Genomic DNA, 56,738 nt, shown 5'->3' on the forward strand with positions numbered 1-56,738 from the left:
ACAAGTAGCTGTTGCACAGTTTTTACAAGCCCCAAGCACTCAGAAGGACACAGTTTTCCCATGATAGGCAGCTTGTATTGAAAATATAGAAAAGAGTTTTGGGGAAGGGACTTGAAGACAGAAGCAAGCCAATCAGTATTTACCAGATGTTGATGTAATTGAGCCAGTCATCACTACTGAGATTACACTGGATGCATGTACAGTCCCTAGTAGAAGAAAATCACTTCAGCATTATAAACTTTAGATACAATTTGTGTCTCAACATTATCATGTATAGAAAGGACCCTTCTCTCTGCTTGAATGAGCAACACTTGTAAATGATTAAGTCAGAATAGCAGCAACTACCAGCTATGATTTACCTACTGTTAGCTAATCCTGAAAACTGCTCCATCTCATTATGTAAACACAATTAACAATCATTTAGGAAGCGTTTACAAGCCTAACATAAAACATAACACCAACAAATACAGTTTGTTTTCCAAGAGTGAATAAAATCAGACTTCCGTGGCATTATTGAAAGAATAAACAACCCTTTAACAGTTTAAGGTAGGATTCTTCCAGCTTTTTACAATAGGAGGTAGTACACAGTATTAGGAGACTGATAAAAATATTTTGTCTGTATGAAATAGCACAGGCTAGATAGATTCCATTACTAGAGTAAAATATTTTGGTTCAGTTGTTTGTTTTAATCTTAACACTGAAATGCCTGGTCAAAGCCAAGGCTTACAAAGTGGTTTCAGGCATACAAGCAACGCAAGTATGGTATTAAATTTCACTGCTTAGTCTATTTACTGTTATAAAAATGGAGAACACTCCAATAAGACAGTGATGAATCACATTGGGTTTGTTCAGCAGCAAAGGAAACCTGTACCCACTAAGATGCTTCTTGTTAAAAGAACTGTATAAACTTGGTTTTACTTCCGATGATTTTCAATTTATCTGCCAATGCTTTAATCTTACCTGTAATTGATAAATGGCTGTCACAACCAAGACCTAGTGTTTTTTTCCAAAAAAGGCTTGTACATGGCATATCTGGTACGTACGCACAACTGTGGTCCTTGTAACCTCATCAACTGTCTGCTTTCAGCTTGGACTGTGCCAAGGGAAGAAGGGCCACTTGTACGTGAAATGCCAAAGCAGCAATCCAACAGAAAAAGCATCTTCCTTAGGAAGCCATGATCCTTTTTTTGGGTCCCTTTGTATCAAATTGCACGTGTGAAGAAACTGATAACATTATATGGAAATTATCAGCAGCATGTTCAAGTTGTCACATAATGGATATTTTCCAGTTTCAAGGACAGCTGTGAGAAATTGATGTACAAAATATCAGAAACTGGAAATCCTACAAAAAGCAGGAAGGAAAAAATCATTTAAAGGAATGAAAAGATTCTATTTTTTTATTTCTTTCTATTTATTTAAAAAGACAATTAAGAAGGGAAAAGAAAGGTTTTAGCAGTCAGATAGGGGTCAGGACAGATTTCTAATGAGAGTGACCAAGGTAATTTAATGTTCCTTGATGTTTGAAAAGCAACCTACTTTAGACAAGATACCCAGATTTACTATACATGTTTCTCTTCTTACATAGTTTTAAAAATGAAAAATACAGGAAAGCAGCACTTAAGTCATCCAAGTTCTCCCAGTTGTCTGTTAACTGTATTGGCATACATGCATAGAGATACACATATACCTATCCAAGCTCTACAGTGAAGAAAACATCAGGCGTTTATTCCCTCTTCATAAAATCACTTCAGTTTTACATTTTGGAATGACTTATCAGGGAGGTTCACATCATTCTGCATCACAAAGAACAAAAGACAAACAATGCTTTGGACTAACACTTTAATCAGAAGTTTTGTTTTTAAATGTAAATTACAATCACTAATACATCTGCAAGTGCTTACCACATTTGTTCAACTAAGTATTATATGTATGCATATACAGCATAGCTCAGTTCAAAACAATCACAGTACTTCTTAGTGCCATCTGCAAAAGGAGAAAGATCTTGGACCCACTTTGTGGAAATAAATATCAAGTGACAGATTCAGCAATTTTAGTTATGTATATTCAATGAAGTTCATGCACACGCAGAAGTAAAAAGATTTAGAGCTCTTCCTTGTAATAGCCAAGTTTTGCTAGTGACATCTCTCTTCTCAGCTGCATAACTTCCCAGAACATCTGATCCACTAAAACCAAGACAGAAATATCATGAAACATACTGAATTCATATTTTGGTTCAACTGATGTATACAGGCCACCTCACTGTACATCAGTTTAGGGCAACTTCAAAAGCAACAAACAGCTAGTAAAACCAGAATTAATGAGTAAGAGCTATTTGTGCTTGGTTGTGACAAAATTTGTGGAAGTATTATTCAAAAAATGCTAAATGATGGCCCCATAAGAAAATCTCCAAATTTTAGATTTATTTTTTTAAAATTGGGGAACAAAAATACATTACTATTTCTTGTCAACTTCAATTAACTGCAGTTTCTCATTTTAACTGCCCCGCCCCTTGACTCGTTTTCTGTAAAATTAAAAGACTACAGAAGACAAAAGCAGAACTTGTTGGATGAATTGTTTTATCACAGAATCTGTAATTGTTATAATTTTTCCATCTGTAATCTTTCTTCCTACCTCTTTTTTCTACCAGCAATCTGCCAGCAACAATAAACTGGGGAGGAAAAATACCTTTTTTAAAATTTCCTGTGTGTTTAGCTAAATTTGATAAGTCTAGTGCATACCTTAAGCTTCTAGATGCCACAGCAATACAAATCAAAACTGAGTATATAATTATTCAAGATAAAAATAAATTCCATGCAGTCAAGATCATGATGTAGAATGACTATAAAGATTATTAACCTCAGCAACAGGCACAAGGTCTTCCCTACCATATTTGGAAAAACAGTTTCATAAAAGTGACTTTGTCTCAAAAAATCATACGATGCGTAAGTAGAAATACATGTAACATTATGCAGACAATGATCATGACTGCCTACATTCTTGTAAAGGTATTGTTAAAATACATAAAGCTACAAATGCAAATTCTATGTTTTTAATGGTAAAGCTGGACAATTGAGCTGAAACACCAAGCTTCAGCATTTTTCAAAACTTCCTGTGAATAACTATTTCTGATAATGCTGAAAATATTTCATTATTTGATAGAAAAATATTAGCTTAATTTCTTTACCTCAACAGCAAACTAAAATTTTAGCTGAAATTATATATAGGTCCTTTTGGTCAAAGTAAAAGTCTTTTAAGTTTTTATTTGGTTTACAGTTAAATAACACATTTTCAAGATCATCTGTAATGCCAGTAAATCAGTAACAATTACCACCACCTGAAGGTTTTATTAAACAATTTAGTGTATGAAATAGTTGAATTTCTGGTGAATTCCATGAAAATAATACCCTTTGACAAGGAAAGTTAACAGCATTATTTTTTTATAAGGAACAGTCTGTCACCTCAGGAGTACTTCAGGTTAGAAACAGAAACAAAAGATTTGCGTGTGGCTGAAATACAGAGCTCTTGAAACTGGGAAACATCACAAGAGATTACTATAGGTGACACAGATCAAAGTGGGGCTAGTTCGAGCCAAATGCTAGGTGAAGCAAATCCACACAGACACAAAGACTGGATGAATGAAAAGCACAGACTCTTCTTATCCATAAACATTATAATGCTGATTTTACTCTACTATAACAAAAATGCAACTGAACTAAAAAAATAAAAGTGAAAGCAATTTTTTAAATTAACTATTAACACAGGACTAATGACACTTTTTCTGCTAACTGTGCTTAGCAAATCCAAGAGCCTAAGCAATACGGTCCGTTTCAAAAAAAAAAAAAAAAAAAAACACAAAACCACAAAACCTTGGACTGAAGGCCGTTAGGCAATAGTCTTTGACCTGGACAGGAAATACAATTAAATCGTGTACAGTTCAAACAATCAAATCACCATAACTTTCTTTTATAGTGGTAAACAGGTAAAATAGTCTTCCAAGTGAAGACCAGTAACTACAACTCCAACCCACTATATTTTTAAATTCCAGTATTAAGTAACTAGTTGTACAGTGCATACATTTTCATAACCATCTTCTTTTATATGGTCATATTGAAACTGAATAGCACAGTTAAGCAAATTTCTGAATTACTGCACAGTTTAAATAGGCAGTTGTTGGATATGCTATTTGACAGGAACAAATCAACCAGGTAACAAGGCGGGGCGGGGGGATGGGGAAAAACCCCACAGCCTGAAGCAATGACAGTAAGAAACCACATTTCCCTTTTGGGGTAGGGTGAAGGTAATCAAGCTTTACATTTATAACCAGAGCCCTAATCAAGAGACTTTGCCATGCCACAGCAATGACTGAGACCTCATTTCTCAGCTGCACTCAGATGAATGATTATAGTATGGTTTCCTGTTTATTGTTTACAATTTAAGCAAAAATATTGTCATCCTTGCCAGTTCTCCCTGAAAGAGAGTCTGACAAGAACAGCTGTCTGAATTCTGAATACATGAAATGAGAAGACACATCAAAACACCGAGAAGAAAAAAACAGCCCAGATCAAACCAAACTGAAGGGTTTTTTAACACATCTCCACATTCTATGAGAAAGACTTGATTTTTGAATACTATATGGAAAAACTGAGACTAACTCACTCCTCTTGTTACAGAATTTTTTATGACATTTCTTACTGAATAACATAAAGGGCTTTTAGATGGACTAAAGATCGCTGCTTTTTAATTTGTCGTTGTTGTTAAAAAAATAACTTCATTAGAGGGTGGAATATCACCAAATTCACGTAATTACAACAATGCCTAACAACATACAGACCTTTGTTAGGTCACTGTTATTGTGCACAGACAGCAAGTTTTAGGCATATGCACTATGCAAATTTTTATGTATGGCAAATACAGTTCCCTACTCACCATCTTGCTGCTTCAACAGTCCTTGCTGGATGTATCGAATATATGTAAAGAAGTTACACACAGAAGTGATCTGAACCCATATAAAAACAATGATGGTTAATATCATTTTGTATAATGGTAAGGGAAATAATAACTAAATAACTGCAACTTGAAATCACAGTAAATGTACTTACCCTGTAACGACAGAAAGGAGAAATGTAGTAGTAACTGCTTGTATCTCCTAATTTTATTCTATGTTTGCATGACTTACTTTGTCCACTGAGAGCGCATTTCCTAGAAAACATAAATTTTACATGACATAATAAAGGAATCTGACCTTAACATCTAAACACCTGTATGGGTTTAATGTGTTAATGTAAAATTGCTTCATATAGGCACAGATACCCAGATGTCTGCCTTCATTTTACAAGTTGCAACTATTACATTATGTTGCCAATTACTTTAGTACCTTTTGTTTGAATACTGGAGCACCATGATGCATTTCTGATTTTTAAAACTTTCTTCAGCTCTGGTCATGCCCTCTCATATTCACTAATTCAAGTTGGCTTGACAACTCTGGAACAGTGGGAGTTCTTTACCTCTTCATATGTGAAATAAACATTGTTTAAATTATCAGTTGATGCCAACACTTAAGAAGATTTTTTTAAAAACTTCTGCTTGACCATGCATTTCATCATCATAAAAAAAAAAACAAACATCAGCCCTACAGAATAGCAGTTAATTCTCTGAAGCCTCCCTCAGATGCACGTTAAGATGAGCTTTGCATTTATGCCTAAATGGAAATAGTATTTTATATTCCGAGTATAATAATTTGGGACAAAGGAAAACAGGCTGTCCGGCAATAATGATTTCCATTGCCACTACAAAAAATGATGGTAAAATAATCAAATTTACTTCTTCTAGTGTACTGCAGGTATGTCATTCAGGAACAAGGAGAGGTCAGTAGTCACCACAAATTCTTCCCAAAAACACTATTCAGGAAAAGGCAAAGAATTTTTTAACATTTCTTCCAACATTCTTTAGAAAAAGATGGTTTGAATCTCTGGACTGAACTATCAATACAATCAATAAATGTAAATAAAATGGGAATTTTATTTACTTGGAATTTCTATATTGGAGCATCTCAGATGAACTGGGTTCTCATGGCATCCACAGTTTCATTGATTTTAAAAGCTGCTGGCTCTTCTCTCTTCCATTTCTACCTAACAAAATTAGGGAGACTAAGAACAAGCAGCCTTTCAAAAGCGAAACAAAAATTAATAAGCTTCTGTGGTTCTAAACAGTGGCTCAGAGATCCTTTTAAATAGCCTGCAGCTGGTCCACAGAACCATGCAAGACAGGAGAAAATTGAAGAGTATATATAATTTTCCATAGCAATTTATGAGGACTGACAGCAGACCATTGATCCAAGAAATCCTAGAGTAGCTAAAGCAAGCTAATGGCAATTTCAGTCAGGCTTCTGTGAGAAAACAGACAGACTTTCAATGCTAGGAAAATAAAGCCTTTTTTTTCCTTCTGGCTATAGAATTACATTCTGTATGTTATCTTTCATCACACCAGGTTAAATGCTGGCATGGCTGTTACTACTACTGACTCATTTCTGCGCTGTATGGCACACAAGCAGCTTAGCTCTTTGTTCCCCATGGGGACAATTATTCGAATCCCGTGGGGAAACCCAGCTGTCTTTCATTAAGGCAGCACTTACTACACACCATCACAGGCACCATTCAGTAACTTCTGTATATCAAGACCTTTCTTCACTATTATCACAGCTCTCTGCCCTCCACTCCTTATTTTTCTGTTGGGCTATTACCCACCATTTTGTGCCATCTGTTCCCCCATCCCCCAGGCAACTGTACAATAAAATAATTCCTTTAAAAACATTACTCAAGTTTTTGTTATTATTTATTTACAGTTTGTCTGTATTACTACCTATTTAAGAACATGGTTTCAATAAAAGTAGTGCTTTGCACCATATAAGAATAAAAAATGTGAAAATGCTACTCTGATTCAGTGAAAACTGGAACACCTGTTTCCCATTCACTGCAAGTAATCATACATAAGGCAAAGCACATTTGCTGCCAAGTTACACTGAAATACTGCATATTCCTTACTTATTACTTATCTACAAGCAACACCACAAGTTTTTGTCTTTACAAGTCAGTAGAAAAAGGGAAAAAGGAGTACACTTGGCCTTTTGATACACCTACAGTAACTAATTACAATTTGTGCACTGTAATCTCAAAACATTAATCTGTATCTAGCCAACTATTTAAGGATTACATAAATTCTAATATAAAAATTATCTTACACTACAGAAAATACGTTAAAAATCTCATGAAACTTCTGAATGATGCAACTGAGTATCCTGGTTTTGAGTAAATATTTCATCATGTCAAGACATAGGGAAGTTGCTTGAACCACAATGATTTTAAATCAATTTGCCAATTGCTTTTTAATGACATATTACTTGTTTCAGTAGCTTCTGGCTCTCCAGATTCTTTACTGCATTCACAGAACGCAGCTCACAGTGGTTTATCTTGAACTCGAAATCACCAGCCCTTAAGCAGCTCCTTTATTAGTGGTGGGCCCTTCAGATGAGGGCATGTTTTCTAGTGACAGGAGTAAGCTGAAGAGTATATGAACGCCTGAATTTTGTAGGCTAGAAAGGATCAAAGACTAAGTCATAAAACAATTTTCAGTTTGCACAGCTTTCAAGAGAAAATAAAGAATTTGAAATACGATAAATGTATTTTCTCTTCCACTCAAAAACTGGAGGAAAAGCAAGAACTAAAACCAATAGCAATGAAAAATGATAATTAAAAAAATAATCTTAAGAGCCAGATGAAAGCTTTTTGATGCAAGCCTTCTATGAGAAAACTCAGCTCCATCAGAACAAATATTAGACAACTGTCAACTTGTCCAAATGATTTCCAACCAAAAAATCAAGGCCTTCTGAAAATTTGGAAGGCTTCAGAAGAACACTGACCTTGCTTGCTTAACCCTGATATATGCTAAAGCACACTAAATCCCTTCTCCACACCCATCAAAACCCCAGCACCTCAAGGCAAGTCCCTCCCACCTGACTTTAATGTCTGTATCAGCACCTGACAACACAAGCCTTGCTTCAGATTCTTCTAGGACCACCAGTACCTAAACAAGCCTTGGCTTCAGATTCCTCTAGGACCATTCCAAAATTTCTAAAATAACCTCCCTGTCCTTCAAGCATACTTCCTGCTTTAGATTAAAACTCACATTCATTCCCGCTTCATTATGTTACTCCAACTCAAATTCAAAGGATTTATTCTAAGTATTTCCTCTCAAATCCTTCATCTACCTTTGTCAGTGTGCTATGCATGTCCTAAGTTTCCTAGGCCACAGATACTCCAGATGTCAAATATTCAGCCTGTACTGCTTCAACACCTATTTCTTTCATGATGCTTTCCAGGTGATAGTGCCTAGTTTAATAGCATCTGTTTCAAGTATCAGGACAGTCTTCTCCAAAGAAGTTAATGTTACTTTTGTGGTCAATGCATCATAAGTGAAGCAAAGAGCTCTCCCAAAAAGGGACTTTGTCTTAAAGGTTTGTTCTAGATCAATTTTTTTTTAAAGTTTAATTTACTAGTTGCTTACTTTCCCCATAAAATTATTTAACAGCAATCTTGAAAACTTAGATTTTAGGAAATGAAGGTTAAAATACACAAATCTGACTGAGGTGATCAGTTGATAGCAGTTTTCTCAATCTGTTATCTCAAACGAATCAAGATTCCCACTCTGTCTGTTAGCTTAACATACTTTGGTCCCCCACATTCAACTGCAGAAGCTTTCACAAATCGAACAGGTTGCAAGCCAACAGGTTCAATGCTCAAAGTGTTGTTTTCAACAGCTTCCAGAACAGCTGAGGCCAACTGCAAGAGAAATTTAGAAAGCAGTTAAGAACAGCTCTGTTATCCATTGCTTCAAAGCAGTGACATTTCTTTCTCTGTTAAGTTAGGAACACTGAAAAAAAAAAAATCAACTCACCAAACAAATTAAATTACAAATGAGATTTTGCTTTCATAGTGAGCAAGAAGTCCCATTTCCAGGCTCCTGTTTAAATTCTACCCTCCAAATAACCCTGCCCTCCCCGAGGCAAGATAACTGCCTTTACAGCTGGGAATGTAGTCAAGCATGTTTCAAATGCTAATTGTATTTTCAGTCATTCCTCATAAGCCCAAATAGCACATATGATTCGTATGTGCTGTGTTCTTGTCAGAAACAGGATATGGCACAAACTTTTTTTATTTAAAAAAACTTGCTCTAATTTTATTGTGTGCTATGGAAACACAAAATTATGCAGCATGCTTCCTTATCTTGCAAAACCCAAGTAGATATTATGTCACTTTTTCAGCCAAAGATATCTTTAGAAAGGTGTTCAAACAAGTAAGACTGAGTAACATATATAGAATAAGCCAACATAATATATAGAAAAACCCACTGCAACTTTGAAACACTAGTCCAAACATCATCTTCATGAAACAAAGTGCAACTCTGCCCAGGCTTTTTATGTTAATTCTTTATAAACCCACAATCATAAGACACTAGAAATATGCTCATTTTGCTTCACTGGCCTAAACTGCCCAAGACTACTGTTTAAGTATGGACAAGTAATAGCCATTACTTGATTTAAAAGAAGGGGCAATTTATGTCATTAGTGAAATAGTTCTGTGCTAAGGTTCCTTCCTACTGAGTAACAAAGATATTTTTCTATTGTACTTTGAATATTTTAAAAGCAGAATGTTACTATTAAAGCAGTTCATATAAAACACACTTTCTCTCCCACCTCCCAAAAGCAAAACATTACGCATATACACAATAGGCTACTGAGAGTTAATACAATACCTCAACGATTCAGATAACTGCATTTCCAATTATTCAAAAACACTAACTTGTAGTTTATTGTTTGGCTAAACTGCATATTAGTTTATTGATATTCAAGTGAAAACAGAAGTTGGTCACTATGTACAGCATCTGGAAACCATAACTGTGTAACTGACAAGTGCTAGAAGCCTCATTCTTTCCTTAGGAGGAAATACAAATCTACAGTAGTTACATCAGCACCGAAGCAGAAAAAAACAAAATGAAGTTGCTGGGAAAGACAACAGGATGGCCTACTGCAGAACCAATTTAACTCCCATAGTAACCAAGTAAACTTTTTAGTGGGAGAGGTTCACATGATGCTGTACACCAACCACAATGAACTGGTATGCAATTAACTGAAAGATCATGCATGCTTACAGCCAGCAAGTAACAGCAGATGTAAAGCATGGCAAAAGAACATAACAAACCATATGAAAATACCAGATAAACATTATGAAGAAACTACAGCATTTTTCATGTGAGGGAGGTGTTCAATTTTATTGGGAAAAACACAAGTCTGAGGGCTTTAAAATGTGTTGTTCTTATATCAATAAAGATCTAAGAATATGGTCCCTTCCCCTTAAAAGACTGATACCACAACTACAAGCCTGAAAATGCTGTTTAAGAACAACTAAGTAAAGTAGTCTGAGCTGGAATCTGTTCCACATTATTCCCAGGAATGGGTAAAACTCCAGTCCTTCCTCTGTATGGGAATGTGTGACAATAACACAAGGAAAGAAAAAAAAAAAAAGTCTTGTAATTTGTTTCATCTAAAACTCTATTCCCAAACTGCCCCTGTTGAATCATATAAAATCCTGAAGTCTGATTTTTGTAACTCAGACCTCTCCAAGAAAACACCCAGACTGTGCTTGCAGCCTGTGCTGACTGATGAAAGAAAACTGGTCCACAAAATTAAATATATTGGTCTCTACTGCCCCCTATACAAACAAGAAACAAGTGTCAGGACACTATTTCTACAACAGAATCCAGAGGATCTTTGAAATATCAGAAAAAAAAAACCACCACCATCCATTCCTACAAGCATCAGATTCTGCCAGACAGGAGTAATATCTGAAGGAGAAGACCTAAAAAGGCCAATATCTGGTATAGCATAAATTAAATAGTGAAGAAAAAAATTATCATTTCAATATACTAGACTAAACTTCAGCACTTACTGTAAACTGTCACACTCTAATGAAACAAAAATGGTTAAACTTCATATGAAAACATTTTTAATAGTCTACTGGTTTCATGTAACATATTTAAGGGAAAAGCATCAGTGACCACATTTAGACTATTTCCATTACCTCACTTTTTGAGAAGGTTAAACACGGAAAAATATCTTCCCGATAAATTTTGTCCAAGAAAGGACATGTTCTGTCCATAGTTGGCTCATCCTTCCAAGATCTGAATTCATTGTACAAAGACAGGTCAGCCTAGAACACACACAAAGATTCACATATTTTAGTACTGCAATTATCACTCTACTATAGTTTGCAAATATTCACGGGTAAATAATACGCATTAAAACTACATGCTTTCCATCACACTGTGAAAGAATGCTATCATGCCCCAGCTATGAACACCTTCTTAAATCCACTTTCCTAAGACTGTAAATATAATCAAATCAAAACATACCATTGTCAAGGCACCAGGGTTAATGCTCTCACTGGTCACCGCTACACCAGGGAGAAGCTAATTACCTCTCCCCCATTTCCTAGGCTTCCAGGATCAATGTGAAAAAACTTAACTGATTGTTTAATAGTAAAAAAAAAAAAAAAAAATCTCCTTGACACACCTTCATTACAGTATTTTAGTCCATCTGCTTTTCTGAGTTACAGAAAAGCAGAGAAATCTAAAGAAAACTGCAGTCTTATACATCTTATACATTCACCCTGCATCTGAATATAACATGCTGCTATCCGAACACTAAAAGAAAACAGACATTTAACACACTAAATATACTAACACAGGAAAACAGGAAGTCAATAATACAAATCAATTAAAACGATACTCTTATTCTTCAGTTTTCATCTTTATGCCCAAACTCTTTCCTACACCATGCTACAACAGGAAGGCAAGGATATTCACAGAGCATGATTTATGAGCCCGCTCCCCCACCACTCCTCTTGTCAATGGAGAAATACTAAAATAAACCCATTAAATCATGCTAAGAGTAAGCATGCTCTGTTTTAGAGATAGTTTTATCTGCTTTGAAAACACCTTGTTCTGTTATCTCCATGTTGAGAGCAGCTTAGCTGTGGGAAGGCACCTATCCAGTCTGGTGTTCAGGAGACTGGTACTAGGTTGCTATTAAAATACATACCTATCCCATGGGCCGGCTACCCACGGACAGATGGAGCACACTAAGGTATTCCCAGAGCCCATCCTCTCATTTAGGATTACTTGAGAAGGATCTTGTTCACAGGCACCAACACTGCTCCAAGACGTGAACCAAGCCGAGTGGGGATGACTGCTTCCAATGCATACTCCTAATCCAATGTAAAAGACTAATGCCAGTCCCCAATGGGATATACAACACCACCCCTCAGACTGGTTTTGACATTCTGCTGACAAAGACTTGAGCAACTTTCCCCTTCAACTGGTTGTCGAATCCCGTTCTTGTACTACTGCAGACCTAATACTGTGTGATCCTAAACCTGAATACTGTGTTCAGTTTTGGGCCACTTACTTCAAGAAGGACATACCGGTGCTGGAGCACATCCAGAGAAAGGCAACAAGGCTGGTGAAGGGTCTAGAGCACAAGTCTTATGAACTGGGGCTGTTTAGTCTGGAGAAGACTCAGGGGAGATCTTACTGCTTTCTACAACTACCTGAAAGGAGGTTGTAGGCAGGTGGGGGTCGGTCCCTTCTTCCAGATAACTAGCAACAGGAGACAGGACACGAGGAAACAGCCTCAAGTTGTGCCAGGGGAGTTTTGACTGGATCTTAGGAAAAATGTTTTCACTGACAGGGTGGTCAAGCATTGGAACAGGCTGCCCAGGGAGGTGGTGGAATCACCATCCCTGGAGACGTTTAAAAAATGTGTAGATGAGATGCCTAGAGACATGGTTTAGTGATGGACTTGGCAGTCCTGGGTTAATAGTTGGACTTAATGGTCTCAAAGGTCTTTTCCAACCGAAATGATTCTATACTCCTAAAACCCAAACCTAAAGCTATAGGAAGGGACTGGTGTTGCAGGCCAAAGATAAGCCAGGATGTGATTCTAAGTTTTTGTCATATTAAAAGCAAATAATATAGATGAGATAATGAAAGAGGGAAAATAACATACGCTAAAAATTCTTTTTAATCCTATTAATAGATCGGTACACCACTCTGAACCAACCTCTTTCAGTCTTTTGTTCTTTCCCCTTCTCCAAGCTCCCAGCACTTAGCCATTCTTTTACATATATATTTCGGGGAGTTCTTTTGTCATTTTGTTGGGGTTTTTTTCCTTGAAAAAGAACCTTCAAAAATTAGACTGGCAAATTTTTTTCCATTAGAGCTACTTGCCTTACACTCAGGTACAATCAGGAAGAGCCATCTTAATTAAGCTAGTCCATAAATGTTCTGGTTGCTAAGCCACCAACCTCATTGTACAAATGAAATTCAATAGGTGTAATTCACTCCCTAAAGGAACATTACCTACACCTTAAACCCCATTTCAGGTCTGGCTTTAAAATGAACACAATCAAGAGATATCAGCAGAAAAAAAAAAAGCCAGCCATTTTTGATTTATGCTATAGGATTTCTAAAAATTAAGATGTGTTTCTTATTCACTCAATTTCACCCAAACCTGCAATTTATAAAGAAGCTGCTTTGACAAATCTGCTCACCCTTTCCAATCCACACAGTGCTACATGTATATCTCCTCCCTGCCTTTACTGTGTTTTCACTAGATCAAAATTTTGATTACCTGCAATTAAATATACAGCCAATTGTAATAGTAATTCTAGTTAAACTTTTAATACTTCCATTTTATAGTAAAATACAACATCAGTGAAACATTTAAGCTCTTTGAACACCACCGATGCGTTTATCAGTATTTATGCTGAGTGGATGCTACCTGCCTGCCTAAGATACCGGCAGTTATTCAGCTTACCTAAATCCTGTTAATACCTAACTTAATTACAAGCGTCTACTTATCCTAGAGATTACTCCCACACGCTAGGAGATATTTCTCTGGGATGCTGTCACCTTTCTGGCTCCACTGCAATTTAGTGTGGACAGCCAGCCACTCTGTCTATATTCCACAAAGAAACCTGAGAGTTGACATGTGTTTACACCCAGCTCCATCCAGCATCTTGAAATGCAAAGCTCTGGGTGGTACTCTCCATAAGGGTCCAAAGCTACATTCTCCACACCACAAGAACACTATATAACCCTGAGCAAGGGTACTCTTAGCCCTCCTTTTGAAGCCAAATCAGTTAAAATCAGGAGAATGCCACACAAAGGGTAACCTAACTCAGTGGCAAGAACATCTAGCAAGAAGGGGGCAGAACTAGGGTTTCAGACCCAGCTCCGAGAAATGCAAAAATATTTACCTTAGACCGACAATAAACACAACCACAAAGAACTGGACAATGAAAGCAGTAGGGAAGGCATGGTTGTCCTGCTTAAAACAATGTCCTAGCCACTACACCAGAGGCAGTCTGTCTTTCTTCTCTCCATGTTGCACTCTGTTAAACACTCCAGCTCAGAAGACAGACAGAAAGACTCAGATCCCAGTGGGTGGAAAATCCGTGTTTCTTACTGATTCTCTGGGCTGTCAGTGGAAGTCACCTGTTTTGAGCAGCCTCCATCAGCCTCAAAGTGTGCCCTTATGCAGCCAACAAAAAGGGGACTGAACTAGAAGTGGCAGACAGACTGGACCTTCTGCATCATGTCCTTCACATTCACCACCTCTCTACAAGAAATTGAGGCAAAACACATTTCTCCCCTCTCTCACCCTTGCCCAACACTTCAAAATTTCATTGAGTCATGACATCAGTGTGGTGCTTATGAAGTAATTGGATTGCATCCCAGCTCTCCCCTTTTCTGAAGGGCAACAAGGATTCAATTTTAATAAGGAAAACATTCTGGATGCCACTGAAAGTGGGCATGCAGGATGTAAAGCTTTTTTTTTTCTCTGAAAGCCTGAGTATAAAACAAACTGGGAAATGGCTTTATTTTCTAGATTCATAGTAAAAAGGTGTATAGTACAAATGCACTCAATAATGACTGGCAAAACAAAGTATTAAAATGGCCACTGTGAATCACATTAAAGATCTAGTTAGCCTGTTACCCCTCTGACAACGGCTAGCAGTCACAGAGCTGGCTGCAGAGCAGTACGAGAAAAAAAACAGTGAGGTATCTTCATTTTACTGCCTCCTAACTTCTAGCAATCTGTGAAGAAGCTTCCTAAGCCAAATGTCAAGGTATATAGAAGACAGATAGAACAGGCTTTTCTTTTGTCACTTTGTATAACTACATTTTGAACACATTTGTGTTTTTAATCTTGCTACCTCATGACAATGAGTGGTAAAGTCTGATTATGTACCAACTGAAAATGATTTTCCCTTTAGCTTCTAGAGTCTCCTTATTACAAGAAATCATTAGTATTTGTTCACCATTCGTCTTCCACATGTCACCTGTGACTGTATAGATTTTTATTCTACCTCAAGTGCATCTTTCTACACAGAAATACTTCCCATAGGTTTGACCATCTATGTCATACTCCTTGTACTTTCATTACATTCCTTCTGAGATGAAGATACAGCTGCATGCATAGACACACACATTTACTAGATGTTTATACAGCAGTATAAAGCTGCTCCTTTTGCTATTTACTTCTTTCCTCACAACTCCTAAAGCTCTGTGTCTTTGACCATCACTGAGCGCTGAGGTGGTGTCCACAAGTACTTTTTCTTCCCAGCACAATGTCCTTGTTTTTAAGTCCACAACTGCATGCTTGCTAGAGTTACATTTTTTCCTTAGATGCCTCATTTCTCATTTATTGATTTTGCATTTCACCTGCTGTTCTACTAACCACTCAGTATCATAAGACCCTTCTCAACTCTTCAGTCACTTTTTTCTACTACCATTCAAAGCACTCCAGCACCAACTTGCCACCTCATTATTTCCCCATTTTCAGTTACAGGAGTAGATTTAAAATAAAATAAAAAAATATCACAGGCCCCTCTGGGACTCCAGTGGTAACTCTCCTTCTGTTCTCTAGTATATCATTGATTCCACCTCTTCCCTGGCCTCTTTCACCCATTATGGATCTATAAAATTACTCTTCCTCTTTTCTATGACAGCTTATGAAACATTTAATAAAGTTTATAAACTTTCAGTGATGAACTTTGTAAAAATCCATCAGGACTTATTCAGTTATATTGTATTTTTGTTGGTGGGTTGTTTTTTTTTAATTTCAATCTTTAAATTATTAATTCCAATATTTCAAATCTTATCTCATATTGCCTTAATGATTTAAAGGTAAACAATCATCACCTATTGGTATGTAAGAAAAATTTTCTTCCACTAATGGAAAACATCTCCAAAACAGTCAGTATGACACGAAGATTTAACATACAACAGATTTACTGGGAGTAAAACAAAACAACAAAGCCAGCTTATCAACAAGAAGAGGGCAATCCTTGTCCTGTTACCTCTTTACAGTCTTTTACAATTGGCTGCATCATGGTAAGGTCCTGATGACTGCCACCCATAGCACTACTTGTACTCTTGTTTCTTGCATGGCCTTTCTTAAAAGGAGTTTTTCCACTAGACTGAAACTCCTTAGTTGGAGATGTTGGTGAAGTAGACAGTACTAGTGTTTTCAGTGCCGCTACTTCAGCCTGGAGGACATCAATCTTGAGGGAGGAAGAAAAAAAAAGTAACATACAAATATGTTAAATCATTTAACAAAGTTTCCAGTTATCTCGGTTCAAATCAAGACTTCATCTTCCAACAGTACTAACATACACATGCCTATGCAATTGCATACTGCAGTAACACTGGCTTCCTATGCACCCATGCTAGCTATCTGGTATGATGCTGAAACACCAGCTGTGTCCATAGGTGTTAGCTAAGAATGTGAAGGTGACACAGAACAGCTTAGTATGTATTTTCATAATGTATCCAGGTAATGCTCTATTTACACCTTTATGAGTCACACTTTAGATTTATAACCACGTGAAAAGACAAAGCAAGCAAATGGGAAAAAACTCACCTTTCCTTGTGCTTCTTTTAACTGTTTTTCTGCTGCAGCTTGTTTGACATTAGCTTCTTTAACCATTTTGTGTGCTTCCTATAAAAAATGTTTAGCTAGCATAAATGCTTCACACAAATTTACAAAAGCCAGTAAAAAAACCAACCAACAACAAAAAGCTAAGGACATACTTTTGCTTCACAGAGACTATTTGTTACTAGTAACTTGTGCAACAGTCTGAAATTAAGTAGTTACATACCAAAAATTACCTACAAATCTATCACTTGGATTTCATCATTGGCCCACCAAGTTTCTTCTCCTTGATCCTCAGCCCAGACTCAGAAATTCAGCAACTCCACCCACCTCCCTCCAGTAGGAACAATACCTGTCATGAACGCCAGGCTCCTGTCAGGCTTCGGTGGCTGACAAGTCAAGTTCCTCGACCCCCAAGAGAAAGGCTCAACCAATAGCAACAAAGCAACATGGGCACAGTAGCACATTCATAAGAACTTCTCCCTTCTAGCCAGAATAACCAGTTTTAGTCAACTAAATTTCTGCATGAAGGAACCAGTCAAACAACTATGAAGTCTGAATCCTTACCATCAATAAAACAGACAAAGCAACAGCTTAAAAATAGTTTGTGGATTAGTAAGTGTTTCTTAAGCAGAACAGAAAAAGCACTAAAAACAATCCAAGTAAAGAAACAAGGCTGAGCCAATAAAGAAGAAAGTATAAAAGGACTGGGGATTTTTTAAACATCCTTTTACCTCATACCTCTAAGCCTTTTGTCTGCATAATGTATTTGTTTAGGTTCTAATCCAGCAATTTGCGCCTGTGATCATATTACTGTTCTTACTTGATACTTACTGAAGGCAACAAAGATTGAAAGATCAGGGCCACCAACTAAATTACTTGGGATAGGATCCTTATCATATCTGTAAAGCGCCTAGCATATATCTGGACGCTATATAAATAAAACAAAAAAGTTCATACATCATCATACCAAAAGATCTGGCTCCCACTGGCATACAACACAGCTGTATAATATGAGTTTGTAAAATTCTCTTAAGTAACAACAGACACATGCAGGAATGGCAACATACACATTTATACAATGTGTACAAATACATTTAACATTGACCATGCAGTTTCTGCTTAAGTGATGCACCTTTGAAAGCAAAGCATGTTACAGTGCTGTTACAGTATAATAATGTAACACCCAGCTGTGCAAAAGAAGCCTTGATCCTCCACTGGGATGCATTAATATAAGCTCTAGCATATCCACTTACAAGGTCACTGAAATTAGTGGGATTCAGAATAGAAGGTGAATTCAAGTGCTGCAGATCCCAGCGCAAAAATCAAGAAACCTCAACACTGTGTTTTGTTAGGCTTCTTAGTGAAATCAAATCACAAAAGAAAATTCAAGTGACATGCCCACAACAGTTCTGAATAATTAAAACTCAAACATTATTACTAATACACTATATTGCAAACATAGAACAATGTATCATATGTTAAAGCTAAGTTATGAAGAAGTGGAATTAATATAAAATCTCACTGATAATTTTATTTTTATTCCTCTACAATTAAAATACCTGCCCAACATTTTCTTCCTCCCCCCAACATACACAAGTATTTATGCTGAAAAGTACCTTTCCAGCCTCCCATTTATTCTCTATGCACATGAACTGCTTTGTATTTGAAGTAACTTTGCCCTACCGGGATGATGAAATAAAATGTGTTGCCAACCCACAGAGTAGTTTGTAATTTGATTTTTGAATGTCAGCACTTTCAAGGTTTTAATAGCACTTCTATACCAATACATCATAGGTTTAAATACTGCCTCTAAAACATACCTAATGTTGTATCTTTATGCATATGCTGAAAACCAATACTTATGATTCTGTAAACACATAAATAATCTCTGGATTATGAAATTTATACTGATGGTTATAGGTATCACAGTTTAGCCCCTAGGCATTCCTATATATACTCCTGTGATAAAACAAGAACTGATACTGCTTCAAGTATGGATTTAAGATTTTTTTTTTTTCCTGTGTAACACAAGTTCACAATCTTTTCTGGCACTACTGACTTTTTCTCAAATGAAAAGATCCCACTTAAAGTTCAGGCTCCTCACTTGGCAACCAGGTGCCACCCTGGTGAATCACTCAGTATTAACGTTTCTTTTCAAGTTTGCAGGAGTAGCATGCTGCCAGACGCAAAATTCAAAAGCTGAAGGCATGGTTAAGTTATACACTTGCTACCTCCATTGATCTGGAGCTACGTTATTTTTTTAGTCACCATGGCAACCCCAAATTTAGCTCTTATCTAGATAGCCTTGTTGTCAGACAGAGAAGCTGTCTCAGAATAGTTATGCCAAAAAAAAAACCCAAATAGTTTTAAGCTTTCTGATATATTTTCCTTATTTTCTTCGATTTATGTCTAGGCAGATTGACAGGCTCAACAACGTCTCTTTAATCTCAGTAAAAATCTACTGCTTGCTCTTAAGCCTCTACTTCAACACACCCAGGTCTTCAGAACACAAATCCCTTTATAAGCTTATTGCAAAAAAAAAAAAAAAAAAAAAAATCAGCATACAATACACTGATTCTACATAAACATCTGGCTCAGCTTCCTTTAAGTATATCACATCGAAGACTCCAACAAACCTCAAACAGACTAGCTGTAAGTTCTTCCAATTCCTGTCCAAGTTGATCTCGCACTTTAGAAAGCCTTTCACATTCTTCATCTTTTAACTTCAGCTCCTATGGAAAATTGAAAGTTATTCATTCTGACTTAAGAGTAGTAATTTGGCCTTTTAAAGCTAATACCACAGAGAGGGAGGAGAAAAAGAAAAAAAAGAAACCAAAGGAACATAAAACCTTTGCTAAGCAAAGCCTTTCAAAATATTAATCTTAACACTAAAAGCAATTAAATTATTTCTGTACATACATAGCTATTTTTTCCTGCTATGCAGAAATATGCCAGGCCAATCTGAAGTATCTCTAAACTAGACATCAGCATTTCCAAAATACTCCAAAGTAAAAAAAGCTTTTTTTCCTGAAAGTATAGAAGACTAAAGTCACTTCAAATATAGATCAAATTAATTATTGGGACAGACAGAATACCAGTTCTGTTTACCCATTCCTTAAGACACTTAAAGAAAGCAATCCTTTTAAAAAAAAAAAAAGTATCAAAAAGCTTTGTCTCTAGACAATCCCCAATTCTAAAAGAATCTTGAAACATTTTACTATAGTCTCCTGCATATCTCCTTGTAACTAATACAACTCCAAAATCATATTCTAACTATATCCTTGCTCTTGTTTATGCAGATACATAAATCAAAGCAACTTAATGAAATTCAAAATGCTATTCACCTACACCGCTAGAATTTAAGCAAAGTCGTCTTGACCATACCACTTTTACAGTAAGATTTTAACACAGATTTGGCCATATAAGGGTTACATATGCCCAATTTCATCTGTCCCAAGTCTGAGGGAAAAGTGGGGTAATTTGCAGAGGGGTACCAAAAGTTCAACAAAGAATTTGAAAGAGGAGTTCTTCTCCCCTTCCCCAACCATTACACCCTGGAATCTCTTGCAAGACAGAAGGATAAAGCGAAAAAGTAAGGGAAAGAAAAGCAGCAGGCAACCCATTCTGACGTTTCAAGCATTTTTTCGGACATAACTCCACTCCATCCCCATCTAGTTCTTCCTCCTCTTTTCCCCCTTGCCAAGCTAGCTCTTGAAATACAGGACCTAGGCCTGTCACTGACACATTAAAGGCTCCAAATAGAATCTAGCAACACTTTGCTTTGAAAAGCTCCAGAAAACAGTAAAGAAAACAGCTGCATTCAGAAAACTCTGGGAGGCCAGTCACTAGAGTCATCAAAAGACCCAGATGGCCACTTCCCATGTGTTTCTGGGAGGTGGTTAGTATTTCTCCCAAAATCTTCATGATTAAAGTTGTTCATAATGATGTGGAAAACTACATCTTGCCTTGTAGCATGCCAACACTAGGTCTTGCTCTCAATTTCTGCAGTGAAACCATCAATAGATTTTCCTCTAAGATGAAGGGTTCTATTTGTCTCCAGCTCCTGAATTTAGCAAGCATTTAAGGACTGTTCTAGACTCATTTAGTATCAAAGGCATTATTTCTCCCTTCTTTTAACTATAGATATTTTGATTGATTTTTAGTCTGTCTGCTTGCTATTTTGATTTTTTGCTTTCCATATGCAACCTTTTAACTATTTTGAAAGGTACCACTTTAATAAGGGGTTTTTTCCAAACATGGTATTTCTCAGTTCTTACATACTAGCTACTATTCTGCAGTGACCTCTCACTTTCAATTAAAAAAAAAAAAAAAAGGCAAGAAAATAGCTACAGATGGAGTAAAGAAAAGGAAAAAGGAATACAAAAAGCCAAAGGGGGAAAAATACTAGGAAAAAAAATTTAAAAAAAATAGGGAAACAAAACTTAATTAATTTTGTGTTTGTTTAAAGTATCTCCCATATAAAGTATGGTTCTTAATATGGAAATTAAAGATTCTGATGCAAAATGCTTAAAGCTCAAGCTTCCTATGTTCCTATAAATGCAGAAAATACATCAATAGATTTCTTGGGTTTACTTCACTGATTTATAAGGAAAGTGCTACATACACATTAATCCATCTTAAAAGGAGGCTATATTAACATTCAGGTCAAGAGTTATCAAACCCACAATGAAGGTAGAACTACCCCAGGTTGCTTTTGTGCCACTACTATCAATACACTATTAAGCAGAATGGTTACAGTTTTGCCTGCAAGTGGAAAGATTGGGGGGGGGGGGGGGGGGGGGAAGCAATTAAAATTTAGGCAGACAAGTAAAGCTACTTAACGTAAACAAAGAGGAGACAACACCAGGCAGTCTACTATGCATGGCTGCTTAGCTAGATTTGTCAAACACTGGCCAAGTTTCCATGACATGATTCAGGAAGAGCACAATATAACACATTATTTTGCCAAGCAAGTTTAATAGCTCAGTTTTTTTAAGCAGGCCAGAGGTAAAGAGTGACCAAAGTAAAAGGCTTAGCAGTCATTAGAAATGTTACTACTGCCTGTGTCTTAAAGGCATTACTGGAGACCTCCCAGCCACACGCAACACAGAGGCAGAAAGAGAACTGTGTGTGCTAGACTAACCACCCATGCTGCAGTCCTTCCCATATTACCATTCTGAAAAAGTAACTACATGGAGAAGATGAGCTATCATATAGCACTACACACAGTTACTGAAGTAGGTGATAAAAAAACATAACTTGCATGGAAAAACCCTGAAAGTTTTTAAAAATATAATCTTACATCAAAGACTTGTATTATTGCTTTTTTCACTTAGATCTTAACAGACTACATAAGTGGGCCTTTAGAAAGAATCAGTGAGATAAAGAATGCAAATTACTGCTTCAGAATCATTCATACTTTAAATCATAGAAAAAAAAAGTCATCCTGCATCTAGTTCAACAATTTAACCAAGTCAGAACAAGATGTGGAAGACCAAAGAAAGAACGAAGATTTTTTCTACACATAGCACCTAAAATCAGAACCATGGGATACTGCTGACTTCTGGAGTTGTCAAAAAAGCTTGAACTTCTATTAGAATACATTTCTATTTGACTGGTCTTTACTGAGCATCAAAGTTAAACAAGCTACATAAAAATTAGTCCATTGCAACCACATTTACAAGGGTGTTTAACATGCAAGAAGGTTCAGAATATCTTTTCAGGGAAAAGAGCATTTCACAAGCTATTGAATTACCATCTTGTGGTGTGGGTGAAGATGCTTCTGTTTTGCTTGCATGTAGTCTTCTACTTGCCTAAGAAAATTTTTATGCCTATGATATACTACAACAGCATCAGTCAGAGGTGTGGAAACTGAAAATTTCCATCACTCAAAGACAGCAAGGAACTGCTAAAACACCTTCAGAGAATCAACCCATCTTTAACAATAACAAGCCAACGGCCTTAAAATTCAATGTAATTTTATTTTTCAAAAACTTGAAAGCATACTCTTCAGCAGAGAGTTCTGGGATGGCATGTTATTCTGGAGCATCCCCATTTTTATTGTTTGTTACCTTATAAGCAAAAAACAACAGAAATTTTAAAATTATGAATGTACTGTATGGTACTACCAGAATTCCTAGGTAGCTATTATGAATCTATTTACTCATTAATCCATGCAGAGTTTTAAAATGTCATGGTTTACTGTGGAAACAGAGACTTAACTGCCAGCATTATTCTGCTGTGCAGAAACACAATAACAATGGCAGTAGGCTCTGTTACATTGGATTCTTTGATGACACAGGCAGAACAATGGAACAAACAAAAAAAAATCTACTTAAAATCCTTTATCAACACACAAGATCTGAAGAGATCAAACTGTAACACTCTGCTTCCAAGATTAAGAATGCATACAGAAACTGAAGGCTTTAGAAGAAAAATCTAGATCTGAGAATCAGGTTCTTAAAACTGCATTGAAATTTACAATACCACATTCTGTACTGTCACCTCTTTCACAAGAATCACTGGATTGTTGTGGAAAAACCTCTCAATTTCACTCTACTAGGGAAGTATCAATAATTCAGAACTCTACCACAAAAAGTCAAACATGGTTTTACTTGTTACCAACAAGCCTACAGTTCTCACCCTCAAGACTGAAGGAAGCACAGAATTTGTTCTCAAATGAAACTGCTATTTGCAACCAGCACCTGTGGTAGACTGCTCTTTCTTTATCAGAGAAAGGGGCTAACCATCAGTGACAGCTGAAAATTTCAACACTCCAAGAAAAAACATATCAATACAGAAAAACATTTCCCTCTACAGTCATGGATGACATTATATTGACTGTCTGATTGATGAGGAAATAACTTCAGAGCCAAATGACACAAAAATTCAAGGAAAACACAACTACGAACGGCCACAGCTCAGAAACTACGAGCAAGCTATGCAAAAGGTATGCATCATGCTGGTTAATTAAGATGAAAAGCAAACAAAAGGTATTCCTTTGCAAGTACTCGACTAAGCTTGCACATCAAGAAATACCATATAACAAAATAACATCACTATTCTCTCAGATGTTATCTACATGTGGCTGATCTACCTTCAGTAACCATGGTGACACAGCTCAATCCAAACATGGCAGAAAAAATGCAAATGTATAGACATGAGGAGATATGGTCCCAGGCATTGAATCATGAAGCTTTTTAACAGCTCCTCAATGTTCCTGATGCTACTTTAAAAGGGTAGCAAAACAAGGAGTAAAGTTCAGATCATCTAAGGCAAGGGCTCTTCAGCTCCGCTTTACAGAATTCAGCCAGAAATTCCGTAAAAAAATAAGGAAAAATTACCTGAATGTTCTCAATAAAGAATTAAAAAACTATGCCATTTTAATTAAGGATGCATTTTAGGGCAAAAGTATGTCCAATCTTATATGCGCCATTAGTACAGAATGCTGCCCTGCTGTTACCCAACCTTTCTCCCCATCTCATGACATGATTTGATGCTGCAACCAATTTAGACTGAAGTAGAGTGAATTTCCTCTATCAAGAAACAAATTTTTGAAAGATTTTTTTAAACAATTTTGCCAGCAGTGCTGTTCGTTAAGAAGTGAAGTCTGTCGACTTAAGAAATACAAGACAATTACACACTATACATATATTGTCTAATATAAAAACCTGAGAGCATTTTAAGAAAAAACTTGCACTCCAAGCAGAGACATGGAAAAAATAGACAGTGGATCCCTAAAGCTTCAAAATTCCCACCTCCTTTCTAGGTCCCTTTCCAATCACAACGGCAACAAATTCAAACCAATCTTTAATGCATATTACAACAGAAAGCATACAGTTTGGGTAAGAAGTTTGAAACAAATGAAAAAAAGCAAGATCCAAATGTGTGTTTACTTGGTTCACTCCAGGACAGTCTGTAAGGCTTCTAGGCTCAATGAACTCACAAAATTCAAGTGCAAATTGTAATTCTCATTTTTCTCACTGTTCCTAATAAAAAGCAAATACTTAGAGAGTTTTAAAACATTATGCAAAAACCAACCAGCTATACACAGGCACTACCTATTAATTATATCCCTACAGATTTTTAAACAGAATATTCACCAAAAAAAAAGGGAATACTTGGAAGTTTAAAGACTGCATGACATACTGAACATCACAGAGTGGGCACAACCCTATGTGAACAGGCATGACTTTTGGAAAATAGCAATCAGAGATGAATTAGGGATAGAAAAAAAACAGTCCTCATACAGGAAGTGGCAGAAAGTAGATATTACAGAAGGAATAGGGTTTTTTGTTGTACAGTCTGTAAAGATTCCTGCCAGGACTCCTGTGTTACTGAGCAATTCTGAAACAGTGCAAGTTCAGGAAGACAAGCAGACAGAGTTAGTTACCCATCCAGTATAACACTGGTAAGAATCAACCTGATGGACTGAGAATTAGCAAGAACTTTGATATCAACAGTCTCAAGTTGGTGCTGAATTGCTTTTGTTAAGACGACCCAAAGGGTTTGAAAATACAAACCATGCAGTTAGTATGTCCTAGCAGTCTTAATGTAATTTCCTTCAAAATGACCTTAACAAATTTCAGAGTGAAACAGGAAAGACTTCAATCTTTACGAGACAAAGTGGTATACACCGGAATAAGATTTTCAGATCATTCCAAGGTAGCAGTAGCAGATCCGAGCTGTGGTTTTCAAGTATGTTAGCTGTACTTTAATATACTGTCAGGAGCTGGAAGAGCTTTTCTAAAGTTTAAACTTCAATTTGTTCTTACTTTCTAAGGTACCAAGTTTAGTTGCTAGAATTATATATTCACATGCAAGGTCCTCAAACTTAGCTCAGGTTAATGTTTCCTTTCAGTGATCAAATGCTAATTAAACACACATTAGCAAAGGAAGCAACTACTCAGCAATAAAACAATCAACAGAAGTGATGTCACAATCCGTACTTAAGATTCACATTAGCAGAGGCAAATGCAACTGTGACAGAAAAGATGACTACATTCAACAAGATGAGGTAACAAAAGGTAACAAACAGGAAAACAAGTTCAAACACAAGATAAATGAGCTTCAATCTAAACAAGAATGAAATCATGTAGAGGAGAGGAAAGAGCACAGTTACAAATCACACAAAATCTACTTGGAAGTTTAAGCACAGAGGGATGTTAGAATGGTAAATAACAGCTTTGCATTTATATAGCACCATCCATCCAAACAAGACAAAGCGCTTTACAAATATTAATGAATTGAGCCACAGTGTCTTCAAAGGTATCCATATTCAATTTCAAGTGTGGTGTAACAGTACACTAAAGAACACCAGTAACATCTTTACTGCTTCTTTCCTATGAAGGCATTTCCCTATAAAATAGCACAAGTACCCCCGTTCTAAAGCATTTCTATGTTCCATGGTGCACACTACTATTTTATACTCTAGGAGAAAAAAGACTCAAAAGGTATATAATCAGTGTCTATAAATAGTTATACGGTAACAATGGAATGACAGAAAATTACTCCTGTTCTCAAATGTCAGAATGAAGGAATGGTATACATTTAAGAGATAAAGCATGTTTAACCAGATATTGCAGCAAAAGCTTCCCATGTTTAAGTAGCAGCAGCACTAGAAAAAAACATTATCAAGGAATAATTCTAAGACATTTGCACTGCACACATTCAGAAGACTTTACATAAAATAATTACATTTTAATAATTCTATAAGAAATTAGTAGACTCAGACTGCACTTTCTGGCTCATCTATCATTCTGAAACATTAAAGCCACTCTGAAGAGAGAAAAAGCAGGAGAAGACAAGACAACAAGCCTTACCCTCTGAGCTTTTGCAAGTTCTTCTTTCAATCGTTCATAGCCCTTTTCTCTTACTTCCAGTACAGATGGGCTCCGTAAGTGAGATAAACTGTCTGTACTCAACCCAAAAATATCTTCATTTCCTTCAGCAACATCTGCTACTGTAGCACCCTGCAAAAACTCTCTCTCTACGTTATTGCTCTCCTTTCTGGAATTATTGTGATTGAATGACCCACCCTGGGGTCCAGAGGTAGAACAAAGTACTGCGTCGGTAACATTGATGCTGTAAAGAGAGTGATATATTTTTTATTTATATAATACATTAAGAAGAAATATTTTAGAAATGGCAGTAGTGGTGTTGAATGTACCATTATAGACACAATTTAGTATTACAACATTGTAAGTAATATTAAAATTATATCTTTAGTAAAGCAACAGTTTATATGCAACAAACATCAACTGCTTAAGTAAAAAGACACTGAGATATTACCTGACACCTGATACTTCTCCACAATTCAGCTGTCTGGGAGATGAATAAACAGGTTGCGTGGGAAGGTCAGAAACATTTAATGCATTGGGTTGGATTGGTGTAGAGGACACAACAGAAGGATGTGGTCGGTAGATAACACTGGGTGAGGTAGTTTGCTCCTGAGTCCCTGGCTCGTTTACTCCGAGAAGATCTGGTGTAGTAGGCGAAGCAAGGTTCACTTCATGAAAGCCTTCCAAGGGGTCACTGGCCATAATAAAAGCCTCATCATATGAAAACCTGAATTAAATAATCACATTATCAGAATGCAAACAGGAAATATTTAATTATAACAGACAACTATTTCAATTACTTCAAATACATTCAGAATACTTTATGATATAATGGAAACTGTGGACTAATCTTGCAAAAGCATATACTTCAAGCACCAAAACAGTTTTTTCCACAGATCAGACTGTTGAGTCCAGAAGATCTAATAGCTGACTCCCCATCTAAACAGGATGATGAAATCAAGAACATGCTCAGTATCATAAAACAAAGTAATCTTTAATATAGCCTAGAGCTGTTCTGTATCAAAACACAAATATATTACATTCATGGAAGAGAGGGGGACCTGGGAACCAGTAAGGAAAAAAAAATTAAAAGCCTAAAGCTTCCACTTCCAATCTCAATGAAGCACATAATGCGGACACAGAAACCAGTGAACCTTTAAATAAATTACATTCCATAGTGGTTTTGGTTAAATCATACATCTGATTTTGTAACAGTGCACTGAAATGACGGAATTAGCCAATAAGACCTCTCAAAGTATGATGTGTTAATACACCACATGATTAAGTGATGATGACAATTGTGAATAAGTATCATACCAAAAATATATTACAGGTAAAAAGTGTACTATGAATTGGCAATTTAACTGACAGTATTTTTTTTTAAATTCCATTTTCGTATCAACAGAAAACAAGTACAGCCCATGAATGTTACAAGCCCCAATAGAAAGCTGTTTTTCAGCAGTTTATCAGAGATCACAAAAATCTTTGCATGATTCAAAACTATAAATTAGGAGTAGTATAGAGAAATTTGTGAGGGAATTACTTAGCAGTGATTATTCACTGAAAAAAAAAATCCAACGTTTTCCGTGTTATATAAAGGACAGCAAAAATTAAGGCTTCACAGAGGTACTTAACAGGCAAAAAAGAAGTGTAGCATCTAAATTAAATAATTGCATGTTGCAGAGAAATCTGCTTGGATCTTACAAGTGAAATAACAGACAGAAGGTCTAGAAAGACAATGGTCATAACCACGAAGAGATGATGCCATCAACTTACATGCACATTCAGTTCACTGGCTACTTCAGAAAACACCAAGAATGGAATCCCCAAATTAGCATATGCAGTTAATGTTTCAGTTACATCATACTTTTTGATTATCTTAAACTCGAAGAACATTGTTCAAAACTGTTTTGAGTCTTGAGTATTGTACTATGTATACATCTGTATTAAACAAGTTGCTTTACTGCATTATGAGGTACACATGGAAGAAATTAATTGGTTCGGACAGCAAGAATATGTTACTAATTTCCCCCTGTTAACTGCTCCCACAAAAAAAAAAAAAAAAGTCAACCACCTTTAAGAAACTGCCCAGACTTCAGGAACAATGAAGACCTTAGATGAATGAAAAGGGATGGGTTTGGGTTTTTTTTTTTTCCCCCAGAAAATTTTATGCAGAAGTTTGTTTTATTTTGAACTATCAACAGCAGTCACACAGACATGATTTACACAGGAAAAACACTGGCACAGTTTTGTGCTTCGGAGCTTTTCTACCACACCGCACAGATTAACAGCTTATTTTTGGGTTTAAGCAAGTCTGAAAAATATTCTTGTTTTCCCTATAGTTCTCCTTAACTATTATAAGCATTATAATTACATGCTCTACATGATGATAAAGCCTGTTGAGTCAACAAATTAAAATGGAGGGACTACCAGAGATACAGACATTTCTTCAAAGTTAAATTTCAAAAGTGTTTTCAGCTCTACAGCTCAACTTCCACATGCCATTGTTTTACATTTAACAAGCTAAAATACTGCCATCTTGAAAAAATAAAATTGCAGGAACAATTCTTTAAAGCTCATCAACCCAGCCAAAAAATACCCATCTCACCAGTCTCAAAGTCAGGCTCCCATCTACACAAACAAATTTGCTTTCATTGTTCCCACCACCAAGTAAACCATTCCAAATACTACTACTACATTGGCAACACTGCCAAGGTGTCTCCTCACATTCCCAGTTCTTTGGATCCCAGTCTTCACAATTGACAGAAGATGCAGGCTTCTGAATAGGGATGTAGAAAGGCTGCCTAGATGCCTTGCCTTTTCTATGCCTACAGCACCTAGGAAAGTGCATCAAAACCCACCCAACAGAAGCAAAGGTTGAGAACACAGCTGACAGTAAAACAGGAACAACTCTGCTGCCACATCTTCCCCTCTGTTGACTAGTTTCCATTTCAAGTTTGAAAGACATGATCCTAGTTCCACTGAAAACCCACAATCTCACTTATGTTCCATGGTGGTACCATAGTACCAAAACCACCAGTAGCAGTTGTCGTTTTCAGCTGCGTACCCTACTGGGCTGAAATTTTCTATGAAAGGTTGTTGTGGTTTTTTTTTCCCAAAAACTGATTTTTAAAAAATACTGTTTAGCCATTTCCAAGAAAAAAAGGTTCAGGTAAAATTTATTTGTCAGTTTTTAAATGTATTTTACTATTTCTATACAAACAGAAGGGCAATTGGAGCAAATACTTTAAGTACGCAAGTAAGCAGCAGGCTCAGAGATGCATCATTCCATACCTTTATGATAATTTATACAAATTCAGCTACGTTGTGCAGAAAGTCATGCAGGCTCACACAGAAAAAAAAAATTAAAAGCCTGATTACTATCTTCCAAATGTTCAAATGCATTTCTAGCACCACCTACGGACCATCACATCAATCTATAATAAGCAAAGTAGTATGTTAATAAAAAAAAAATTAAAAATCTATCCTACCTACATGCTCCTACTCCTATGAGAAATTATTACACTTAATTCTTTTCCAACAGCTTTTCCACCTAACCTGCCTATATCCTGCAGTTTTTAATTGTCCACAAAAGAAAACACCCCAAAAAGATTACAAAATTTCATTTACAAGACTATCACTCTACTTATACATTAAATACCAATCTCAGCCTAAACAGACATGGGACACTTATAAATAAAAAATCCATGCATAACTTCTCAATTATCAAAAAACAAGCTCTTTCTATACAGTAAGTAAAAAAGTTATACAAGTTATTCCTGGAAGAGCTGAAAATAAAGTCCCTCAGCTAAACTTTCCCCACAGCCTGTCAAATGGGCACTCGTAAGCATACCATCTGTGTAAAACACCTTCCATTCACAACTTTTTTTCTTTCCTAGCATCACTTCTCACTTAGCAAGCAGGCAGAAGCTGGGTACACCACCCATACAAGACAAAGAAGCCGATATTAAATATCTCGGTTCCAAGACTCGCCAACACCACTAGGTTCCTACCAAGACATCAGCTGAACACATTATGCATTAATGAAACCATAGGTACATGCAAAAAGCTGGGCAGTCTTAAACATAAAAGCTCTCTTTTGGGAAAGAACTCTTCAAAGTAATGGTAAACAAAGGAGGAGGAAAAAGCACATTGAATTTCAGTGCCACTAAAGATTACAGACTTGCTTAAGGCTTTGGTGGGGGTTCATATATTGACTAAGGCAGCAATGAACAGCCTTGCTGTGAAGGAACACGAAGCACATGGTAAGCAGAGAGCTTTACTAGGAGCTAAGCTGACAGCGTCTAAAAAAACCACAGTGTCGACACAGCACTCTTTAGTAGTAATTCTGTTACTGTGAACAAAAGCTGATACTCTGACACTTCAGGGCAGTACACTTATTACACAAAATCATGAATTTTCTTAATTCTTTTTCCTACCACATTAACGCATGGTGAAAGGTTGGAATAGCATTAGTGCCTACCAAATAAGTGATTATTTTTGTCTTAGCTGATAGTATGCAATTTGGATGATGTACAAAATTCAAGTACTGTATTAAATCAGGATGAAACAACAAAATAAATTACTTTCCTTGTACTTTCATCTGGAAATAATGCAAATTTGGTGGAAGTTGTCAAAATTTTGCAGCTTCTGATTACCTCTCCACTGCCACACTTGCACTGCTGACTACCCACATAACTTCATGAGGAAACTATGCTCAAATCTGTTATTTTATCTAATATTAAACAAAAAAATACTACAAAGAAATCAGTTTAACAACATTTTAACACATTTCTATAGCTTCTAATAGGAATCAAGAACTGTAAATATTTTCAACATCAATCAAGTTAAAATGCTTAATCTTGTTTTCCTGTTATTACTCAAAGCGGAGTTCAGCTACTTGTCTGAATCAAAGCAGTCAGTGACTAAATACTAAAAAGCTCACTGAAAAGCAGTAATTTATAGTGGTTTGTTTTCTTTGGGGGAAAAAAAAAGTATTGTTGAAAACCGCCTACTACAAAGTCTGGAGTTTGTCTTTCACAGATTGCTTTTGAATACAAGACAGGTTGAAGATGACAGCTTTGAATAATCTCTTAATTGTTATAGCCCATTTAAAAGCAACACCAGCACCAAACACTTCATATATCAAAAACGTCATTTTCAGGTTTACTATTAAAGAGCACCATCACAACAGAATGGTTACCTCTCCAGTGGAAAAAAAAAAAAAAAAAAAATCACATAAGGAAAGTTAGTGTTTCTAAACATTCTGATGAAAATAAATTCTAGTTAGCGTCTACCAAAAAAAGGTGCCCATTAGCTTTAGTGTTTTAATCTTCACGCAGCAGGCCTTTCAAAATGCAATAAAGTCTCAAGGGCTTCATTCATTAGACTCCAATGTCTGCTACAGTTAATTTGGGAGGGGGTAGGAAAGTGGAATTTCTTGTAGCAGTTCCTCAAAAGGACTGACATTAGCCCACCACAAGGCCTGCATTCTTCTAAGTAGGTTTAAAAAACTTTTTGTAAAATATTTGGCATTATATAGTCTGAAATGTAATACATTTTAAGCTCTAATGAACTCAGCAGGGAATTAGAGTAGTGGACTAATACATACTTGTTAAAGAAGCAGTTCAGTTAAGTAGTTATTCCATACCTATCAAATGCAAGCGGGCAGTTTGAAAAGTAAAACTGTTGTAAGGAGTATCCAGACGTTAACTTAAAAGTTCAAAACCAAATAAATTTCTATACAGTACAAGTTATTCATCAGATATTGGCACAAGACAAAGAAGTTTGGTGGATTTTTTTTTCCCCCTAAACTGTTTTATATTTAAGCTTAGCCACAGAATTCAAGCAAGTTTAAACACTTATCGATGCCAGTTCATTGCACTAATACAATTCAAGATTTGGCATAGGAATTCCCGTAGGGTTTCCAAAAAACAACTCCCACCTTCACAATTTTGCAATTGTGATAGAAATTTTTACTGCAGGATCCCACATACACAACAATATTTTTTTAAAAACGAGTAAGATACAAGGAAAAAGAAAACACTGAACTACTCTGGTCCTTATATATTCTACTTTTATTTGTGAGTGACCTTACGCTACATATTTACCAACAGGTGGTAACTTCGACAAGATGGTAAATAGAAGGTAAATTGTAAGTTAGGCGAGCCTACAAAATGTAAGAGCTAGCAAAACCACACTTGGTTCAACATAAGGATGTTTTTCTATTGCATTCCCACTAGTGTTGTCATATAACACTATGATGTAGGTCTTTTTCTGTTCTTTACTCTCATGTTAGTCATTCAACACACTATTTCACACTGTTTTAAAAGAAACATGTAGTCTATTTGACAGCAAGATTTTATAAAGTGAAAAGATTTGTTTGCTGAACTGATGATTAAAAAAAACTCTTTTGAAAACTTTACCACAGGGATATCTTCAACTATAAAAATACATGTACAAACAGTAAGCATCTCTTACAGAAACAAGCAGCACACAAGATGCAATGACCTATATTTATGAAGTGCTTGTGAAACTTGGAAATAAAGTCTGGTAGATAGTACACCTCTTACTAGAGAGAAAATGGTGCTTTGCAACATAGAATACTGCAAACTTCTATTGTAAACAAACACTCAAAGAATGCTGTTCAGTTCACAAAGACTCTCTAAACCAAGTTAATTTAATTGCAAATATGATTCTTTTTGCAGTGTCCTTTCTAAGACAGAGCACTGTTCTGCCTTATCTTGAAAACAACTTCATAATCCCATCTCAGGTTTAAACCTGATTACAGGTGACTGTGCCCGCAGTGTCATTCTTGCCAAGACCTGGACCTAAAGACCCCTCTATTGTTTTCAGTTAACACAAATTTACTAATTGAATTATTTTTAAAGAATAATCACAATTTTCATGATATGTAGTTTTCTAAAGGTATCTGCAAATCCATTTAAAGAAACATATTCTGAATTTCTGAAAAAAATTGTTAGCGTATTATTAAGCGTAATTAAAGTGTCTAATACAAGTTTTAGTCAAGTTACAGTACAACAAGATTTTAAAGGCCATATTAAAAAGGACCTTCAAAAAATCAAAAGCCAAAGTAGACATTTCTTTTCTGGGAAAATCCATAAACATAAATGGAACATTGAGAGACCAGCTCATTTGGCATTTCACATGAATTTTAAATCAAGTCAATAAAAGCTATGAAGATAGCTGCAGTCTATAATCAGAAAGCTTATTGTGACTCTCTTCCTACAGAAAAAAAATCCCCCTTTTAAATACAGTGTTACAAAACAGATATTTCAGTCACAGCTGCGAGGTGCACTCCCATTTGTTATTTATTAAAAGCATAATGAGAATGGTAAATTATTTATCCTTCTTTGCTCACTAGGTAATGTTAACCAAGCACAGCAGATGAATGACGGCCAAGATACGGAAGGCCTGGCTTTAACCCTTCCCAGAACACACTAAACAGATCAATAATAAAAACAACAATAAAAATATTAAAGCAACAAGACCTCAGGTTTTGCCCTGTATTTTACTGAGGTATACAAATATTTGAACAGATGGTAGCTGCCAATACATGCTTCTAGACTGAATAACCTTCCATCTGCCTCAAAAGAGAAGCTGATAATTTCACAGTCATAGCAAGCCTGTGGAAAATTAATTATTTTAGCAATCTAGGATCACTGTTTTTGAAACTTCCTAAGAACATGCTTACACATGAACGCGGCAAACAAATCAAGCAATACTAAGCTTAGTACTATCTGCAAACAAATCAGACAACATTCTCAAACCGATGAAAACACTGTTGCTTTCTGTCAGCGAGACTTGCGTTGAGGGTATCGTTAAGGTTTTGGCCACTTGGTGTTTGGCTTCCAAAACCCTGCGACTCTCAGGGAACTAGTGGAGCATCAGCACTTCGGCAGCACAAATTTCTGCACAGCTCATCACTTGCAGTCAACTTGTAACTAAAATTTCCCTTCCGAGCCTTACTCTCTAACGCAACCGCGTTACGAAATTAAGGTTAACTGAAATCCCTGCTACTTAACTACTGGGGCTTACTACTTATCAGCGACTAGGTACTAACCTCAATACTGCTCGAAGACCTTAAAGCAACCAGAAACGCTACAGGCGAGCGCTGGCTCCGCAGTCCGACCACGATGCAAAAAGCCCCTCCGCCGTCCAGCTCCGGGCACCCCGGCATCGCTCGGCACCGCCGCCCCGGGCCCAGGCGGAGGGGGACGAAGCCTGCGACACACCGAGGGGCCCTGCCCTCCCCCGCACCTCCCGCCCCACCGGCCGAGAGGGTCATGAGCGGGCAGAGGACTTCAGCCCCGGCTCGGCTCCCTCGCAGCCCTCCCCTCCCGCTTCTGTCACTCCCGCCCGGACGCCCTTGCCGCCCCGCGCCGGCAGCCCTGAGGGGAGAACGGCTGCTCCCAGCCTGCGACGGCTCTTTGTCCTCCGCCGGCTCTCCCGGGGCAGGTGCGCCCGACACTTTCCGGGGTGATCCCCGAGAAATACTTTTGCCCAGTTCTGCCTTCGACCGCGGCCGGATCCGGGGCCAAGCGCATCCCGGCCGTCCCCTCCACACCCACGCAAACTCCGACGGAGCCGGGGGCGCCGGGGCCAGCGGCGCCTTCCCACCGCACACGGGCACAGCGGCACGGCCCGGGCCGCCACCTGCCCCCGCGCTCTTCCGGGGCGGCCACAGCGGGCGGCGGGTCCGCGGCGGGGAAGCCCGCCCGCGCTTGGCCACCGCACCCCGGCGAGGGGCAGCCCTCCCAGGCGGCGCCGGCTCCGCCCGCCCGGGCACAAGCTCCCGGGAGCGCGGCGCCGGGCAGGTGCGGCGACGCCGGTCGGGCAGCCGCGCCCCGGCCGGCCGCCCCCGTCCCGCCAGCGCGGCGGGAGCCGTGCAGCCCCGCCGCCACGTACCTGCCGAGCCCCGTGAGAGCGGCCGCCGCCGCCGCACCGCGTCCCCTCAGCCAACCTGGGGGGGCGGGGCGCCGGGGCGCCGCGCGCATGCGTCCCGCGGACGCACCGCCCGCAGGGGGCTGGGGGCAGGTGCGCGCGACCCCCGCCGCCCCCTAGCGGGAATGGCGGCGACCGGCCGCGGGCGGCGGGCCCGGTGCCGGTGAGGGGCGCCGAGCGGAGGCGGGCGAGGCCCCCCAGCGCAGGGCAGCCTCTCCGGGGCCGGAGGCCGCGTCCCACCCCAGGAGCCGAGGCACAAGGCCGGCCAGAGCGGCCTCCCGTCGGCGGCAGAACCTGCGCCCCGCTGCCTGCCCTCGCCCGGCCGGGACCCTGAGTGCTTCCGAGGGACAGGCTCGGGGCCGCTTTTCCTTCGCACCCCCCGCAGCCAGCCACGCCGCCAACGGGCGGTCGGGGTTTCAGGGGCCAGCGGGTCCGGCAAGAGGCGGCCTGAGGCCGAGGGGAAGCGGCCACGTTGCGCTGCCGGGACGGGCGGGTCAGGGGCAGCCGCCATCCCTCCGCTACGAGCAGCACAAGGGCAGCCCGCGGCAAACAGGTCTGACCACAAAATGCTGTCAGTTCGTTTCCTTAAGGCCTGGCTGGAAAGGTGCTGGAGACTCGGCTGGCAGCGCAGGGCGCAGGTGCCATCGTGCTCTCGGGCACCGGGTTCACGAGGAGCAAGGCTGCGGCGCTCGTGGCTTCAGGGGCTGATGGCTCCGCGCCTCCGCTCATCACCCAGAAGAGAGGGTTAAAGCACTGCTTCTGTTCAAGGGCAGGCGAGGACATGGCTATTACAGTCTGAATGTTTTCTTGCCGTGAAAAACACAAGGAAGTTAATAATTCTGTATTTAATGGTGTAGTGTAACAAAGGCACGAGATCACACAATACAAAACAAGGAAATGTAACATATGTTGGATCGTTACCTGGTGATTTTCATTCACAGGGCATCACTGCTCCAAATCAGGTTCTGAGCCTGCCTAATCTGTGTAATAATTAAAGACTGAACTGTAATTTATACGCACAAGACTTGTGAAATAAGGCCACACATACAGCTAAAATAAGGCTCACCTGCCTTATTTTACAGTGTGTTTTTCCAGCTCTGCTGGTTTGTCCGACAAAGAGATATTACTGCTACCTCTCATCTTTGCTTGATAGCCTATGTCCTTAAGCCATCATTACTGCCACCCTGAAAAGCACAGTAGTCGGGGCAATTTTCCAGCCTTTCAGGTGTTAATACGCGGCCTTCACTTTTTTCCTTTTGAAGTCCTGGTCTGTACTGTTTTGTGTTTCCTATATCTTTAAAAGCAGTAGGCAAAATGTTGGAAAGCAGCTATAAACAAGACTCCGTTTTACCACTGGTCCAATTACAGTGCCAAAAAATAGGCCTCAGATGACAGCAGTATTGGCTGTCCTTTCCTTGCTGTTAGTGCAGCTGAACTGAACCACGTGCTGTAATGGTGAGGAACTTTACCAAAAACTAATGTAAACAAGATCTTGTCCCATTCATCAGTTAAGGAATGTAAGCCACATTCCAGTCAATAATTGAAACGTTAATTATCTTGACAGCTTTCCACTGAATGTGAAAGAATCCTGTTTGGCCAGTTCTGCAGGACATAGACACAGAAAAATAATGTTCTCTGTGGCACATTCACCTAGGAAGAAGGTCATTGAGGGCAAAATAATATGACAAAGAGGATGTCAAAAGACAAATGTATCAATGCCATTCATCATAATATAAATAACCTATAAATAGTAGTATCTTCTAAACTCCTTTTCAGTATGTAAATCCACGCTGACTACAAGGAGACTCAGGCAGTGCGAATGGCTACAGAAAATCATCCTCTAAGGCCTTCCTGGAAACAATCTGAGAACCAAGAAACAAAGTAGCACAAAAAGTGGAATATTCTTTGTTGTGAAAAGCCTTCCAGAGCAGAGATGTTCAGTTTGAAGAGCCTTGACCTTTAACATGTCTTAATTTGCAATAGGACCCAGGCAGTGCTACCAGAATGCAGGTTTGCCAAATTACAAGATGCATCAGAAAGTTCATTAAAAACACGATTGCAAAAGAGACATGACAAGTGGAATCAGAAGTTGGAAACAACATATTACGACATAGTAAACTGACAAGAGTCTATAATTAGGATCTGTAATCCTATAGTTCTTAATCCTGTACAATGACTGTACTTGGCATGACAATCTGCTGTTTTAACCAGATTAGACATCTTGCATTTCAAGAAATAAAAGCAATGCAGTTCCAAAGACATTTGACTGTGCTAAAATCAATCACCAACAGATTTATTTTGTCAAAGTACTCCTGTATTTTGCTGTAGGTAATACTTTAAAAAGTCAGGCAGCAGCAAACCGCAGAAAATGTAACTTACACAATTAAAAGTTGAAACAATTTGGATTAAGTCCAGAGACATAAATAGGAGAAGTAAGCTTTTTTTTTTTTTTTCTTGGGGTAAAAAAAAATTATCTATTTTAAAAGGGAGCCCTTGTTTCCTTCCTGAGCTGCACATCAGTGTCAGAGCAGGGCTACTCCTCCAGGCATCATGAACTGGGATCTAGGGGTACCCCCCCCAATGAGGGCACAGTCAAGAACAGGGCTAGGATGGTGATAGCAACAGGCTTTGTCATACACTTAGCAACCATCACACAAGTGAAATGCCAAATCAAGTCCAGGATCCATCCAAGAAATCTTGTCAGGGAGAGCAAGAAACAGAACTAGAGACCTACACCTATAACATAGGCCTGGGGTTCATCCAAGGAGGACACAAGCAAGACAGGCTCACCCAAAACAAAGCACAGGCAAATCCTGATGACCTGGGCCTGTGCTTAAATGGAACCCTGGAAACCCTGCCTACTATGGGAAGAAGGTGGCTGAGTAGGGGCCCCAGATGAGGCTGATCAGGGCAGTTAAGGTATTTTAGTGCCCTTAGGTCCCTGGCAATCAGGAAAACCAGAAGTCCTTTTAGAAACAAAACCATGCATTGCTATTGTTCTAAATAAGCAAAAATCACTGTTGCTAGTGGAAAGTGATATACCATTTGCAGCTTCAGTGGAATAGCATATGCCATGGGTGCCATCTCTGATTAAATATTTGTAATCTGACAGGACCATTCAACAAAACTGCACAACATACAAAACGTGGAGGATGGACTTTGCTGAAACTGTGTTGTTTCTAATGAACACTAGTATTTGCTGCTTCCATCAAATCTGTTCACTCAGCTTGTTAAATCATTTTGTCTGTTCCTTTTAAACTCCTCAGCATGGTTAAATGCCTCAAATCAGAAATTCCTGTTCTCCAACCAGGTAGAAAGCTGGATAAGTGTCTTGGTGCAGACTTGGCCACAGCAGTCAATGTACTGACAACTGACAGTCCCACTTGCATAGCTTCTTTCCAGTCATACTGGTGCAGAATGTGGTAAACACCATTGCAAACAGTTCCTGCACCGCACCCCTGAACTGCACCTCTGTCGGTCCAGGCCTTCTGTTGCATTTAACCATCTGTCTGAGAGACTGTGTCTTCAAATGCGGCTGTTTCCTTTGCTAATAGTTACAATCCACTGGACCTAAGAAATCTGTTTCAGAGAAGAAAAAACACAAGAGACTAAGATGTTTTGCAGAAGGTAGCCCTAGACCATGGCAGACTTCTCTGTTGAAGGCAAGAATGGCTGTAGGACTTTAAAGAAACCAAGTGCATCATTTTTCTTTGATCTGAAGAATTTAATTAAAGTTTCCCATCTATACGCACAAACACAAATGCCAGCTAATCAAATTTTTCCTCCTACGGGGTGGGAAGAACAAAAGAATGAGATGGTTGTTCTCTTTATAGGACATGTTCAAGTGTGTGGTGGAGGAGGATGTCTCAACAATTTCACCGATAAATAAAGCAGATAAGTTTTTTAATCTTATTTTCTACTTGCCTGTGGTACTTAGTACTTGTTTCTTTTACTGTTTTTCTTTTTTTTTTTAAGTATTGAATAAACTGTAATTATTACCTTACTTTCAATGAAGATGTTATAAAACTAAACTCAAGTGAACCAAAGGATGAACGTATTAATAGAAGTCACACATGCATTGCAACCCCATAGCACAGTGAAAAGAAACAAAGATTGATCCATTACGTACAAAAAGGGTACAAAGACTATATAAATCTTACCTGGTTTAGAGATTTTTGCCCCCTTTTATACTAGATCAGCTGAACCAGCACTCGTAGTTTTGGGAACCGTAACATAAGGCAAGAGCTACCCAGTCAAGAATATTTCTTCAACATTTAGACAAGCATTTGGAAAGCAAATCTAATTTGTACCTGGGCATAAATAAACATCCAGTTTATGGGAGTCCTAAAACTACAGCTCTTATCTTTCTGCTGCTTTCTTTGATTCAACTGATACAATATTAAAAACAGTGAGGTCTGTGTTTTTCTTCAAATCCACCCACTATAAAAAATCCCAAAACAATAACAAATAGGCAGGATTCATGTTAACTGCTCCTGAAGCTCAAAACTTCCAGTGGTGGAAGGCAGCACAGCCTCCCTAAGCAGTGCATTCCAGTGCTGAATTAACCTTGGAGTTAGAAATATTTTTCCAAAGTCTAACCTAATCTCCTTTGAAATAATGAGCTTATCTCAGTGGATGCAGGAAGCAACAATCTTCAGGGTATTTGATGGCATCATGTATCCACTCCATTTTCTCAAAGAATAAGCGCAGTTATTTTAATCTTGCCTCATAGGTGATGATTTTTAGACTTAGAATTGTTTTTATTATTCTCTCTGGGCTTCTTCCTGTGGGTCTTCATCTTTGTAGAAGAACAGTGCTTAACTCTGGGCGCAGCACTCCAGTTGAGGTCTGAACAGCACTTGCTTTAACATATTGCACACCTGTTTACACATCCCAGCAAAGATCCCTTGATTTTTTTTTCTTATGGCAGCAGAATGCTGCTTAACCAGTCTTCCTCCAACTTGTGAGTGACTTCACTTGTGAACTTTCTTCTATGTCCATTGATTCTCTCTGAATTCTAACCTTGTCCTGAAAAAAATGTTTATGGCCCTTCATATCTTGCAAATTTGTAAGCACACTCCCTATTCCATCAGCCAAGTCATTAATCAAAGCATTGCATGTTTTCAGAACCAGAATGATCATCTGAGATTAGATGCTTTACATTAACAACTAGTCATCCAAAACCATGGCTTGAGCATGGTTTTCATATCAGCCTTCTATTGTCTTTGCAGCAGTTTATGCTGGACAGTGTGTCCCTCCATTTTTTGTAAGATGTCATTGAAGGGAATTTCAAAAGCTTTACAAAGCTCTATATCATATATATCGATTCTTTCCTATGTGTCTTGGAATGATGCAAATGATGTGCTCAAATCACACAACAAATTTCTTGCAGCATCAGAAATCTCAAACCACTTCATAGTCCTCTCCTTTGTTAGACTTGTCAACACGCTAGATCAGTCAGAAATAAGACCCTAAAATGATGTCTAAAGAGTGAATGCTCATCAAAGCCTTTATTCCTTAATTAAAAGTCAAAGCTCAAATACCAAAACATATACATTTGGGGAATAAATTCCTTTCATACATAGTATATATCTATACACAGCCTGCAGAACTCATTCACACAATATAACAAGAATGGCAAATTCTTTACCCTTAAAAAAAAAAACAAAACACCACCTTGATATGACTATGGAGAACGCTGCCTACTCAGGGAAAATATAAATGAATAAAGAATATAAATTCTCTATTAACTATTAAATGACAAGGATTAAAAAGAAAATTCCCCTTCAATCATGTTAGTTTACAAGTGTCCACTTTGACTATAAGACTGATTCTGCAAACAACCTGCCCAACTAGGCAGATTCTGCTGCTGCATATAAAACAAATAATACTTCAGAGATTTTTGAAGGTGGTTATAAATGTTAACTTAAAGCTAAGTGGAAGAAACAAAAAAACTGAAATGGCCTTACCAACTTATGTAAGGACTGACATGTGGTTTCGTTTATCTTTAGAAGCAAGCTAGGGACAGATCTAAGTGTGATTAAAAATAGTACATGTTCATCCCTAGTTGGAATACAGCAGAGATGCCAAACCTGAACTCAGAAATCAGAAAATAAAAACACAAAACACATTTTCACCTGAAAATTAACCCCCAGAAAGCCAAACAAGCTTTGTAGCCCTGACAAATCTGTAGTTAAAACTCAAGAATTCTTTTACCTAATCATACTCCAAAAATAGCTCCACCAAATACTCCAAATAATAATAGTGAAAAGCATACGGTGAGCATTCAGGAATTTATGTTTTATTCACAGTTCTGCTTTGGACCTGGGTACCCTCCCTGTGCCTTAATTTATTCATCTTTAAATTGAAATTCATGAGACTTCTTCCTCCTTCCCCACAATATGGTCATGCAATAAAGTTTAAATAATGATTTTTTCAAAGGTCTTCATTCTTTCAGGCCAAAGTTGCTGTAAAAATGGGAGATGTGGCTTTAATGGGCTGATTTTACTTTATTTTTTCTCAATAACATGGAGATTCAAAACCAGCCTTCGATCAAGTCTGCCAGTTATTGCTATGTTCTGCTCTGTGAGGTGAAGCTGGTCTTACAGAGAAGTTTTTGCAGGTACCAACCATTTCCCTGTGTGATAGAAACACCGTTTTATTCATGTTCTGTTCAGCATTACCTAGCTGGTGTGAACATCACTCCACGGGGCATAGGAATGCCTCCCAGTTTAGAATGGCCTTTTCTTCTCCTTGTCTTCTGTCTTCTCCAGCTTGGCACACTCATGGTGACAATGCTCTGTAAGTTCAGCGCAGCAGAGAGGCGTTTCTGAAAAGTAATCTGAATCCTTTACTCAGTTGCATAGATGGTAAAAAATGCTGAAGCAGTATTGAAACCAGAGCAGTTCCAGTTCCACAGAAGAGAGGGATTACTCCGTTACACCTCCCACAGTGACGTTTAAAGTGCCAGGGCCCCCAGAAGTCTTGTCTCCAGTAGCATTTACATCTGCATTACCTTGACTGGAACTGTGCCCACTCTCACCATGGCAGGAAAAGTTTTCCGTCACCTCACTGAAACAGTCAAAGTGTGGATTTACCCAGAGGAGTGTGAAGGATAAATTCCCAGTTAGCACCATTCAATGTGTGCTCTGGGCCATGTACTGGCTCAGCAGCGATGCAACGAGTGTAGTTTGTTTCGTCTGCTCTTGGCTCACAGGCTAAACCTCGTGTCTGGAGGAGTGGTGAGACTTTTGGTTTTGAACCAATGTAAACAAACACAGTGTAGTGCGTATTTTGCAAAAGCTACCCAGTCTGTTTAGGCTGTTTTCCTATGAAAAGTTACAGGAAGCAGAGAATGAGCATGTTTGTAGCAGTTCAAGAGGAAATGATTGGGCTTGTTGTCCATAGAAAAAGGAAAGGCTAGTTGTTCAGCTCTGTTGGTTCACTAAACTCGCATTTTTTTTTCCTGAATGCTGCTTTCTCTTTTTATAGTCTTCTTTCCGCCACCCACCCCCCACCCCCACCCCAAATCTAAATCTGCAAAGTAAACAAATGAAGTTCTGAGGGAAATATTTAGCACTGAAGTAGCCAGAGCTAGCTTTAATACAGGACTGGCAGGACCACCTGGGTCACAGAGTAAAGTCCTCAGTTTTATCCTTTTCACATGTGTATGAAGTACCATTTTTAATAGCAGTGTTATTAAGGGTTTTTTTTAATTAAAACTAGCTAAATAAGCAAAAAAACTCATATGAGTTGTTCGCTTCACAAAGAGAAATTGGTGGTGGTCAGCCATCCTGACGTAATCCTTTTTTATGCACAAATATAAATAATCCTATTTTCACAATCACAGCAACAACTGTTCCAAGTCCTTTCCAGACAATACCTAACTCAAAAGAACTTACCTTTTCTAAACACTTTTCCCTGCAAATGTTTTTCTGTGTGTTCTTAGCCTCTATCTTGTCGTTTGAATCTCTGGCATCTCATCTTTCCCTTTCTCTCTTGTGCAAGCAGATACTCCCACAAATCTCTGCCCAAGACACAGCTCAAGGATATCCTACATCCCAGTTGCATTTGGTGTTAACATGGCTCTACATTTTGGTCTGAGGCCCCCTTTAATTTGAATACAGATAATTAAGGGTATAGTTTCTCCCATCCGTAGCGGCATGGTTTAATCAAGCCTCTAACAGTGTTGTATATGGTAAATTGCACCATAGATCTGCATCAGTCACTACTGCACAGTGTTATTCTCTTAAAATCATGCAGTAATCTGGATTACTATTCTTACAGGTGGTTTTTCATGTACAAAAATCAAAATACATTTGTACAGAGCATTTCTTCAAAGAATAAGCAAAGCTATCCTTGTGAATTTTTAAGTGGGAGAAACAGAATGGTTCAGTTGTGCTGTTATGTATCTTGTCTGTTGTTACATACTATTGTTATTATTGTTGTTGTTATTGTTATTATTATTACTACTATTATTATATTTCCATGCAGAGAACAAGAGTTATCATTTGCTACTCTCAGAGAACACCACTCACTGTAAACCTAGCCCCTTGAGCCATAAAGAACATGAGTTTATGATGCTTCTGTTGATACCTCAAAAATCTTGGCTGAGAGCACAAACATGCCTGTTGTACAAACAAAGTTGCATTATTAATTTTAATACAAATAAACACTTTCAGTATTCTTAGAAAAGAAACATTCTAATGTGAGAGAAGTCCCCCTTTCTCAGATCTAACTCCTTAAGAAGTGCAGGAGACGTTAATATATATTATAAAGTACAGACTGTTTATCAACAATCATTATTCTTCAATGTCCACAGCAATACAAAATTCTGTTAACATAACTTCTTCATTAAAAAAGAAAAGAAATTGCAGTTCTGCAGCATTTTGCATGTACAAACGGTTGATTATGCAAATGGCTGTGCAATCAGCTGCATTTTTAGGCAAGCAAGGAAATTATCTAATATCAAATGCTTGACATTGTGCAAGAAGTTTTGAAACCCTGGTCATTTTGCAAAGCAGAGCGTTGCTAACTTCAGAAGAGCTGGTCCATGGAGCAAAATCAAGCACCTCTCCTTCTGTGGTTGCCCTTTTGACCATGAAGCTTTCACATAAGCTGAAGCTACATTAGCATATATTAAGTAACCCACCCAGTCCATTTCAGATGAACAAGATAAGTAGCACTGTGGAGAGGTAGGTCTTAAGTCAAGAGAAACCTCTCCCAGTCAGCCCAGACATTGGCTTTTGAGCCCAGTTTCTGGACAGCTTATTTCTGGTTGCTTTTTTGTTCCCTGACAAGTCCTGGGCCATGACATCAGTTTGCTTTTGTGTGTCTGTGCCTTCCAGCAATAAAAGGATTGTTGAAACTGATAACAGTCATAGTAATAATAATATTTCTAATATCAAACTCGGCACTACACATAACAAATGATGTTTATTTCATTACAAGGAACTTGGAAAGCAAAGTGTTTCTGAATATGGTTTTACAGTACTCAGAGAATTAATCTGTCAGGGCAGCAGGCTTTATCCTGCAGACAAATTCATTTGTAATCCTCTGAAGTATTTTACCATGTGACTTCCAGAGATAAAAGAGCCTCCTTTAAAGTATATTTCCATAACCCACACTGAACGATGCTAAGTATGGTGGTATCTCTCCCACTAGATTAACTTTTAATTATTGCAGTTTCTCTCATGAAAGAGACCGTAAGATATCACAGCAGCTCTCTATACATTCATTCTACACGCAGAGGACATTTTATGTTAATTTACTGATTTGCTTAAGACAGGAATTCCAGCAGCAAGTGACAGTAAGTAGAAAAATAAAGCAAAACTCAATATAGTCTCATCTGAGAAAATCTGACAGTACTGACAGTAGATTTAAACTTTCATACTGTCCTCTTCCCAACACTTTAATTACTCACTTCTTTTCAATAAGAAAATTCTTTCATGTTGTTCAGACCACATTTTAGCCTAATTATTATGGCATTTCTTTGGATATTGATGTTATGCATTGTTGTAATAGATAATGAAGTGCTTGCTTGAAGCCTCACTAGCACACAGTATGAATTAATGTCTCTTCCAGAAATCTTCCAGTATAAATGGGCACAAAAATCAAGAGGAAAGAGGAGCAGGGAGCATGAATAAATGAAATTACTTGTATTTGATGGATTTCTACCATCTGTTGCACTGTGCTGTCTTGTTAAACACACAGGAATGGTAGTAGCAGAAACCTGCGTAGTTACACAGTGCAAAAGGTTTTTGTCTCTGTGTGATTTGTATGTGTCCAAAGCACATCAAGAAAACATGAATGCAAAATACACCATTAGCAGTGATCATTAGTAGAGCTGTATATACAGAGGAACTTCTGATAACTACTGTTGTAGATGAAACCTCTCAAATTCTTGCCTACTATATACGCTGGTGAAACAAAAGAACCTCTTTTGCTTCTGTTTCATGCTGCTGCAAGACCATTTGCTAAGGATGTCCATCAGGAAAGGTCAGAAAAGGGCAGGAAGTGATAAAAATAAACTATTAATTTCAAATGTAAAATACTATTTTGCAGACTTTGCAAATCCATCCTTTTTCAGTAACCTTTTAGGAACATAATGTATACAAACAGAATTTTTGCATGCTATCTGCAATATGACACCTGTTAAAGATAATTGCATGTGATAGCAAGGGTGTGAATATCTTAAGAAAGTACTACTTATCATGGCTTGAACAGATCTTCTTTTGAATTAATAGTCCATAATAAGACTCTGTATAGATTTTAAATAGTCTCAAAGATCTGCAAAATCATTTCTTAAATACCAAGGTGAAAAAACTGATGTAAAGAGCACCAGTTTGCAGGTCTTTGCACATTACTATGAGTTTTTATGAATTTGCCATAAACTTCATCTGCTGCAGTGGACTCAGTTATGTTTAAAAATCTAGTAAATGGTCATAATTACCCATACATCTATCTTATGGTAGAAACAGTCACACAGCAGAGGGGAAGGTAATACAAAGACAAATCCTTACAGAAATTTTTCTTTTCTTTTTCCCCTTCAAAAATACATATTTATTTATTTATTTCCTCTGTTATGTTGTACACCAACTGCCTATTAGCCAGCAAATCAGTTGGCACCCTTATTGAATGTGCTTCTTCACTAAATAATGTATTGAAGTGCTAGGCGATAGCTCTGATTGCCCAAGTGGCTCTTTGTAGCACAGATTTGCTCGTTCAGGGAAAAAAAAAAAAAATCCAAAGAGAGGGTTATGAGAAAGTACAAGAGGGGAGCTCCAGTTCTTAATAACAGGTCACAGACTGCAGGTCTCCATTCTTCAGAGTCTGTTCCCAAACTCAGTGGTTAACGGAGTAGTCTTTACCTTACTGACTTGGAAGAAATCATCAAAATTATTTTTAACAATTCTTTCTCTCGAATCTCTAGGAACTAGTCCAGGCTCATTCCTTGATAACTCCAGGCAGACAGTGCTCCAGAAAACAACATCCCTTTTCCTGATAAATCGCCCAAGGCTGCCTTGCCCAGCTAATGCCTACTGGCTCAACAGTGTATCTATCCCAGATTTGTTGAAACCTCATCGGTGATGCAGTGTGGGGAATTTATTGCTGGGCAGGTTGGAGAGAGGCTGCATGGAAGAGCCCTACTCAGGAGGGGGATTTGCCATAATGGAGCAACCCCACCCAACCTCAACTGGTCACAGCTGCTAGAAGGGAGGAGGCCAGGAGATCAGCAGTGTCTATGAACCTGCTGTCTTTGTCCCTCTGTCTGCCAGCTCCATTTCTTCTGCCCAAAGTGGCTGTTGGGCACCCTGCTTCCACTGCCACCGCAGCTGTGCTGTCTCTGGCACTGGCATGTGGTGGACAATTATGGGGTGGAGGAGGAAGACAGATGCCAGGCCCCCCCTGTGACCCAGTGCTTCCCTGCAGCTCTGCTCAGCCGCGTGCCTGCTGCAGCAGTGTCCTGCCCACAGCTCCCTTGCCAGCAGCCCCCTCGCAGCTCCAGCAAGCATTTCTGATACAGCAGGACTGTCATGGCCTTGTCAACATCACCCTGAAGCAAAGGAGTGTGACCATCATTAACCAGTATTTTATCAGTCCTTAGCCTTAGCAAACGAGTTTGTCAGACTGGGGAAAGCATTCTCTGCTGTTTCCTTCCTTCCAAGTCCGTGTCTTTATCCTCTGCCTCTAAAGCAGAAGAAAGCTCCTAATGTCTTGGAGAAAAAAAAGCTCTATAGCTTTATTTTTGCAGAGCTCTATAGCTAGTCCTTGACGAACCAAAGAAATTACTGTGATGGCTTTCACAGCCCTTCTGTGAGCTTTTGGAGCCCACCACCAATGTGTCATTAACATTGTGGATTCATAATATCAATATAAAGTCGAACTGAAGAGTTGAATCAAAATGTTAAGGCTGCCTTAAAAGTTACAGTAAAGGTCTCCGCTCACTAATGCTAACACAGATATTAGCACCAGCTAGAAAAGGTAGTAAGTTCGTTAACAGGGAACTTAGCGGTAGCAGTCACAAGCTGTCACTGCCTCCCCGCTTCCTCCTGCATTCAAGTGGAGCCAGGCAGCCTATGGGGACTGGAGTCCCGAATGTCCCCTAAAATGGGAGCACCAACAGCTGGGAAAGGATGTGCCCAGCCAAGTCCGAGGGTGCAGTAAAGCCACACAGCAGCCTCTGTTAGCAAGGGCTCTACACCAATTTAGTATGCTTCTCTTGGAGAGGGGGCAAACGGAGAAGGAGAGATAAAAACATCATGTGTCTTTGGGAAATACCCAGCAAGGACTCAGGGGCACCTTAGTGATAAAGAGTATTTCCTACAGAACTGGTCACAGTGGAGCTACACAGCTGGAAACTTGTATTTATTTCTGCTTCTGAACACACAGGAGCTCTAAATCTCATTTCTTCTGCAAAACAGCTTAGAGCCAGTGGAGCAATCTCAGCTACTCAAACCTGCAGGGGAACCGAAGAGCAGCCAGGAAAACCACCTGATACCCACTGACAGAGAGAGGTGCTATTATTTACTGCTCAGCGAGACCCGCAAACGATTACACTCAGCAAAGAAAAATGTTTTAGGTCTAAGTAATTATTTCACCAGTGACCTTAAAATATCCCTGTTGTTAGGAGTTTTCCTTGCAGAGGGCAGTAACTGTAATAGGATCAGGCAGTACGTGTCTTCATGCCAAGTCACTGAATGCTAAAATGATTTGTCATCTTTCACCAGAGGCCACTGCCTGACACACGCCGCAGTCTAATGTCTCACCTGCTTTGACATCAAAGTGTCTTCCTTCTGCCATTGCCAATGAGAAGAAAGGCAAACAATGGCAGCAACTTATTTTCTTTCCGAGAGAGTTTTAATTAAATAAGTGGTCTCAAATAGTTTAATGGGACTAAGGCGGGGGGGGAAAACCCTTTCATCATAAAATGTATTAAATCTATAAATCTTGCTTATTCTCTCCCCCTGCAATTTTTTATTTCCTTCACAGTCACATTATTTCATTCTCCGTAGAGATTTATGGCGACATTATATGACATCTCCTGGGCTTTCACAGTCTATCACCTTTTACAGCTCCCTCTTAATGCCATGGGTCATAAAAGACACTAGTTCATCTCATTTTACAAAGAGGAAGGGGGGAAGAAGTCCTGTGCAGATTCTGCAGTTGCAGAAAGGCTTTCACATGCTGAAATGTACCATCGTGAACAGGTTCACTGAGCCTTTTAGTAACAGCAGCTCTGCCTGTTTTGAGGGATGGCTGATTTCTACAGCATACCCCAGAGACCTGATTTCCCAGTTCGAATCAGCAATGCAACAATGCGGCAAAGGTGTGCTCCAGGGTGGGATCGAGGTGCAGCTGGAGCACATTCCCAAGTCTGGTGGGGTTGTCTCCAGTCTTCCCATTTAAAAGTAGTCCGTGCTATACACTGATGTGTCTTTGTAGGGCTGGCTCAGAGAGATCACACTTTTCAAGAGAAGTCTCAGAGGAAAAATGTTCTCTTTTTTTCTATCCCATTTTGGGGATGGGAAACAAAATGTAGAGAACTGGAGGTGCCAGCCAAACCATCACAAGAGTCTTCATTCAAATGAAAGGGGTCCTTCCGATGGCAAGTGGCGTTATAATTATAGACTAGAAAAGAGCAAGATCAGCAGCTGCTGCTGCTGCTGCTGCTTGCGTTTGTTCCCTCTGTAACTGACAGGACAGAGTACTTGGCAAAAACAGACTTCCAGAAGTGGAAAGACATTTTAACCCCTGTTCTTGTCAGTCCACTCCTCCTGGGGCTCAGCAGCAGCAACCCCTTGCTTCAGGTTAAGGGAAGAGCAGGGTGACTATTGCAGACCTGAAGGGGACTTTGGGACGTCTGAGAAAGGAAGGGTCTGGGATTTGCCTCCGGGCTTGGACTGCCGAATCGAAATAGCAGGTCAGTGGATATAGCATGAGCTTAATACGCTTTTATAGCTGGCTTAATTTGAATCTTTCTCACTCACTTTCTCTACTATGCCATAAACCAAGAAATAAGGTGATACAATGACAAGGGGTAGGTCTGCACAGAGGCACTATTTATTTATACATTCTGTAATGTGCCTTTCATGGTCTGTTAGGAAAAACTGATGGCTGTTATTTTTTACTGTGGTTTCTCTCTGAATCCTAATGCATTCTGAAATTCTCAGCCAGGCAAAAATCCCATTTACAGTTGGGCTCAATATTGGTAGGAGGGCAAAAAGTATTTTTATTTTTAGGTGTTTATACCTAAAGGCTTCTGATGATCTTAGCATAAGTAGAGTAATATATAACTCACATTTCAGCATGTGCTTGGGAAAGTTTCAGAGTGGGAACAAACCCTAAGCAAAAGGAAAAGCAGCACCATAGGTATGAGCCAAAGTCTCTGCAGGCATAAAATGAGCATAACTTTTGTGTTATGTCCTCAAAACTTGCAAATCCATACCAACTGAAAGCCTAGCCCTATATCTGCTAATGAAGTTAAGGGCAACACAACTAATAGGAAAGTCTTCCCTGACACCAGTGCCTGTGGTATCTAACCTGACGGTCCCAGTCCTTCTGCTGCCCTGGCCAAAACAGCACTCAAGCAGGAATGTGCTGGGGGGCATCATATGCTTTGCTCTTCCTGTCTGTCTCAGTTTTAGCTTTTTAATTTCCTGTGACCGTGAGTAGTGTTGGAAGGCCTCACAACTAATATGTTGCCTGTGAACCAAGGGCTTGGAACCACTATGCAAGAATCAGTCCCAGGGCAAAGCTTTATCCCAGAACTTCCCATTGTGGGGGAGACTGTACCCAAGTGGTTTTATTCAACTGGTTGTAGCTGTTCCCAGAGAAAAAAACATGAGCGCAGATTTAAATCTGTGTTTGCTCTGTTGTGAAATCTAATCAAACAAATATGTGGCTGTCTTTCATAGCTTCATGTAGTCTAAAGGGTTCTTAAATCACCTAATCTGACCTAATGTATATTTTAGGACATTAAATAGTACTACTCTGAAGTCCCTATATGAACCCAATAATTAATGTTCAATAAAACATTTGCTTAGCAGGAAGCTAAAACACGGGCAAGGCAGGGCAAGGAAACAAAGGCACCAAAACCTGAAGCTGCTGTCACAGTCCCCCTTTCCTTTGCCCCATTTCAGAGGCAGAAAGGAAAAGCTGCAGGTGTCCAGTGCCTCCCAAGCTAATGTAAAGACTTTCTATTCAGAGCCAAGGGCATTGAGTAAAGTGCTAAGAGAGATAGCTGAAACCTGTTTAAGTGAAATAGTTGCTGGAATTAAGCGCGCAAATTGCACTTCATGGAGAAACTCTCCTCTCCCAGTCTAATGTGGGGAGGAACATTCTTAATCCTGAATCCTATTATCATTACAGCTCTGCAATTGTGGCCAAACCCCATTGACTGGGCCTTGCAAGACAGGATTTGCTGCAGCTCTGTAGAGGAGGTAGACCCATTTTGTCCAGCTCAGCTACTGGCCAATTTCTGGCACCATCCAGTCACTGATGCCTGGGAGAACAACTTCCTGAGCCCCATATGCAGAAACTGAGAGCCATGGATTTGACACTAATCACTGCCTCCCTGCAGAGCTGCAGATGCTGTAAGGGTGCTGCAAGCAGTCTTGTTCCCTCCATGGCCCATGACAGGAGGGGCTGGACAGAAAGTTTCACAGAAGCCCAGATACCAGGGGAGACCAGCAGAGCCACTCAGCCCCAACTCTGTATGTCCCAGCTATATGAATTCTTCCTGAAGATCATCTTTTGTCCAACTATCTGCTCTCATCTCAAAGATCCTAAACCACAGGGTGTCTATCCAGTCCCCTGTCCTGACGGTGGGTTGCCCCCACAGTTAGACTGCATTTATCTAACTACTTCTCTTTGTTGCACTGTGTTATGCGGGGAGTCTGGGCTCCCACTAGGCTATATGCCCTCACATTATCACATATCTTTTCTAGATCTAAGTCCCTACATGAAGGCAGTCCTACTGGAGGTTTCCATTACAAATGGAATATTAGCAGGGAGACAGAGACACGCTTCTTGATGATATGGCTTGAACACACATACTCCCCAGCATCAATGGGCAAGGACTAAAGGCTCCTACAGGAATCCCAGGAAACACTGAGTTTTTCACCCCCATTCCTCCCCTATAGCACAGCCAAAGACTTCTCCCATTGCTTGTAAAACCCTATTTCTGCTGGAGAACGTAAATCTCTGGTTCCATTTTCTTACATGTTGCATCTTGACCACAGGCTTTTTAGCAGACAGGGCTGCATTTATGCATGCCAGTCAGCCAGTCTGGCTCCTGAACTGAACTTTTGGGAGTTCAACAATGACAACAAAAAATTTAAAGGCCTGTGCCAGGTCTCAGAAAAAGGAAAGCTATCATTTAGATGCTAAAGAATAAAACCCGTGCATCTTAAAAGAAAAAATAACACAAAAAAAAAATCTCCAAGCCCACAGTGGCAAACCTTGCACAGCCATTCTGCAGAGAAGAGGAGAGTCTGTCAGCAATAGAAGGCTTATGGTGTCTTTTCCCTGCTGATTCCCTTGGTGACTAAAAGAGAAAGTGGTACTTTTACAGCTGAATTTTAATGGCTTACTTTATGCTCTGCATCAGAGACACAGCCAAGTTGCATAAAATACAAGCCATATATTAGCATTCAGATTTTTTTCTGAGAGTAAATGATCTACAGTGGTATCAAGAAAATATAGACAAGAAACATATTTATGACACAGAATAACTACCTTCAGGTTTTGTGCCTATCTTAGTTACTCCCATTCTTCCATGCTGTACAAAACTGCTTCAATCCACACTTGGAGTCAGGGGTCTTTTGTAAGCACATAAAAGTTCCTGGAGCATCTCCCTACTCTGGGTAAGCAAATAACAAACTCAGTGTAAAATACTTACCTGTATACTTTTGGTACTGCTTTAATGACGTCGTGTTGCACACTGCCTACCTGAACAACCCTATGGCTTTTTTGCATGGCCATGCAATGCATGGGTATTGACGAGTGTGTCTAGCTGCCAAGACAAGAAATAACAGGGTTCCCCAGCTGATCTCAGCTGCTGTTGTAACTGTTAATAAAAGAGGCAGTCTCCAAATTTCATTTGGTTTTAAATAAGTATAATTACTAAAGCCAGCTAAAAATACTGTCAGGGGAGGAAGGTGCATTTGTGGACTTTAGCTTTGCTTCTCTTGCTGAAAAGCTGAAAAATTTTGAAAAAAATATTCAAGGAAATGTACTTCCTTTTCTTTGCTCACACTAGACTGGAGCAAACTGAGAGTAAGCAGAGGCTTCAGAGATGTAACATGTCCCTGCTGCTGCCACCAAGGCAGGTGGCCACATTTGCTGCAAGCTGTTGCTTTTGGGTGGTCTTTGAGGTAAAGCTCCAATACAGCCTCTCATCATCAACGGGGCTTGTAATGGCAAGATTTTTGTTCTTCTCTCTCTTTCCATGTATATAAATACAAACAGGATGTATTTATCTATACATATACTATTATATGTGTATATGTGCATGTATAGTTATGTATCTGTCTATGCAAGGGTGCATTCAGGTTAGGATACACTGTCTAAAATGTTGGTTTCCTGCTTCTCTTTTACTGTTTCTAGGCACAGCCTGCCAAGACGATGACAGTCACTTATTCCAGCAAAGTAGCAAATGCCACTTTCTTTGGATTTCACAGATTACTCCTAAAGTGGAAAGGCAGTATCTACAAATTGCTGTACAGAGAATTTATTGTTTTTGCTACTCTTTACACAGCGATAAGTGTATTATACAGGTACACTCTTTCCAATGCACCTCTCATTAAATCTTATACTGAAGTTTCCCACTTCATAGTGTTAGGCTGATGAACAACGGGGGGAGGTTACTACATAGTTATTGTCTTTTCCTTGGACCTTTTCTAATGTGCTTTCCTTTCCATGTTTACTTCGATGTTCCAGAGAAAGCATGTAAGATATAAATAAAATACTGTCTATCATATTCAAGTGATTCTACTTTCAGCCCAGCATTGAGCAGCCATCCTACTGAAGCTGGGCTGAGTAAACACCCATAGCTAGCCTATGTTGCACAGCTTTTATCGTTCTGATGTTGAGTTGGCAGCAGCGAGCATGCCTCTGCTTTAAATAATAAGTATAGACCTTTCATCCTACTTGCAGAACTGTGTCTTCAGTTGCTCAGTGGTAATTTCTTTAATAACCCTGAAGAGTAATAATGTGAGAGCCAGGTTACATAGTCAGGAAAAGCAAAGTTTTGCTTAGAGCTAGAACAGCATGCAAACTTTATTTTTAAGCCTACAAGGGCCAAGCAAAACTGCACGGAAACCAGACGTGGTTATTAGCTGTGTCTCACCCAGCACCTGGGAGGGTCACGTTAGGAGAGTTGCTTCTTCCACCAAGGTGTGAACTAAACACCTGTATGACAGATGCAATATATCAATTAGTACAGTGACACTTCTAATTGATGAAGTACACTACACAGAAGTATCAAAATAATGATTCAGCTCTTGATCTGTAATTAGAACTCAGTGCTTGCTTTTTATGTAAAGCAAGGAGAAAATGAGCTTCAGTTTGTCTGTGAATAATTACTAATTTTCAAAAATGTTCAGTAACCTATACCTGTAAACTTGGAAAACAAATTACAGCATTAATATGTAAAGTAACACCAGAGTCTTACATTTATTTAAATTAATCTAGCTTTACTGAAATGTTAGGCAATTAAAGACCAAGGTAAATACACTATGGAAAGCTTTCTATATGCACTCCAGGTTTTATCGCACAGTTGTAAGCAAAACCCACCAAATATATGTCATGTGTTCCTATTATATTAAATCAAAGAATAACTGTAATAATCATCTATACAAATAAAAAATTGTTTATATTTGATATTGTTTTATTTCATTAGATATCTTTTTCCATGGACAGAAGCTGCCATGCTCCACTCATTTTCTATCATCTGATGAATATTTTCCTCACTGCAAAATAAATACAGTTGTTCTGCTTTTGGAAAAGAAAAATTTTGTAGGAGTAAGAGCAAAAAAACTGCTGCAACAATGTAACATTTTCAGATAAGTGCAATTTGAGATTGGTAACCTTTTGCAATTCAAGCAGACCTGAGCATTTCTATTAACTAGCCCCCTGAAAAAGGAGAGCAAGCTCTACTTGCAGACTTACAGCTTACTATTATCATTGGTCTGTATGAGACAGCAAACTAATTCTCCAGGTGTATTGATCCTAATTAGTAGTGGTAGTCAAATCATAAGAAAATTGCAAATTATCATGAGAAAACTGCAAAGACCAGGCAATAATATTGTCTTCTCCTCCAGCTTCTTTATTACATGCCAAATGTGTTCAGCATTTCACCTTTAAGAATTCACTTGAAGACATTAGCCAAGGTTGCTCCCAATTGCACATACCTGATTATTTATACATATTTGCACTTTGTATCTAGTGCCAGAATATTGTGAAAGGACAGATACATTTTATTTTTGCTGCAGATTTTTTCTTACAGGTAGCCAAAAACGATTCTTTGAAAAATTATCAATTTACTGTGACAAATATGCTGAACAAATCCCGGTAACTTTTGTGCTTGGTAAGTACCGGTTACATGTGAAATTACTCTCCAACGCTGTCTCTGTTCAGACATCTTGTGAATGTCCATGCATGAAAGCATTTCAGAGCTGAGGGGCATATGGGAAGCTAGAGGATGATGATAAAATCATTGGCTTCCAGCAGGTCTCCTTAAATTCAAGTTGATTTTGTCACATCAACATTTATGCTCATGTTCTTAATATACCAAGAAAATAGTAAAATGTGTGTGTATGTGTAGATATATAGATCTAGATATAGGTATAATGCCCACTAACACTGATAAATTGTGCCTCATCCTTCAAAGCAGTAATTCAAAGCAGTAAATCCACTCAAGGTTTACTACAGAAGAGGAAATCTGGAAGTTCATGGGTACAAGATACTCACCTGGAATGGGCCATTAGGTTGCAGTGTCTATTAAATCATTAGCATTGATTGGATCCTGGGTTTTGACGTGACTTACTGCATTTATTCTGGGAAATGTAGCAGCTTAGTGATACGAATAACACTCCACAAAGTAAATTACAGTAACCTAAACAGAAATCCTGATAGGCACTGGACTTTTTTCCTTCTGATCCCTAGGTTTCTACGTTACTTTGGTGGTGAATCGCTGGTGGAACCAGTTTGTGAACTTGCCGTGGCCAGATCGTCTGATGTTCCTCATCTCCAGCTGTGTGCAGGGCAGAGATGAATATGGGCGCTTGTTAAGGAGGACTCTCATGCGTTATGTGAATTTAACATCCCTGCTGATCTTTCGCTCTGTGAGCACAGCCGTGTACAAAAGATTCCCCACCATG

General features: G+C 38.8%; 2 protein-coding genes across 5 annotated transcripts in view; one reads left to right on the forward strand and one right to left on the reverse strand.

Moving 5' to 3' along the window:
* Positions 1-1,822: 1,822 nt before the first annotated feature.
* On the reverse strand, positions 1,823-35,927 carry LOC119148313 (RAB3A interacting protein). Of its 4 annotated transcripts, none has more exons than XM_037388293.1 (11): positions 35,821-35,927; positions 27,344-27,619; positions 26,875-27,136; positions 19,690-19,785; positions 17,039-17,116; positions 16,476-16,679; positions 11,133-11,261; positions 8,722-8,834; positions 5,100-5,199; positions 4,927-4,996; positions 1,823-2,183 (listed from the first exon to the last, which is right to left on the reverse strand). In XM_037388293.1, the coding sequence occupies exons 1-11, from the start codon at positions 35,907-35,909 to the stop codon at positions 2,101-2,103; spliced, it is 1,500 nt and encodes a 499-aa protein (XP_037244190.1). In that variant the 5' UTR covers positions 35,910-35,927; the 3' UTR covers positions 1,823-2,100. The 4 variants fall into 4 exon arrangements, with proteins under 4 accessions (XP_037244190.1, XP_037244192.1, XP_037244191.1 ...); XM_037388295.1 differs by lacking the exon at positions 35,821-35,927 and adding an exon at positions 34,976-35,162; XM_037388294.1 differs by lacking the exon at positions 19,690-19,785.
* An 18,055-nt stretch (positions 35,928-53,982) lies between these two features.
* Positions 53,983-56,738, forward strand: part of BEST3 (bestrophin 3) — a 17,752-nt gene continuing 14,996 nt past the window's right edge. The window contains exons 1-3 of the mRNA XM_037389255.1: positions 53,983-54,134; positions 55,851-55,945; positions 56,524-56,738. The exon at positions 56,524-56,738 is cut by the window's right edge and continues 19 nt beyond it. Of these exons, the coding sequence (XP_037245152.1) occupies positions 53,983-54,134; positions 55,851-55,945; positions 56,524-56,738 (462 nt within the window). The remainder of the gene's footprint in view (positions 54,135-55,850; positions 55,946-56,523) is intronic.

This window comes from Falco rusticolus, chromosome 5 (assembly GCF_015220075.1).
Source record: "Falco rusticolus isolate bFalRus1 chromosome 5, bFalRus1.pri, whole genome shotgun sequence".
Lineage (NCBI taxonomy): Eukaryota > Metazoa > Chordata > Aves > Falconiformes > Falconidae > Falco > Falco rusticolus.

What these genes read in the sequence shown, in the direction of transcription:
- LOC119148313 (XM_037388293.1), bottom strand. Translation starts at nt 35,909, where the DNA reads ATGCGCGCGGCGCCCCGGCGCCCCGCCCCCCCAGGTTGGCTGAGGGGA. An exon ending in TTACAGCTAGTCTGTTTGAG is followed by an intron (nt 17,117 to 19,689) that starts GTTTGTTGGAGT and finishes CATTTTTTATAG; the next exon opens with GAAGCACACAAAATGGTTAA. An exon ending in CTCCTTTCTGTCGTTACAGG is followed by an intron (nt 4,997 to 5,099) that starts GTAAGTACATTT and finishes ATATGGGTTCAG; the next exon opens with ATCACTTCTGTGTGTAACTT.